This window comes from Ostrea edulis, chromosome 9 (genome assembly GCF_947568905.1).
Source record: "Ostrea edulis chromosome 9, xbOstEdul1.1, whole genome shotgun sequence".
Classification (NCBI taxonomy): domain Eukaryota; kingdom Metazoa; phylum Mollusca; class Bivalvia; order Ostreida; family Ostreidae; genus Ostrea; species Ostrea edulis.
Window position 1 is genome coordinate 49341860 of NC_079172.1, and position 72089 is coordinate 49413948.

General features: G+C 35.7%; 4 protein-coding genes across 4 annotated transcripts in view; 3 read left to right on the forward strand and 1 right to left on the reverse strand.

Moving 5' to 3' along the window:
• The window catches only part of LOC125660101 (uncharacterized), a 38624-nt gene extending 16527 nt beyond the window's left edge, over window positions 1–22097 (forward strand). The window contains exons 7-28 of the mRNA XM_056150775.1: window positions 361–467; window positions 1678–1875; window positions 2233–2298; window positions 2519–2630; window positions 2882–2969; window positions 3377–3479; window positions 3666–3721; window positions 4076–4208; window positions 4385–4494; window positions 4870–4972; window positions 5106–5262; window positions 10198–10279; window positions 10390–10456; window positions 11030–11115; window positions 13438–13561; window positions 13738–13779; window positions 17146–17196; window positions 17303–17327; window positions 17426–17904; window positions 20582–20773; window positions 20880–20904; window positions 21003–22097. Of these exons, the coding sequence (XP_056006750.1) occupies window positions 361–467; window positions 1678–1875; window positions 2233–2298; window positions 2519–2630; window positions 2882–2969; window positions 3377–3479; window positions 3666–3721; window positions 4076–4208; window positions 4385–4494; window positions 4870–4972; window positions 5106–5262; window positions 10198–10279; window positions 10390–10456; window positions 11030–11115; window positions 13438–13561; window positions 13738–13779; window positions 17146–17196; window positions 17303–17327; window positions 17426–17904; window positions 20582–20773; window positions 20880–20904; window positions 21003–21490 (2894 nt within the window). The 3' untranslated portion in view covers window positions 21491–22097. The remainder of the gene's footprint in view (window positions 1–360; window positions 468–1677; window positions 1876–2232; window positions 2299–2518; window positions 2631–2881; window positions 2970–3376; window positions 3480–3665; window positions 3722–4075; window positions 4209–4384; window positions 4495–4869; window positions 4973–5105; window positions 5263–10197; window positions 10280–10389; window positions 10457–11029; window positions 11116–13437; window positions 13562–13737; window positions 13780–17145; window positions 17197–17302; window positions 17328–17425; window positions 17905–20581; window positions 20774–20879; window positions 20905–21002) is intronic.
• An 871-nt stretch (window positions 22098–22968) lies between these two features.
• Window positions 22969–50752, reverse strand: LOC125659229 (cadherin EGF LAG seven-pass G-type receptor 1-like). Its single transcript, XM_048890835.2, has 12 exons — window positions 50611–50752; window positions 43096–43260; window positions 42700–42864; window positions 35697–35834; window positions 35238–35360; window positions 29060–29242; window positions 26658–26854; window positions 26163–26526; window positions 25555–25909; window positions 23706–23743; window positions 23149–23217; window positions 22969–23054 (listed from the first exon to the last, which is right to left on the reverse strand). Exons 1-11 carry the CDS (start codon window positions 50684–50686, stop codon window positions 23171–23173), a joined length of 1851 nt encoding a protein of 616 aa, XP_048746792.2. The 5' UTR covers window positions 50687–50752; the 3' UTR covers window positions 22969–23054; window positions 23149–23170.
• LOC125659241 (uncharacterized) lies at window positions 31978–34827 on the forward strand. The gene is made up of 2 exons (XM_048890848.2): window positions 31978–32085; window positions 33807–34827. Exon 2 carries the CDS (start codon window positions 33821–33823, stop codon window positions 34553–34555), a length of 735 nt encoding a protein of 244 aa, XP_048746805.1. The 5' UTR covers window positions 31978–32085; window positions 33807–33820; the 3' UTR covers window positions 34556–34827.
• Window positions 50753–58760: 8008 nt separating the features above from the next.
• Window positions 58761–59910, forward strand: LOC125659237 (FMRFamide receptor-like). Its single transcript, XM_056149482.1, has one exon. The coding sequence runs from the start codon at window positions 58764–58766 to the stop codon at window positions 59697–59699; it is 936 nt and encodes a 311-aa protein (XP_056005457.1). The 5' UTR covers window positions 58761–58763; the 3' UTR covers window positions 59700–59910.
• Window positions 59911–72089: the final 12179 nt, after the last annotated feature.

A 72089-nucleotide genomic window follows, 5' to 3' on the forward strand; every position in this document is an offset into this window, starting at 1 on the left:
GCAGTAAAGGTGACGGGCCAGATTTGATACTGAAACTAGTCAAACGATAAGTCGCAAGATGACGGAATTCCGAATTTTCTGGGTTGTTTGTATAATCATAGTTATCAAGCCTAAATTTATTGTGTCATATTTAAGATATATACTAAAAATAATCCACGCAAAGCAGATCCTCTTTGTACACTTCGAGTATTCCGATTTTGATGAGGAGATAGCGTTCGATGTTTCTAGGTAATTTAGTTTTTTTTTCCCCATTATTTACACAATATAGTTCAACACTTGAAAGAAACGGCCCGTTTGTGAGTTTAGAATGAATAGAAAATGGATGTTATAATGTACTTGATCTTATTTTATGATTTGCAGGCTATGCTGAACGATCTTGTGAATGTGATATCAATAATCACTGCATGTGGAAAAAACCAAGTTTTCTTCATTGTCAATCCAATCAGTTGATAGCACTTTATGACAAGGTACGTCAATAGATAAAGATATACAGTAAATAACACTATGACTTTGAGATGTTTACCTGGGATGCTTACACTTTCTACAAGTAGATATATTCTGAGCGTCGACATGTATTTGGGGGAAAATGATTCTCTTAATACATGTATCTCTTTAGTATACACGATTGATTGTTTCCTGTTTTCCGCCACACTCAACAATTTTTCAGTGATCTGGTGACGCTCAGTTTTTATTGGTGGAAGAGAGAACCCAGATACAATGTACCTAGAAAGAGACCACCTACCTTCCGAAAGTAAACTGGGAAACTTTCTCACTTACCGGCTGGATTCGAACCCGCACTGACAGAGGTGAGAGGCCGTGTGATATTGAGCGCGATGCCCTAACCACTCGGCCACGGAGGCCCCTAGTATATACGAAAAAATAAAATATGTTGAATAAATCTCCCCTACATGCTGAAAGAAAAATGTTCTTTTATTATAAACCCCCCCCCCCCCCCCGCAATAAAGTTGTGGGGTATACTGGAATCGGGTTGTCCGTCCGTAGACGGAATGGTTTCCGGGCTTTAAAACGTTATCCTTTCCACCTACAATCACCATATTATACATATGGACTATCCATGGGACGAAAATATCGAATTTGCGGTCAAAAGGTCAAGCGCACTGGACATCGAAGTAGCAATATGGTTCCCGGACTCTAAAGCGTTATCCTTTCCATCTACAGTCACCATATCATACATATGGACTACCCATAGGACGAAGATGTTTCCTATCGATTTTGGGGGTCAAAAGTCAAGCTCACAGGACATCGAAGCAGCAAGATGGTTTCCATTTAAATTTTAGAACGGCTTTTTCATCGCATGGAGATGCTGTGTTCATAGAAACCTTTTGGATCATAATATTGAAGTTTATACTGAAGTTTGCGATATTAACTTATTCGCCTGCCATCCAATGGGGTGCATTTCATATCCTTCAACAAAGGTCCCCCTTCAAAGCAAGATCATAATAAAACGCACATTTAATTTTATCTCTTATCCATTTCTCCCTAGAGAAGAGACTACCCAAGGTTTTGCCATGTCTTTTCTTTTTTACAGTCAGGAAAGAGGTAATTTATGCCTATTAACAACACCCTTAGGGAGATTGCGGTAAGCGGGGGGGGGGGGGGGGGGGGGGGTGGGGGTGTATTCGTAGTGAGCAGTGTTCACAGTATCTCTTGTTTTAGGTGGAAGTACTTCGCCAAGGATATCGATCAACGACACTTACACAGATTCTAAAAGACGTATACACCTTTGTTATAATGCACAAGTTGGCTATTCATGTTGGGGATTCTGAGCTTCTTGCAAGTGTTTTACGACGTATTCTGGAATATTTGTGGGAATTCCCTGCGGTGGCCACAAATGATGAAAGAATTTCTTTCAATGTAAGTAAGTAATTGGTATTTTAGGAATATGCATATCTGCTCCACCCTCTTATGATTATCATCTCCATGACTATGCAAGCAAAATACAGGTTGCAAATTTAGAGGTTCGTGAAAGTAGCCTTTTCCCCCGTTGAACTCCGATATAAGATCAAATTTTAACTCATCGTTTATTTTTTTTAAAAGGTCTGATTGTAATGATAAATGGTCCATGGGCTACATAACGGCTAAGATACGCTTTTTTTAGTAGAAAAGATTTTACTTAATTGAACACAACCCTTTTTATAGCCAGGGGCCTTCGGTCGAACTAAAACAATACCTTGCACTAATTAACTTTAAAAATTGATTTTTTACCCTTAGAATATCATAAAGATATTGGACCGTCTGTTAACTGTGACGAAAGACTTGTCTTTGAAGATAAAACAGGTATTACCCACTTTTCATTAAAATTTTGGAGTGCATTATGCATTATATCAGATGAATTTGAAATTACTGAAGTAGTCTATCACTGTTTCCCAATATGTAAACATGATCAGACATTAAGATTGTAAAACAAAGATCATCATTTTATACTCCAATAATTCTCAGTTTCTTACATTTGGACAGCTGCTGAAAGACATAACAAAAGTCAAATGTTTTCTTTCAGAAGTTAACCGTAGGAATCAATATTTTGCGAACATCAGCCTATTTGACTCAAATGCCATTTCAACAATTGTTTTATAAGGAAGATGGAGCTGGTATTAAGACACAAAATATAGGTAGGATCTTGAAATCATATTGAACGATTTTACCTCACAATCATAATGAAATTACATAATTTGTATTATAACCAATGGAAAACGTACTTATTTTCAGACATGCAAGAATATGGAAGCAAAACAAGCACGACCATCATATCAAATATCTCTCATGGTGAAGTACCTCTTGAAATATTTTATTTTTTGTATTTATAAGTCGTTCCGATTTTTTCTCATTATTACATTTGAATTGAACATTTATTCATGTTCAGAGAGAGAGCTTACATATATTGGAGTGGGCAGCAGGCGCAATGCCCATATACGCCCTCTCCATTGGTCACAAGTCAATTATAAGAGGCTGTAATTAATATAGCACATGAAGATATCAATAAAATGGGTGGGAAGAAATGGAAGTAGATTGAAAATAAGAGAAAAGAAATACACATTATATCTAAGCAGACACATGAATACTAAAACTAACAGCAATATTTTTTCTCTCTCTATTTAAGATGTAAATTTGACGTCATTTACATTTCGAAATTTGGAAAGCCACCTATCAGCGAAATCCCCAGTAAGGTTAGTTATAATTGCTTTGTTACTTTCTAATATTTCATGAATTACCCATGGTATCCAACCCTTCTAATGTTATGATAGAAAATAATATCATTTCTTGTGATGCAATGCAGTTGTCTGATAAAATTCTCATTACGATGACCTGATCCAAATACTGTTCTGCTAAAATTCATGCATAAGTGTTTTTATTTCAGTCGATCTCAGCTCTTGTTTATATCGGATGTTATCGCTGTGTATGCCGAACGAACTTCCCAATTGTCATCGGATATTCTATCCACAGATATTTCTGTGAAAGTAGTAAGAACTTGCGGAAATCTTTCTTTTTTAAAAGTCCATTGAGTTTCAGTGATGAATGAATATCACAGGAACACATGGAAATAACAGATTACAAAGGAACTTATCTTATTCATATATCTATATTTCGTAACGTTTCATGTCATGATATTAGTATTTTACTTAAACTATAATTCGATTTAATTAAAGGGAAAACAAACTAAATGTGAAGAATTTGAATGTCTGTCTTGGGAAAGGAACCACAGGTAGATATAGATATTATTGACCGACCATTTAGTAATAATGAAAATAGAAAAGTTGACATGTGTTTAGAAAAATGGAGGGAAACGTCATACAAAGAAAAGAAAAGCATTTTGTAAGGAAGATTTCAAGTAGGATAATATGATTTTATAAATAGGAAAACATATCACAAAATGCATTCAATAAATGATATAGTTAACCATACTATGTGATAATAATATAGATATCGAACAGTTTTCTGTCATGTTGACTTACTAAGGGTAACTGTAGACTGTGTGCTGATACCTTAGTAATTCAAGCTTCGGTGCTTAGTGGAACGAGTGCTGTAGGGATCCATGATATTTTCATGTATTGTTTAGGCCACCTTACAGCTACTCATGGACGAATACTAGCTGCTCCCTTGCCTCCGTGGTAACAGAAGTCGTCACGTGTCATTGTACCCTTCCGGTGGAGGTGATTGTGGTAGGACGTGCAATCAATACGGCAGTAGGTGTACAACCATAATGTGCTACATGTTACATTGTTTTGAATATTGCACAGCCATCATATCTGTATACTTGCAATGTGGTGGGGAGCGAAAATTTACTTAACGACTATGAATCGGGCTTGCTAATTCAGAATGTCTAATGAGATTCTACGTCAATTGAACATGTCAGTTGTATTTTCAGCAAACTCTGAAGAAAACAGAAAGTTATATTTCCGCGGTTGTCATTCTGATCCATGTTACTTCATTGTGTGGGTTGTTTGTCTGTCTAATCGTCTATGCAATAAATTGGAGGTAATTATGCCCTCTTTCGAATCATTTTCTGTGTTCTAAATTGAAAGCATTGAAAACGTGAAGTCACGAATGATCGTAATATACATGATTGTAACAGGAAGAGATAAAATGCAACGGACAAAACCGGGATTCGAACCCGGGCCCCTTGAATATCTAGTCAGGTGCTCTACGAAATCATTTATCTGGCCACCGGCGATTGAACCCGTCTGACCACCACATAATGTATATTCACGTATATAGCCATTATCAAAAATAATAGGAGCAGCACAACAATTATACGTTTAACATTTAGCACATTTTTCCATATTGGCAATGTATATTGATTTACTCCAATTACTAATACATTGTATATGTTATTTTCACACATTTCAATAGATATCTGGTTGGTGAACACTACGTCTTTTACGTCAACTTCAACCTGGTTTTGTTTGTCAACAACATTGTTTTCCTCGTTTGTCACATGGGCCAAGATAACAAGGTATCATGGTTTAGCAATAGACTGATTGAACTTTCAACATTTGTCACAATATACTTGGGTAGAATGATGGTAATGGTAGTTTTCTCAATTGTTTGTTTTTATCTCATTACATTTCCAAAGTTTACCTTTGTAGAATCTCTGGCTCGTTGGTGAAATGGCAGTATATTTCCTATACATATCAGCGTTTTCATTTATCCTGTTGGAAATATTCCATTTTTTCATCTTGACATCAACCTCAAAAAACCATAAAGTTACTAAGAGATGTTCTAGATTCATAATCATTGGCTGGGGTAAGTTTCTATTTGCTTGTTTATGTATTATGATAGTGCTTTTAGCAGGTAATTTATGTCACGAACCTCATGATTAAACTTTATATACAAAAAAGCAATTAGCTATTCAAGCACATTAAAAATACTATTTGTGTTGCCTATATTTGTATCAGATGGTATCCATTAAGATCTTGGTACATTACACTGTAGGAATGGGTTGTAAATTCTAAGAACATTTTGGCCGAAGTCTCTAGCAGTGTTCATGTAATGCTGCTAAAGCACTGTATGAAGGAAACGCCCCTTAAAATTTTGATACAATGTCTTCAAACATACGTGTCGTTTACTCGATTTATATGTAGAAAAGCCTTTGCTTCAATTGCCTTTATGTGACACATGTAGTTGTATGCATTATTGAGGTCCTTCTATATTGAAAGTCCCGTTGGGATCCAAATTAGAATAGGTCTTAGGTACTCCTTGCTTGTCGCAAGAGGCGACTAAATGGCAAAACCCCGTGTCACAGCAGATGTGGCGCGATTAAGACCCCCCATACTGCTTAAAGGCCGTAAGTGCCGAGCATAAGCCTAAATTTTACAGCCCTTCACCGGTAATATGAGTGAAACATTCTCAAGCGGGACGTTAAACAATATACAATCAATAAATCAATCTATATTAAACTGACATGGTTCTTACAGATCGGTTTCCATATTTCTCAGTCTGCTATATTTTACAATGAAACATCCGTCTTTAAAAAAAATACAAAGATTCCAACCAAATGATTCAAATTTCATTTTGGTGCATTTAATCAAGGAGAACAATGCCAATATGAAAGTTGTCGAGAAATAGAACTATTTTTCTAAAGTTTTGTAACGTACCTACGCTACACTTTGAACTGCTTTAAACAGTCTGTCAGGATGGTGCAGTTCAAATATTGATAAATTGTTTTTATGACACCAGGTACCATTAAAGTACCAAAATAAAAATAAAGAGTCTGCTTCAAGTTCCACAATTTATTGAATTACAATAGCCCTGTTATCACAATTAAGATGAATTAAATAACATCCTTAAGATAGTATGAATTAATTCATTCTCTCTCAATTTCTCCCAAAATAAATTCAGAACTCGAGTAAATTCACAAAAACTACTTTTTTAAAGTCTGATTCAGAGATAACTCAGAATGTGTGACTTTTAATAAAATTACTTGCGCTGATTAACAAAATTAATATTGAACAGATTCCCAAATTATGGAAATATGTGATCTCTTAATCCCTTAAAATTCCTTATCAATTTCAGTCAGTTTTAACCCAGTTAAATTCCAAATGAATAGATAAACTAACATCTAATTTTTTTTTTTAGCAAAATCCCAAACGTTTCTCCAAAACTCAAAATTGCAGACTTAACGAAAATTAACGGATTCGTTCTATATATACTCCGTTTAACCAATTCACTCAAAAAATTCGTCTACTAAAGACAAATTTCGTTTACAGTAAACGGAAAACGTCTCGTGCAACATAGTTCCATTGTTGAATCTCACAAATAATTACAATTATACAATTTAAATACTACTTTTCATTCAACATCTCATGTATCAACATAAAAATATAGTTTTGTTTACTTACAATGTCAACGTGCTGAAATTCACAGGTTATGAATATTAATATAGGTAAATCTAAAAACAGCAATTTGACCCGGAAGTAGGGGTCAACCCATGAACTATGGAAATACAGTCAACTCTCGATAAACCGCCACCTTTTGTTCTTATGAAATTATGGCATTATAACGAATTTGGCGATGAATTGAATTACTGCCATCTTGAAGAAATAGAGTTACTGTTCTTTTATATATAAGAGTTATCTTTCCTCTTTTTACAATACTTACGTAAGTGAGCGATCGGGTAACATTCGGTAAAACAATACTGTCTCGTCTATGTTATAAATCTTTCAAATCATAATTTTTCATTACTTCTATTGCCTCTTTCCGGCCATCAATGATCAAACTCACATAAATTCCGGCATTTTCACCGCTTATAATTCTGGAAGAAATTACATGACGTTGTTTGAAACGAGTTAGCCACCCTTCAGAATAATTGAAATTGGACATTCCTAGCTCTGCACAATACTGTTTTCCCTTTTCAATTATCATATCCCCGGTAACAGGAATGTTTTTTGTCCTGACTTGCGTAAACCACATAAACAACGCCTTTTCTAAGTCAGTATTAAGTCCACTGCGGTGCCGTTTCCTGGCAGGCGGGCAAGAATTCCATCCTTTGCTGCTACGATGTCGCCCACAGAAAAATGATTTGCAATATCCTAACGGGTACATTTTGGATGATGTCATTGGTACATAATGATTTGCTTTTTCTCATCAAAATTTAACAGGACCCTCTTTCGTGGCGAAGCCATAGCTAAATTGAAATGTGTTTCTATGATATATAAACAACTTGACTACAGTTCATCTCGAGTAATTTTCTTGTTTATTCAATACAGCAATTATTGGGATCCTTCTGTCCAGGTGATCCAGAGATCGATAATGACCAATTTACTGCTTCACTGACCACGTGCACCCATGGCGGTTTATCGAGATAATTAACACATTGAAATAGACTTTTGTAATGAAAACACTGTGGCAAATGGCGATAGCGAATTTGGAGGTTTAACGAGAGTTTTAAGTAACAGGAAAAATGTTCCTAGAAAAATACGGCGTTATAACGAAAATGGCGGTGAATTGAGTGGCGATAATTCGAGAGTTACCTGTAGTAACAGACAAGTTTATTATAAAAGTTTACAAAAGAATGGAATTAAATAATGCATCTACCTCAACAATACTAAAAATGCACCAAACAGTCCTGGAATGAATCAGTAAGTGTATCAATAACAATATTTACTTGTAACAATGAAAGGTAAAGCACTTATGACATTTCAGTCTGAATTTCCTCAATACACTTAATACGTAAGACATGTCATTTCAATAATCTAGTAATAAATAAAATAACACTCATCAAACTCTAAAATGAAGTACCTGAGAGTAACTTAGTATTGCATAATGTAAGATTCCTGTAATTTACAATCAAAGAACAAGAACAATGAACGTTTCAATATTCAATATTTAGCACTTATTTAGCACTCAAAATATCAAGAACAATAACAATTCAACAGGACTCAACATTTTATTACCAGTACATGTAATTATAGTGAAAATGCAAATTGAAAAGTTACATGTATCTTCTACGTATTTTTTATTCAATAAATATTCATGTCCCTTCATGTTATTAAAACTAATTGTAGTGTGTCCTCAATTGATGATTAAGAAAACAATTTTAGCATTACCTATGATTTTTTATTTTTGGAAAAATCTTCATCAGCGGTGGAACTTGATCACAAGGTGTTGAAAATTGAAAGTTACACGCAGAATCACAAAACTAAATATTCTTTTTATCTAAAAACTCATGGCTTAAATTGAGAAGGGGAGGAGGATTGGTTACAGTGCGTAGCACACAGGGAGTATACTCATGATCGTAACCAGCGGTCAATGGACCCATAAACATTGGTTACATTCATGACCTATGTCACAAGCAGAATTGGTCCCACTGGTTATACATGCATATAGAAAACTCCGAAACTGTGTTTACATTCGAATTTAAGATTTTTTTAATACTCCCATTGAAAGAAGAGGGGATATTGTTTTGCACCTGTCGATCGGTCGGTAGAACACACATTGTCCGCTCAATATCTTGAGAATCGTTCACTTCATCGTAATGATATTTATGCCCTTCTTCAAAGAAGCGGGGCATATTGCTTTGCACACGTGTTGTCCGCTCAATATCATGAGAACCATTCACTTGATCATAATGATATTAATTTTCATATCTGGGTTGCTTATGAGTAGAAGAGGGCCCCTAATGTCTTTCAGGTCAAAAGATCAAGGGTCAATCTACTCTGGACATAGGAATATACTGTCCGCTCAATATCTTGAGAACCCTTGGCTTGATAAACATCAGACTTGGTACACGGGTACATCCTAAGAATTATTTTACCCCTAATCATTTTGAGGTCATATGGTCAAAGGTCAAGGGTCAAACTTGACATAGGAATATACTGTCCGCTCAATATCTTAAGAACCCTTTGCTTGACAGACATCAAACTTGGTACATCTTCAGAAGAAGATTACCCCAAGTGATTCAAAGGTCAAGGGTTAAACTGGACATAGGAATATACTCTCCATTCAATATCATGAGAACCTTTTGCTTGACAGACACCAAACTTGGTACACCAATATCAATTAAATGATGCATGTGTATAACCCTTTTCAATTTTGCACCATAGGGGCATATATGTTTTACAAACATTTAGAATCTATACAACTATTCGTTGTAGGTATAGTACACTGATTAAAGCGCTTTATGATGTTGGGAGCGGACGCGTCAAGTGTCTATGGTTTGGTTGTCAACTCTGGGGGATTTCATATTTTAAAAAAGTTAACATTCGATATCTAGGGACGAATTTAGAAACAAACCTTAAAAAGTAGCCTTTCCTTGTGATACGCCAGCTCAACCATTGTTCAGATGCAGATTCTAATTATATTTTCGGCAAAACGAACCAAAACATTGTTACTTTTCTGCCCCCACCCCCACCCCAGCAAATGGAGAGTAAAAAGCCTAGATCCGATATGACATAAAATAGCCTCATTTTAGATAGCATTTTTCAACAAAAGTATGTGTTGTTACAACTCCTTAGCCCATATAAATCGTCTGCAGAGATATATCGATAGAGATAGAAAGTTTTAATAGGGAGGAATTACGGACTGTCCTTATTAAGAAATGAAATTTTAAATATTAGTATGTCTTGCTGATGTCGCTACTGCTTGATAATGGATGCTCAAATGTATTTTAAGCTCCTGTCCATACCCGGGTATTACCCGGAAAATTTAATTATAGTTTAAAACATTTCCTTGGTGTTCCAGGAATCCCGCTTGTGTTGACGATATTCTATTCTACATCTTCGGTTATATTTCCAAAGATTTCAACTGAGAACACAATGTTGATGTAAGCTTATAAAAAACATCTTGCTCATCCATGATATATTTTAGCTGATGGATTTTATTGTACGTTGAATTATACATGTATAATACCATTTTTTTCTCTATTTTGTCTAGTTGCTGGATCTCAAAATCCTCATGGCAGTTTCATATTTTTATGATACCTGTAGCATTTGTAATTCTCGTAAGTTGTTTTTAATGAACTGACTGGCGATACAAAAATACTGCGATATAATATTCTAGTATCTTTGAATTTTTTTTTTTTTTTTTTATCAAGGACCACTAATTAGATATATCAAAATTTAAGCATTCTAATGTAGTGGATAGGGTTTGACATAAGAATAAATAGGTTATTGGGGGAGGGGTATTTCCACTAGTAGCAGAGCCACACAAATAAATCAGATCAGTATTCAAATGTTCTGAATTTAGGTTTTTCCATGGAACCTTTGGGTTAGGATGGGGCTATAATCGGAGATGAAATGTCTACATAATATATGGATAAATCTTTAAAATATCTTCTCGAGAACAGCGAGACCGTGTTAGTCATATTGATTTTTATATCCTTTGTGTTGTTTGGACTGAAGTTCAGTTAGTTGCAACCCCATAAGTTGGTTTGGGGTCACAATTTATCACGGAAATATGAAAGAAGGAAAATATCTTATAAAAATCTTCCTCAGAAGTGCGTTGATTTACTTTGAAATTATATTGGGGCCATAAAATTCTCTATCATAGATTTTCCTTTGTATTTTTTTGATAGACATTCTTCATATTTACGGGTGTGGTGTGGCGAATGCGAGTGAAAATGACTGAGGAGAGTGAAGGCCTGTTCAAGAGACGTTTAAGGTACATTTTATTAATTTTGTATGGTATAATTAAAACGAACTAAAGGATGGCTTTATGAGTATTTCACACTTTTAATATATGGAAAAAAGAAGATAACAAACGATCAATCCTCTAAAGTGATCAATCTTATTCAAAATTTAGAGTAGGGCAAACATGTACCCCTAGAAACACTAAAGGTGGAATCGGGTGTCTAAAATGTTGACAGGTCACTCCACCGTGAAACCTATATCTTGATTAGGTAAACGAAGTAACCCGAAGTCAAAATCAATGTCTAAAGAATGGCCTCACAATTGGTATGGAACACGCCAGACAGCATTCGATAACATGACAGATTGTATTGTAAACTACATGTAGATCATTATAACGACAATGGAATTTGCGAAATGTCGACTTAAAAAACCCAAGACTGTTGAAACCTCAGAAGGCTCTGTAACATCAACTTGTTTGTCAGTAGCCTGCCTCAATTTTAAAATTGATCATACACAGAACTGGCTTACACATATTGATTCAGTAGAGAGACATAAACACCGTATGCAGGTGATAATGGAATATTGCTACATAAATATGGGAAGTTGATGATGGAGAAGCTGAAGTTATCCCGTTTTACACAAAGTTGAGTTGTTAAATTACCGTTACCGTCTATGTTCAATAAAATAATCCAAATATGAAGCAGATATGGAAGACTGTATGGTGGTTTTTTTACTTCGAATTCACTGGGCTATATCAAATCGACTTATGAATGAAAGTGAGTATTGCTAATACAGGTAACTCTCGAATTATCGCCACTCAATTCACCGCCATTTTCGTTATAACGCCGTATTTTTCTAGGAACATTTTTCCTGTTACTTAAAACTCTCGTTAAACCTCCAAATTCGCTATCGCCATTTGCCACAGTGTTTTCATTACAAAAGTCTATTTCAATGTGTTAATTATCTCGATAAACCGCCATGGGTGCACGTGGTCAGTGAAGCAGTAAATTGGTCATTATCGATCTCTGGATCACCTGGACAGAAGGATCCCAATAATTGCTGTATTGAATAAACAAGAAAATTACTCGAGATGAACTGTAGTCAAGTTGTTTATATATCATAGAAACACATTTCAATTTAGCTATGGCTTCGCCACGAAAGAGAGTCCTGTTAAATTTTGATGAGAAAAAGCAAATCATTATGTACCAATGACATCATCCAAAATGTACCCGTTAGGATATTGCAAATCATTTTTCTGTGGGCGACATCGTAGCAGCAAAGGATGGAATTCTTGCCCGCCTGCCAGGAAACGGCACCGCAGTGGACTTAATACTGACTTAGAAAAGGCGTTGTTTATGTGGTTTACGCAAGTCAGGACAAAAAACATTCCTGTTACCGGGGATATGATAATTGAAAAGGGAAAACAGTATTGTGCAGAGCTAGGAATGTCCAATTTCAATTATTCTGAAGGGTGGCTAACTCGTTTCAAACAACGTCATGTAATTTCTTCCAGAATTATAAGCGGTGAAAATGCCGGAATTTATGTGAGTTTGATCATTGATGGCCGGAAAGAGGCAATAGAAGTAATGAAAAATTATGATTTGAAAGATTTATAACATAGACGAGACAGTATTGTTTTACCGAATGTTACCCGATCGCTCACTTACGTAAGTATTGTAAAAAGAGGAAAGATAACTCTTATATATAAAAGAACAGTAACTCTATTTCTTCAAGATGGCAGTAATTCAATTCATCGCCAAATTCGTTATAATGCCATAATTTCATAAGAACAAAAGGTGGCGGTTTATCGAGAGTTGACTGTAGATAAAACGTCGTAGATGTATCAAAATGTCAAGTTGAAGGTCACTACAAAAGATTTTTTCTTCTCATGTAGAACAGCTGTAGAAGGTTTTGAATAATGATACAAAACAGGTCAGTTAATTAAGGCGCCCATGAGAATTCCAACAGACTGTTGGAAGACCTGATTACCAGACTACGTAGATATTGTCAATGAGGAATTTAATCATCTTTTTAATATCAACTTCAGAATAATTGTACGTAGAATCAGAGTGAGATTAACAAAGTAGTTTTTTTTTTTTTTGGATGACTGATCACAAGATGTGAATATTTTCGAGTTCCATTTTTATTGAAGTAGCTGTCTTTAATTCATCGTGGTGTTTTAGTGTTAAATATTGTATGTTTAGTTCTGCTGACTTTGGAAATTTGTGATTTTGTATTTATTAAAAAGAATTGGAATTTTTGAGAATTCATATTTGATTTACACAACATCGCCATTTGATTCGCTGCAACTTGAATAAAACACGCGCTTTCATTTACACTTTATTATTTTCAGAGTGATTTTCTTCAAATCTCTTGCATTACTTTTACTAACAATGGCGGAGGCTCTGCTGGGAATGGACTTATTCTCCAACAACATTTCTCAGATTGTTATCCATTTCATATGCAAAATTAGTTTGGTGAGTCAATCCACGAAATGCCCAAGGAAATTATAAGTTATATATACATGAGAAACAGGTCGTTTGTAACGCTCAATGACCTGCGATTTAAACATCAATTCAACCATCTGAAATGGCACAAACTTGCGAGGCCCTCATAGTAAAAAATGTTTGATAGATATTATTTTATATTTCAGGTTGTATGTGTATTTCTTACAAGATGTGTTTGTGAAGGCAAGGTATGGAAATGGAATATCACAGAAACATTAAAATTTCATGTACAATAATAGACATGTCTTAGTTTCAAACAATAGGGAAATTGTACCATTGTTACATGTACATGTACCTGTTTGATCGAAAATATATTTATCTGAAAGAGGCCCATGGGCCACTTCGCTTACATAAATCACTTTGACCCTGATGTTGTTCAGGTACTATGATTTTTAAAACATTTTTTGCAATCTTTATTCCCATGAGAAAATTTTACCCCATATTGTGCTTTTAATCTAGCCCCATAGGAGATACAAGATCCCAAAATTTAAAATAATCATGGTATGAAATGTAAGGTCTTTTCTTATGGAATCCATATACAACACATGAAATCCCTACCGTAAACAGTTCAGGGGATATTGATTGTGATAACTTTGCTTAAAAGTCATTCAAATCCAAAATCAAGAGAAAGTCTTGCCTGCAAGAATGCACATATGAAAGATGTATCACTCGCTGTTTTAAGATTATGAGCGGGTAAAGCTTTAGATTAAAGTTTTTTTTTAAATTTGGATCAAATTCCAAGGTCAAACACCGTGGTATCAAATGAAGTTTTTTGACATAAGGGATATTTATACAAAATACGAAAGTCCTTCCTTAAATAGTTAAGGAGATATTGGCATGCCTACGTTAGATTTTCTTAAAAGTAGGTCAAACTCAAAGGTTAAGGTCACAAGGGCAAACTGTCGGTACCAACATAAATTTATGTATTTTGACAAGTTATACACATATGAAATACTGTAAGAGAACTTTATCACTCACTATTCAAAAGTACGAGCAAGGTTAAAGTTTCAGACAGACAGGACAGAAACAATATCTTTATTAATGGGGGCCATAATAAAAACTTGAATGCACAGAGCTTAGGAACATTTGCATTTTAATCTGATTTAGTGTGGTCCTGCTAATCTGGAAACTAATTTGTTTTCATAATTTCCTGCATGTTTCCATATCAAACTTTGATGTCCTATTATGGCTCCACCCTACCTCTGGGACCCCTGTATTGAACAAACTTAAATGTCCTATTATGGCTCCACCCTACCTCTGGGACCCCTGCATTGAACAAACTTGAATCTGCACTCCTTTGAAATATTTGAATATTGATATGAGTAACCAGCCCAGGACCTTGTTCTTCTCGAGAAGGAAGATCTTTTTTAAAGATTCATCCTAGTATATAGTTTAACATAAAATTTTTATCCCCTATTGTGGTCCTAACCTAATCCTAATTTGAACAGACTTTAATCTGCACTACCTGGGGATGCTTGCATACCAATGTGAGCATTCATGGCCCTGCTGTATTGAGAAGATTTTTCCTATATAGTTCCATGTGAAACTTCGATACCCTATTATGCTTTATGGCCCCCACCCTACCCTCGGGGACCACAATTTAAACAAATTTGAATCTGCACTCCCTAGGAAGGCTTGCATATTGATATGATTAATCATGACCCCCTTGTTCTTGAGAACTAGATTTTTAAAGATGTATCATATGAAAGGAGAAGATAACGAACAGTGATCATCAATTTCATAATTCTCCTTTTTAGCTCACCTGAGCTGAAAGCTCAAGTGAGCTTTTCTGATCGCTTTTTGTCCGTCGTCTGTCTGTCCGTCTGTCTGTCTGTCTGTTAAACTTTTCACATTTTCGACTTCTTCTCCAGAACCACTGGGCCAATTTCCACCAAACATGGCCAAATGCATCCTTGGGTAAAGGGCTTTCAAGTTTGTTCAAATGAAGGGCCATGCCCCTTTCAAATGGGAGATAATCACAAAAATGCAAAAATAGGGTGGGATCATTTAAAAATCTTCTTTTCAAGAACCACTGGGCCAGAAAAGCTGACATTTACCTGAAAGCTTCCTGACATATTGCAGATTCAAGTTTAATCAAATCATGGCCCCCGGTGGTAGGATGGGGCCACAAGGGGGGATCAAAGTTTTACATACAAATATATAGGGAAAAACTTTTAAAATCTTCTTCTCAAGAACCACTAAGCCAGAAAAGCTGAGATTTACATGAAAGCTTCCTGACATAATGCAGATTCAAGTTTGTTCAAATCATGGGCCCCGGGGGTTGGATGGGGCCACAATAGGGGATCAAAGTTTTACATACAAATATATACGAAAAATCTTTTAAAATCTTCTTCTCAAGAATCACTAAGCCAGAAAAGCTGAGATTTACATGAAAGCTTCCTGACATAATGCAGGTTCAAGTTTCTTCAAATCATGGGCCCCGGGGGTTGGATGGGGCCACAATAGGGGATCAAAGTTTTACATACAAATATATACGAAAAATCATTTAAAATCTTCTTCTCAAGAACCACTGAGCCAGAAAAGTTGATTTTTACATGAAAACTTTCTGACATAGTGCAGATTCAAGTTTGATCAAATCATGGCCCCCGGGGGTAGGATGGGGCCACAAGGGGGATCAAAGTTTTACATACAAATATATAGTTAAAATCTTTTTCTCAATAACCACTGAGTCAGAAAAGCTGATATTTTCAAGAAAACTTTCTGACATAGTGCAGATTCAAGTTTGTTCAAATCATGGCCCCCGGGGGGTAAAATGGGGCCATAAGTGGGGGGGGGTGTCAAAGTTTTACATACAAATATAGGAAAAAACTTTTAAAATCTTCTTCTCAAGAACCATTGGGCCAAAGAAGTTGACATTTACATGAAAGCTTTCTGACATAGTGTATATTCAAGTTTGTAAAGGGTAGTTTGGGCCATAATAGGGACTAAGGTTTTACATGCAAATATATATGGAAAGTCTTCAGATATGGACCAAGGTGACTCAGGTGAGTGATGTGGCCCATGGACCTCTTGTTAAAGATTGATCCTATGTATCCCCTTTTAAATATTGTATCCCAATTGTGGCCCCATCCTACCCTCAAAGACCATGATTTGAAAAAAACAAACTGCACTACCTGGGGATGATTGCATATCAATACGAGTATTCATGGCCTTGTTATAAGAATGTTCCTATGTATTCCTATGCAAACCTTTGATCCACTATTGTGGCCCCACCCTAGCCCCTGGGGCCATATGACTTAAACAAACTTGAATCTACACTATGTCAGGAAGCATTCATCTAAACTTTCCTGGACTAGTGGTTCTTAAGAAAAAATTATCTCCACTTCAAAAAACGGCTTGGCACTTCATTTCTTTATCCAAGCATGCCTTGTGGCAATTTTAACAAAAACTAGACCTGTGGTTCTGGAGAAGATGTTAAAAGTTTACGAGCGAACAGACAAAGGCCCCCGGAATTAATCAGATTAGCTGAATGTGAGCAAAACATAGAATGTTGTGGAAGGAGCATCCTTGACAACTCTAATTTCTTATTGCAGATGAAGCATTGTATCATACGTTGTCCTTCAATAGAGAAGAGTTTGAAACGCGTAAGTTATCTCCTTACCAGGATCATTGATGCTGTAATACTAGGTTTTTCAAACACTGATAAATGTATGCATTCAGTTCATCATTATATATTTCTTTTTATAACAGAGTATGCTATGGGGACACATTAAAGGTAAAAATAAATACTTATAAGTGATATATCATTTTTCTCATTTTCCTACGTACAAACCTTCTATTTATCATCATTTATAATTATTATTGCTTTGGTAGGTCTTCTCTTTCTCACAGAGGACAAAATATCGCGATCGGAAATGGAAGCCAGGGATTACTACGAGGAAATTAATAAAACAAAATATACTAGGGAAAAAAAGAGAGAGTTGTCGTTCCTTCTCGGAAGTTCCAGAAGGCCGACTAGGTCAGATAGTAACGGAAGTGGCAGCAGCAGGATGACGAGTACATCCATGGAGACAAGCATGACAAATGTCAGTTCCGAAAAAGGAGAAAACTCGACAAATGATTCATTAAATACGTCCAGCATAATGGAAAACTGTACGAGGTGCGATGGCACAGAAAGTTCAAGCGGGGATCGAAAGTTAAACATGAAAAAGGAGGAGGACTTTTCCCTGCATAACCTTCCGAGAAAAAAATCATATGAAAAGTGTGAAAAAAAGCCTTTGAACAAAGTCCGAAAATTATCAGAAATGGTTGAGCTGACAGTTTTAATACACAACATTGATCAGAATGACATTGTGATATAGATACAGTGTAGTTTGACGTCGTTTTTCAATGTCACATTATTATTTTTATATGTATTATATCACAATTACATATTGTTTGTTATTAAAACAAAGCATTAAAAAAAGTTTGTTTTTACATTAGCTGAAATTTACAAGTTTTAAGAAGCGTCAGAGTTATTTCCCTTTAGAGAACTCTCGTACAAAGTAAGGCGCGAAACAATTTGTTAACATGCGGAAGTGGGACACAACACCCAAAACAGCATGTGCTCAGGAAGATTTCATACGCAGTCTATCACCGGAAATCGACTGATACACAAATTAAGTAAGTGATAGAGAGTAGTTAGATACATGAAATTCTTATCATACCACGTAATTTCGTTGCTCATGCATGCATGTACTATATTTAGGATATTACTTGCAAATATCACAATGTTTTGTTTTCCTTTTAGAACATTTCTTTTGATAGTTATTTGCATTTTACATTTACATATTTGAACAGAAGTCGCGTTTAGTACATTTTATCGTCTTCCTCACTGACTGTAGGCATTCAAAGTACCCACTAAATGCACCTCGTACAAAGAAGAGCTATATTGTATACAGTATGTCGATATCTTTACATACTGGTTGTACAGATGTAACGTGTAGGGGGTCATACTATCTGTCTGCCTTATGTCGTGGGACCAGGTCTGCGTACATTGTAACATCAGATCTCAGATAGTTATGCGCAATATATTTACAATAGGTCTAACAGGCCCTTAAAGGTGCGCCTCAAAATATATGCAACATATATACAGTGGTCTGTCTGATCTCCAGTATGGATGTTGACTGTGAGCTTACCTATTTTCCATACCTTATTGGAACCTAAGGTTCACCAAGTCTGCAGATCCTTACTGAGACAGTATATCTATACAAGGGATACCAACACCTCTAGTGGACGACTAGGTACAAGGGAATACCAGCACCCCCTTCCCAAAAAGCCGTCAAATCCCATGTACTCTATTGATCAATTGCATGATTCAAACACGCATTGTTCACAACTGCAGCGCATTCATGAAGAAATTGATACAAATACTCATGCACAGAAGACTCCATTTGTTGCAGACGGTTATGCAAATTTCAGGTTACTTTATCAAAAGACCCATCGTACAACATATACACAAACCATATAACTAGCTTTTAAGTATATAAATGAGAAGTTTTGTAGTTAGTCAAAGAGTTTTCCCACATTCATCCATATCTAATTTTTAAAAAATAGTACCCTTTACTCTACTTTCGCAATAGATATGTGTACAATAATAATTCTTCCAAGACGCAATCACATAGATATTACTTAGGAAATAAATTATATACAAATTTTGATATTCAACCAGTGTTTCAAGGGGAGATAATAACAAGAAAACACCAGAATGGGGTTCCTCGCCAGGCCGGTGTAGAGTAATTCAAAAGGACACAAAATAAACCAACCCGATATCCATAAGATGGATAGTATTGATACGTAGAACTTCTCAATGTTTAATGAAATTTAAGTTTATAAAATATCATCAGTCCTCATACAAACAAAATTTTTCTCTGTGTCTTTCATAACCTAGAAAAGTAATGAAAAATTAAAAGCCACACAATTTAATGGATGTTACTTTATAACATAAATTTTAATATTTGAATATCAGTAAGGTACTTACCAAACTAAGGTTAATGATGTCATCATTTATCCCAAACTTTCCAAGGACGCCATTTCCCTTCAATATATTCTGCGAAAAATACACAATACGCATTAGCGGTTTGACTTTTTCAGAGGGCGACTTCAATTTTGTTTTGAAATTCAAAATATATACCACTTTTCAGATGCTTAGTCAAAAAGTACAAAATATGTATCTCAAATTTTTGCAATATATGCATTCTTATATCTAAAGATTATTCATTTCCAAATTATTTAGTAAAAGTACATGTATATAAAGAGTGTAAAACACACATCACTGATTTTATAAACACAAGTAATCGCTGATCGATGAAAAAGTGAAGATATCGAACAGAGATCAATCTTATAAATAATACAAAATAAGGCGAACCCGGACACGATTTGTTAAATAGCCTTGTAAATTCATTTGGTATAACACGCTCTAATGAGCAAATTACTTTTTTATAAAGTGATGAACCCGAGGGAAAAAACGAGGCCATACATGCACATGTGTCACATCACCTTTTTTTCAGATAACGATTGTGGAGAACAATACTATACCTTGCAATTTCTCTTTCTTGTGGTTCACACGACGAGATCTGTAATAAAGAGATCAATGGGTCACATCGCTTACCCGAGCATTGCATACCCCCTCGTGGTTTACATAACTCTACACAACCCACTTAAACAAATACTATGTAGAAGTTAACAAGCAAGCATTTAAATTTAACATGTTGTTGAAAAGATTTTATAAGATATCACCTACAGTTTATATATTTCATTGTAAATGTCTGGCTATGGGCAAGCCGAATGTATACTAATGAAAATATTGATATTACAAAATATACCTTTGATGTTTTGGAATATCTGTAATCTTTTAATGTTAAAAAATAACTCGCATTGTGGTCCTGCCCCCACCCAGCATTGAACTAGTCCTATCTCCACTTCAAAAAACGGCTTGGCACTTCATTTCTTTATCCAAGCATGCCTTGTGGCAATTTTAACAAAAACTAGACCTGTGGTTCTGGAGAAGATGTTAAAAGTTTACGAGCGAACAGACAAAGGCCCCCGGAATTAATCAGATTAGCTGAATGTGAGCAAAACATAGAATGTTGTGGAAGGAGCATCCTTGACAACTCTAATTTCTTATTGCAGATGAAGCATTGTATCATACGTTGTCCTTCAATAGAGAAGAGTTTGAAACGCGTAAGTTATCTCCTTACCAGGATCATTGATGCTGTAATACTAGGTTTTTCAAACACTGATAAATGTATGCATTCAGTTCATCATTATATATTTCTTTTTATAACAGAGTATGCTATGGGGACACATTAAAGGTAAAAATAAATACTTATAAGTGATATATCATTTTTCTCATTTTCCTACGTACAAACCTTCTATTTATCATCATTTATAATTATTATTGCTTTGGTAGGTCTTCTCTTTCTCACAGAGGACAAAATATCGCGATCGGAAATGGAAGCCAGGGATTACTACGAGGAAATTAATAAAACAAAATATACTAAGGAAAAAAAGAGAGAGTTGTCGTTCCTTCTCGGAAGTTCCAGAAGGCCGACTAGGTCAGATAGTAACGGAAGTGGCAGCAGCAGGATGACGAGTACATCCATGGAGACAAGCATGACAAATGTCAGTTCCGAAAAAGGAGAAAACTCGACAAATGATTCATTAAATACGTCCAGCATAATGGAAAACTGTACGAGGTGCGATGGCACAGAAAGTTCAAGCGGGGATCGAAAGTTAAACATGAAAAAGGAGGAGGACTTTTCCCTGCATAACCTTCCGAGAAAAAAATCATATGAAAAGTGTGAAAAAAAGCCTTTGAACAAAGTCCGAAAATTATCAGAAATGGTTGAGCTGACAGTTTTAATACACAACATTGATCAGAATGACATTGTGATATAGATACAGTGTAGTTTGACGTCGTTTTTCAATGTCACATTATTATTTTTATATGTATTATATCACAATTACCTATTGTTTGTTATTAAAACAAAGCATTAAAAAAAGTTTGTTTTTACATTAGCTGAAATTTACAAGTTTTAAGAAGCGTCAGAGTTATTTCCCTTTAGAGAACTCTCGTACAAAGTAAGGCGCGAAACAATTTGTTTACATGCGGAAGTGGGACACAACACCCAAAACAGCATGTGCTCAGGAAGATTTCATACGCAGTCTATCACCGGAAATCGACTGATACACAAATTAAGTAAGTGATAGAGAGTAATTAGATACATGAAATTCTTATCATACCACGTAATTTCGTTACTCATGCATGCATGTACTATATTTAGGATATTACTTGCAAATATCACAATGTTTTGTTTTCCTTTTAGAACATTTCTTTTGATAGTTATTTGCATTTTACATTTACATATTTGAACAGAAGTCGCGTTTAGTACATTTTATCGTCTTCCTCACTGACTGTAGGCATTCAAAGTACCCACTAAATGCACCTCGTACAAAGAAGAGCTATATTGTATACAGTATGTCGATATCTTTACATACTGGTTGTACAGATGTAACGTGTAGGGGGTCATACTATCTGTCTGCCTTATGTCGTGGGACCAGGTCTGCGTACATTGTAACATCAGATCTCAGATAGTTATGCGCAATATATTTACAATAGGTCTAACAGGCCCTTAAAGGTGCGCCTCAAAATATATGCAACATATATACAGTGGTCTGTCTGATCTCCAGTATGGATGTTGACTGTGAGCTTACCTATTTTCCATACCTTATTGGAACCTAAGGTTCACCAAGTCTGCAGATCCTTACTGAGACAGTATATCTATACAAGGGATACCATCACTTCTAGTGGACGACTAGGTACAAGGGAATACCAGCACCCCCTTCCCAAAAAGCCGTCAAATCCCATGTACTCTATTGATCAATTGCATGATTCAAACACGCATTGTTCACAACTGCAGCGCATTCATGAAGAAATTGATACAAATACTCATGCACAGAAGACTCCATTTGTTGCAGACGGTTATGCAAATTTCAGGTTACTTTATCAAAAGACCCATCGTACAACATATACACAAACCATATAACTAGCTTTTAAGTATATAAATGAGAAGTTTTGTAGTTAGTCAAAGAGTTTTCCCACATTCATCCATATCTAATTTTTAAAAAATAGTACCCTTTACTCTACTTTCGCAATAGATATGTGTACAATAATAATTCCTCCAAGACGCAATCACATAGATATTACTTAGGAAATAAATTATATACAAATTTTGATATTCAACCAGTGTTTCAAGGGGAGATAATAACAAGAAAACACCAGAATGGGGTTCCTCGCCAGGCCGGTGTAGAGTAATTCAAAAGGAGACAAAATAAACCAACCCGATATCCATAAGATGGATAGTATTGATACGTAGAACTTCTCAATGTTTAATGAAATTTAAGTTTATAAAATATCATCAGTCCTCATACAAACAAAATTTTTCTCTGTGTCTTTCATAACCTAGAAAAGTAATGAAAAATTAAAAGCCACACAATTTAATGGATGTTACTTTATAACATAAATTTTAATATTTGAATATCAGTAAGGTACTTACCAAACTAAGGTTAATGATGTCATCATTTATCCCAAACTTTCCAAGGACGCCATTTCCCTTCAATATATTCTGCGAAAAATACACAATACGCATTAGCGGTTTGACTTTTTCAGAGGGCGACTTCAATTTTGTTTTGAAATTCAAAATATATACCACTTTTCAGATGCTTAGTCAAAAAGTACAAAATATGTATCTCAAATTTTTGCAATATATGCATTCTTATATCTAAAGATTATTCATTTCCAAATTATTTAGTAAAAGTACATGTATATAAAGAGTGTAAAACACACATCACTGATTTTATAAACACAAGTAATCGCTGATCGATGAAAAAGTGAAGATATCGAACAGAGATCAATCTTATAAATAATACAAAATAAGGCGAACCCGGACACGATTTGTTAAATAGCCTTGTAAATTCATTTGGTATAACACGCTCTAATGAGCAAATTACTTTTTTATAAAGTGATGAACCCGAGGGAAAAAACGAGGCCATACATGCACATGTGTCACATCACCTTTTTTTCAGATAACGATTGTGGAGAACAATACTATACCTTGCAATTTCTCTTTCTTGTGGTTCACACGACGAGATCTGTAATAAAGAGATCAATGGGTCACATCGCTTACCCGAGCATTGCATACCCCCTCGTGGTTTACATAACTCTACACAACCCACTTAAACAAATACTATGTAGAAGTTAACAAGCAAGCATTTAAATTTAACATGTTGAAAAGATTTTATAAGATATCACCTACAGTTTATATATTTCATTGTAAATGTCTGGCTATGGGCAAGCCGAATGTATACTAATGAAAATATTGATATTACAAAATATACCTTTGATGTTTTGGAATATCTGTAATCTTTTAATGTTAAAAAATAACTCGCATTGTGGTCCTGCCCCCACCCAGCATTGAACTAGTCCTATTTTCACGAAATAGCGGCATATGCAATTTGATAAACTACAAATATAGCTACTTAGTTATTGAGAAGGTGAAAATGGAAAACCCTGAACCCATATTAAGGTTCCATCCAACGACAGAGTTACAATGTATCACTTGAGCAAACTTGAATCCTCCTTACTTAAACTTTTATTCACGTTTTGGCTTTTCTGGCTCCTTGTTTAGAAAGATCGTAAAATTTACGATCTTCTAAATGTATATACATGGAATCCTATTTTCACTCTCCTCTTTGAAGGGAGCATGAACTTTCGATTTAAAAATTGTTCAAAGTTGCTTTATATTACGTTTGGTTGAAATTCCATGTAGCATACCGTGCTTCTTGAGAGAGTTTCAACAGCAATGTGAAAAGCTTATTTACATATTGTAAAACTTATACGGTACCAATTTTGATGCACCAGATGCGCATTTCGACAAATAATGTCTCTTCAGTGAACAGACAGGCGACGTACAAATTCGATTAGAAAAGCTTACCTGAGTTTTCAGTTCAGGTGAGCCAAGATTGGTTGAACGTATGCTAGAGAAAGAATCTTCAATTCAAATCAAAATTTTCTCTTGATCATCCGAATCATTGTGTTTCTGTTTATAGAAGATTGTTGGTTGGTTGGTTGTATCTTGTTTAAAGTACGAAAACGTTTTTTGCGAATCACATGACTAGAATAATAACATGTCCACACGACAAACGATTAGCTTCACAGCAGACGTTTTGTGATACTTATTGGCAACCATAGATTCTGATGTTTGGAAATCACCATTGTGATGATGTCTAAGTTTCGTGTCGTTCTTGTGTAAGGTTTGCTGTACTTGTTAGAGATCTGTTTCTTTGGTAAATCTTTGATCTCATATAAACAAAGTTGCTATACTTTCGATTGATTTCAATTGACATTAACCATGCCTTTATCAGATTACTTTGTCTATAGAAAAGTCATTTTAGTGTATAAAGTTTTACGTGGTTTAATGCCAGATTATTTGAATGTTTTTAGATATGTATCAGAAGTTAATCAGGAGCAAACTAGAAATTCTAATTCAAATGTACAGTATGTACACGGGGCAAAAACTGAATATTAGGCTATAGAAGATCTTTCTGCGATTCAGGGAGCACTATGTGGAATTCCTTAAGTGAAGATATAAGACACTCAAAACGTGTAGTGTGTTTTAGGAAATTATCTCAGAGATCATCACCATAGTTTTTAAGATTCATTTCGTACCTATTTATCTTACAGTCATAATTATTTTTTAAAGTTTATATATCCTCTACTTCTTTTAATCTGTGTTTATTTTACTAATATATGTCTGTATGTAGGAACATATTGAAAACTTTTATTATCGCTGAATATGTAATTCTGGATAAATAAAAGCATTATCATTATTATATATCATCATACACATATATCTTAATATTTTGCATAATATCGACCATTATATGAAAATGCATTATCTTACTTATACTGTTTGAAATGAACTCCGTAACGTATGACCATATAGATAATCAGTGCAATCATCAGAGCAAGAACAACCATGGCTGCAATGAACCACGCGACATTCCGCGGGTCCTCAAAGAAAGTTTTCGCCCTATCGGTAGTGGTGGTGGCTGTGGTAGTGGTGGTGGAGGGTATGATGATGGTGATAGATGCGGTGTCCGACAGATGACCACCGTCACGTGCTGTCGCTGTTATGCTGTAACTGGCACCAACAGAAAGAGACGTAACAGCCGATTTGACGTATAAATCCCCGGTGGTAGTAACCCCGAAATAGTCACCTCCTAGAGTCAGTTGATTCAGCTCATAGGTAATAGTACCTAAAAATTTAAGGTAATATTAAAATTCATAGAAAGAAGATCAGTCCATTTATGAAGGTAGATTTGTATTTATCGAGATTTCTTCTGGATAATATAGACTAAAATTTACATTAACCTCGCTTAAGTAATTTAACAATACATGTACAGTACTTGTAAAAACCTTGTTTTGTATACAGTTACTACTTAAGGTGATGTTTTAGATAAACGTTAAATTACTATATTAATCAAAAGTTTAGCTCATAATATTGAGAACCGAATGAAATTGTGCTGAGATCCCCATCTGTTGCTGCTATGGATCCCACGGTGAATCCCACGGCCGCTGTGTTACTGACTGTAAACGTGTATGCAGACTGACCAAACGCTGGGGTGTTATCGTTGATGTTATTGACAGTAACATTCAGAGAAGCGGTATCCGTAAGAGAACCGTCGCTAACTGTGACTGTGCATGTGATTATCCCTGATGTTCCAGCTACGTCCATATCGTAAGCAGACGTAAAACTGGCTGCCCCGGTCGTGGAGTCGATTGTTACCTCGGTACATGTTGTGCTATATGATAACGATGCTCCAGTGTCGGGATCGGTAGCTTGAAAATTCGGATTGCCGATAGAAGTTCCCGCCTAAATCATGAAAAGAAATACTTTAGGCATTTTACTTATTCTATTTTGAAATACAATCTTAGCCAAACAAAATTTCTTTTAATTCTATTTCAATTGTCATGTTTCATGAAAACAATGCATTCCATATTTACCGCAGCCTCATCCGTTACAAGGATATATGAGTCTTTAGGAAAACTGGGAGCCTCGTTTTGGTCAAGTATGTTGACGGTGAGGGTAGTGGTGTCGGATGCTGCGGCTGAATCTCTTACAATAACTGTGATTAGTACTGTTCGCTCTGCCGTGGCTAGAGTTTCGTAATTTAGAGAGTTTGCTGTTTTAACGAGACCGCCTGTTATAAGAAGGGTGGAAATTGCAAGTTATACACAGGCTGAGTTGGTTAAAAAATATATGTTTCAACAGTTCATGTCTCTCATAGTAACAGAAAATGATCACATTTCGTATGGATTATATCGACTCGATGTTATATTAGAAACAGCAATTGTACCTAGATGGCGTAGCAAGGTAAAATTTGAAAAGTTTGGGCGCTATCAGTTTTTGAACGTGCTAACATTTTGAATGTTAGAAAGATACAATTCTGCAAACCCCTTTGCAGAAAATGTTTGACTTTGGGCGAACAAAAGTGTTATTCATACAATTTGTATATCTCTCCTTCGTTAAACAACTTAAATGTACCAGTATCCTGTTGTTGACAACACCTGCAGCCACGATACATGAAAGCTATCATCTGATGAAAAAATAGAATGAGTTATTGTGGAAAATGTATAAGGTCCTGTCCGCGTCTTATGTAGGAAAATAAAATAAACAGATCACAACAACAGATGTGCAGTCACACACAGCCGGATTTACGATAAAGAGTTGCATCCTTATAAACCCCCATTTTAAATCCTGGAAGGATGGAGTACGTCAGCAAATACATGTTACATGAGATAATAGCCGCCATCACATTTGACGGAAAACAACCTTGCAGATAGAGGTCAAGAAATCTTCTTTGAGACGAGGAAACACAGTGACTTACTTGTACACTGTATATGAACAGTGGAGAATTTTACAACGACTTTTCTTGTGAAATTTCATTATGAGATTTGCAAGCTGTTTACCTTTACCTAAAATTGTTTGGGTCAATGACTTCCAATGTGTTCCGCCATTATTTGATTATAACACAATTCGGATATTTGATCATGAACCGGTTAATTTCATCTTTTGATCCCTAAAACACTAGTAATACATTGCTAAAGTTCGAATCGAATATTGTGATATCACCCAGAAACCATTTATTACTGTTATTAAAGAGGTTCGCATCTTAGTTTTCTAGTATTGTCAATTTATTTAGAAGTACATTTTCAATTTGATTGAAAACTAAAAAGAAAAACTGGGGTCGCGGGGTCATAGTGCTTGTTATTGAGCTCGAGCAACAGTTCTTTGCACTTGAAATTTACTTGCTATTTATTCGCACAAACCAGTCTGTCGGTGGCATAGTCAATACAAATCAATTACTACATCAAATTAATACATACATGTACTCATGTCTTCTCACTTCTATGACCCCTATATACATATAGAGTTATAGTGTTCGAGGTTAGGCTATAACTGATTAGGTAATTATTCGTGTGAACGAGGCGTAAATATGGTTAGACCAATGAAACAGGTATTGAACGACTATATAACTACCTAAGCAGTTATAGCATGACCTCGAAAACTATACCTATAGGGGTCAAGTCAAGGTAATTCATGTCCAATTCCATTGCTGAAGCTGACGAACTATAACCATAGGAATCTTGATTGCTGATTCAGAAGCTGATGTAGCATATTGAGATATCACTTGACATATATGACATTGTGACTTTCGCTTTGACCACAAAGAGAATTATGGGTCAAATGTTTCAGGTGAAGTTTTCATAGATAAAGCTTATATCATTCACCATGAAAGCGAGATACTACAGATCAACGTTCACTAACGCGGTGACAAAATGAGAGAGAGGCGAAACCGAAAATTTTACATTTTCAAACAAAACCTCTTGATCTTAATGGTCATTTCACGTAAAATGTAACAAGGCAATTATTTCAATTATTTACCTTAACTGAGAAACTAATTAGGTTAGCTGTGTTAATTAGGTTAGTTGAATTGTGTTACAGTTTGATACGCTGTTTGTAGTTTATTTTGAACGTGGTACCCTTCTATCTTTACAATAACTTTCATATTGTAATTGTAATTAAATTGCATTTTTTTTTTTAAATTTTACTGAGTTAATACAAAAATGACAATAGGACAATCGTCATATTGTAATTATTCTATTTAGTACACCTACCCAGTAAATTATTGAAATACCTGACAATCATTCTAACATTTTATTTTTACCTTAATTGAAATCCAAGGGCACATTTTATAGAATTCTTATAATGTTTAGTATGAAATTACATGCAACTTAAATTGATTTGGGAAATAATGAGTTATTTAAAAATATATATTCAAGCAATGCAAAAATGTTGTAACTGTTACTGGCTGTACACTTCAAATCCATGGAAACGAACATACTTGCTGACTCGATGGTGAAGTACGTTCCGCCGGATGCCGGACTGTAGGTAGCAGAATATGTGAGTGCGCCCCCGTTGACGTCCGTCGTAACATATTGTCTCACACTCGTTCCCACAACCACGTTCTCCTGCACTGATACAGGGGTCGTCAGTTTGTTGGTGATGGTGGGAGGAGAATTGACGTCTGTAATACAAAGATCATTTCAGATTATCTTCATGTTTATAGAGATTATCTAGGGTTGGTGATGGTTATCCCCCCTGCATTATTCATGTAAACATGCATGAAATACACTGTACCTTAAATACTAGGACTAACGGAAGAGTAGGTGTTTTGAGTGCGATGTCGCCTCCACTTCACGCACGACAAATAATTCATTTTTTTTTTAAATTCATAAAAGAAACAAAAAAGTGAAATAAAATATGTCTGTCTTAACAGGACTAACACCCTCGCGTGGTACGTTAAAAAATTGGATATATATTTGAACACAATATTTCCCCTAAATACTTGTAGATCCACAATGAACACCATGCAAAATTATTGTTCATTCTAAATTCTATGATCCTAGTTCTTATATCTTTGAATTATTCTAAATTTCTGGTACTTTACCCACTTTCTACTCAAATGACAATCGTGTGTTCTTCTTGCAATAAGATAGAATTTTACAAAATCAAAATTATGCCTACTTGACACACCTCTAATTGGAGTTAATCTTGCGATAAGACAAAATGCATTAAACAGAACACCTGTCAAGTTATCTTTTGTTAATTATTTGTTATTCTAAAATGAGAAAAAATATCAGTAGGGAAAGATGTTCCTATAATTGAGAAGTAACGGCTAATATCAATTACTATTAATCAATACTGAATATGGAAGGTTGAATTCAGCGATCGTTATCTAAACTTTCTATCTTTCTATATCATTTTAAAAATATTTTCAATTCTTGATATTCAATGAAAAATGTATTTGCCCCCTTCCGCATTTAATATTGATTAATAGTAATTCATATTAGTCGTCACTTCTCAATTATAGAAACATCTTTCTCTCTCTCTCTCTCCCCCCCCCCCCCCGATATTTTTTCCTCTCATTTTAAAATCAAATTTCACATTTCACACCATACTAGAGTCGTTGATGTTTTGCCATTCTCCTTGCTATAGGTTTGAACTAACCATAGTACATGTATGTAGATTTTAAAATACGAGATATATTTGACAACACCTTTCTCGTTGGATATTTTCGCAATGTATACAGTGGCGGTTTTAAAGGACCCCCACCCTCTTTGTCACATATTTACAAGGCATTACTGGCATATATAGATGAAAACTCCAGATTTGGCACCCAAAATGGCTTCAAGTATTTTGGCTAATACTTGACCTTCACATGTGCTTTCCCCCTTTCGGAAATACTGGATCCGCCACTGATATTGTTATGATTATCTATAACCTGGGTGTTCATATATATCTATATAAATATTCCTAAAACATACACTAAAATAATGAGAGAAAGTAAGAGAGATTGACTACAGTTTTATGACAATGTACGCACAAGTTGAGCTGTTCAGCTGCGAATTTTGAATGCATATATCTCTCTTGAAGACTAAAGGAGTAATTGGCCTCAATAATCCATGCAAACTTCTTGAAATGGTTATTCCCATTTTACTATTTGGGGACTTTTAAAATCTAATTATAGATATTCTGAATCTTATGAAAAAGTTCATTTGAAATTTATAAAAGAAATTCTAGAAGTTCATTGTAAAGTTTCTAATGATACATGCCGAGCAGAGCTCAATCGTTTACCTCTAAGAAATGTAATCTTACAGTCTTGTGTGAAATTCTTAGATCATATTCAAACTCAGGAGGGATCTTTAGTTAAGAAAATATATCAAACAATTCACTTATCAGATCCATGGTTAAAAAACACTTAATGCAACCTTACATAGTTTAGGATCTTCTTAATGCAACCTTACATAGTTTAGGATCTTCTTTCATCATAAATAAAGATAGTGATGTAAAGCCTTATATCAACTCTATTAAACAAAGTTTGCATAGACGCTTTTCAGTAAATTACGTAACATAAATAAACGAATAGATTATGTTGATAAATTAACACATAGGTCAATAATTTGTAAAATTAGAATAAGAGCTCATGAGCTTGCTACAGAAATGGGAAAATATTCAAACATCCCAAGATGCAATTGTTTTTGTAATGCCTGTAAAACCAAAATCATTGAAGATGAAGAACATTATTTTATTACATTGTACAGCATATATACAGATACGAGCTAAAGTGGTGAAAGAACTGAAATCTCATATTAAAAATATAAAATCAATTGATATAAATGTCAAACTTCAAATATTGCTTAATGATAACTCATCGAAAATCCTGAAACTGTCTTCATCATTCATCTTTAATTATCTTCACTTTAGAAATTCCTCCATATGCTAAACTGCCAAAACCTACTATTATACTATTAGTATTATCATAAACTTGTTTACCATTGATGATATAACAAGGTTTGAGTACACATGTAAGTGTGTCTATGTTTGTACACGCATGTGCAGTCTAATGATGTTTTAATTATGAATAAGAACTGTAACTTGGATAATATGTAACTATGTATTATCCAACATAATTGCCATTCACAGGCACAAGTATTATATGTACTATTGTCATAAGTATGTAACACTATTGCTATGTCATGTCATTGTTATCTGTTTTACATATGGACAATAACCATTATTTGTTAATGTGTTGCGCCAAGAAAGAATAAAGAATTTGAATGTATATACATTGTGCTACAACCGAATGCATGAAATATCGTGGATAAAGCAAAAAAGGCGAAGACATTTAAAAAAGTTTTACAAAGTGTGATTATCATATGAACGTGCATTTTTATCTTATTTATCATGAAATATGTCATGTCCATGCAGACTCGTAACACACACCAGCTGTGTTAAATCGACATTTGATCACACTTTCGTTTTACTCTGTAGAATCGTTTTACGCGGAGGTGCACCGGCGCGCACAAGGTAAGAGTTTATTATGATATAAATGAGATACATGTAGGTAAATTTTGACGGAACATCAGACAGGAGCTTGCTCCCATTGATTAATTAAGACCGCACACGCTACGTTTAAAAATAGTCGTTACCTAAGCCCAGGTACAGAGGTGAACCAAAGTTGCGATTGATTTTTCTTGTAAAAGGGTTGTTTATTGTGTATAAGCGGGACAAGGATGGTCAACAGTGGATTAGGCTACAGTGTGGGTCTAAAGTATACAGGTAAACATATAGAAAATCCCTCAAATATCCTTACTTGGGGGTATTGACTTCAGAGTATGAAGGTCTTGTAACAGTTTAGCAGATCACATAATTATTACATGTATCCAGTACATCTATGAAGAAAATTAAACGGAGAAAAAAGAGGGAATTTATGTTCCGATTAATGGGCCGGAGGAAATATAAATTTTTACAGATTTGCTGTTGAAATGCAACATGTACAGGGATTCTCAGCGGCGGATTTAAGGGGGCGCAGCCCCCCCCCCCCCCCCCCCCTCAATTTTCAAATTGTTTCTCTTGTTTAGAAAAATGTAAACGATGAAAGAAGCAATAATTTCTTCCACTCTTGGAGAAATAAATGACAAAATCTTTTAATTCATTGAATTACTTTTATTGGGAGAACTTAATTTTTTCCAAATACCCTTAAAATTTGCGTCATTTTATTGATTTCACCTATCAAAAATGACAGAAAATAGTAAAAATTACTACATAGGAGACATAAAATCTATAAAAATACAGGATCTTCCGGGGGCTTCGCCCCCTGGGCCCCCACCAGGGCTTTGCCCTGAACCCACTGGGGGCAGCCTCGAGGCTCCCCTGCCTCATACAGTTGCGCTCCCCTAACCGCGATTTCTGGATCCGCTCCTGATTCTTAAAAAGTGTAGCCCCCACCCGCCAAAAAGCAAATGATATAATCTTAATTATATGATAATGGTGAAATTTTTGCACTTAAAATGTTATCGAACATCATAAGTCTTGAGTGATTTTTCAAAATTCATATCATCAAAATCCTGGAATTTCAACTTAAGGCATTCAATGTACATGTATACATGTAACATAAGATTGAATAATTTTGAAGGATTTAAATCAAAATAAATGTTTATTGTTAAATAATGATGAAAGTTAAATAAATCAAATTCGCATGACTGGTAAGTTATTAGAGGCCGGTTATTTTGCACTATTATGCACCCTTGGTAAAAAATTTAAAAATTCTAATAATATAATGATTTTATTCCAAATTTTAATGAAAAGAAACTTTATGTACATATTTACCCATAGATATTGAAAATGTAATTTCTTATAATTATCTTTCCCACCTCTAAATTAGCATCCACAAGAGGTAAATAAAGTGCGAATTTTATTACCTTTAATAATTTCTGCGTATTTCATGCGAAAAAGCATGCATTTCATTTCAAATAGGAGTATATAAAGATCAGTTTTGTAAGACAATATTATACATTTTTGATCAATAAGGAAATTCTTTCTTACACTCTGTTACGGGTTTAGTTATTGACAGAGTAAAAATAATCTATTTCCGTGTTTTAAAAAAACATCGTTTTGTATATATAGTCACATACATATGTAGCATTACGTAGTGACGTGATTTGACTTGTGGATGCTATTCTAATATCGATTTTGATGTGTCACTTAACAAAACGCAGAGACTTTTCATATTCACACGTATTTTGCAGAGCAGTACACCGACATGTCACATCCTTCTGCCGCCCGCTCCGTACACTTATGGTTTGATTTACCAAAGAACGTAGAATGTGTCTGCAATGAGGTCCGTGTTACTGACTCTCAAAAAGGAACGTATTTCTGCGTCATCGGATTCAGTCGAGGATACAGCGGAATCCAAGAACTGTATGACGGACGGAAGATGGCGATCTTTTCTGTTTGGGACAGCCAAACGAATGACGACCCCTCAAAGGACAAGAGAGTGCAGGTTACATATAGTGGCGAAGGAGTCGAAGTTTCTCGATTTGGAAATGAGGGAACGGGGGGTAAATCCATGATGCCTTGGGAATGGGAAGTCGACGAACCTGTGCAATTCAAACTGGAAGCCAAGAAAGTTGATGATCTGTGGACGGCGTATGCTTGCTATATTAAAAACAGTGCTTCAGAGTGGTTTCACATGGCAACAATGAAAACTATTACCGACGGTGAGTTGCTGAATGGTGTATATTCCTTTGTTGAAGATTTCCGGCGAGATGGTGCCAGTCATTGCGAAATCCGTTCTGCAAAGTTTGGGGACTGTTGCTATATGCAGCAAGACTGTCACGCAAAATGCAATCAAGCAAGATTCACTGCAGACAACACGCCGACACTGAACATCAACGCTGGCTTATGTGGCAATAAATTTTATCTAACTACTGGTGGCAGTACACAAAACACCAGCACACCGCTTAACGGTTTAATCAAGTATCCTGAAAATGAATGAGACAATAGGACACAACACGACTATGACAGAGGTGTTGGTGTTTTAGGAATGGTATGGGGATTCTATGAAATAATTATATACATTGTGCATACTCATTGTGAAGGAACTAGAAACTTTAGTTACATGTATTAGAAGACAACACCACTTTGGTTTCTTCAAAAGAGTGTTAGTATTTCTTGTTCAGGTTCTATGAAATAATCTTCCTCAAATACAATACTTTAATGTAACTTTTGAAAGTTTTATTCCATGTATTAAAACATTGTTTTTGGTGATCACTTATGAATTAAATCCTAAATGGATACATCAAATTTTCATCCTAAAATAAAGATTCAGTTTAATTGCAGTAATATAATTTGCACGTATGGTGGTACTAATATCCCGTGAACAGTCAGATTGTATAATATTAGATTTACCATGATGTGCTTTTTCTGATAAAAAAAAAATGGCGACAAATCCTTTTGGGTACCTCCCAGCGATCGTGCGGAGTAAAGCAGATATGCCCAATGGGCAAATCAAGGAATTTCATTTTAATAGATTTGGTGTCCTTACATGTACATAATATATTTTATATACACTTTAGAATTATTACAGAATTAGAAAATAAGCCGAATATTACCAGAGAAAAGGACTAGTATGCGCTAGACGTGGGTTCTTTCCTCAAGCACCTACACTCCAAACTTACTTGTAATGGTAACCGACAATACGTTTGGTCCAACCTTTGATCTGCTGTCGTTAACATAAACATTGATGTCATATCCGCTAATTGCCGTTCCCTCCAAAGAAGCTGTTGTCAAAATGGCACCCGCTGTTGATTAAAATAACCATTAATATATGATATATGTTGGTACATGTAAGTGTGAACATATATTAGATTTTATTTATTTACATGTATTTACATACACAGCGAAATGCTACAAAACATACGAGAAAAAACGTTGATAAAATGTGTTTTATTGAATTAAATTGGAAGCTATGATAAATGAATAAATTACATTGTATGATTATAACATGACCTCAAAGTCATAAGCTTTCAAATATGCTTCCTGTTGATATTCAATCATATGTATAAAAACAAAATCATTGGTTGACGATGGTTGGACAATACGATTTCAATTTGCAGTATCAATGAATTAAGACTTACATGCGAACACTTCGAAAGGACAACCAGTTGGAATGCATACGATTTCAAAATATAATTGGTCACCCTCTGCGTCTGAAGCCTGTATTGTGAAAATTGTAACGCCACTTCCGGTGGTGGTGCTATCAACACTGACACTTCCTAAAAGGAAAATATAATACATAAAAATTAAAAATATGCTAGAGTTCCTCATTGACAATATTTTCATAGTCTTTGGAGATCAGGTTAACTAACAACTCAACTTTATGGTAAACGAATGATTTCAGTTTTCCATCGTCAACTTCCCATATTTATGTAGCAATTACCTGCATATGGTATTTATATCTCTCAACTGATTCGATACACAAGAGCTTGCTTTGCGTATGATCAGTTTATAAATCGAGGCTGGTTACTGACAAACAAGTTGATGGTGCAGAGTTTCAACGGTTTCGTTTAGAGTCAGCATTTCGTAAATTCTATGATCGTTATAATGATCTAGTTGACCACTACATCCTATGATTGGGTCAAATGTTGACTGACGTGCTTCATACCGATCGTTAAGCTGTTCATGGCACACTGATTTTGACTTTGGATTACTCCCGTTTACCTGATCAAGATATAGGACTCATGGCGGGTGTGACCGCGGTCGACAGGGGATGTTTACTCCTCCTAAGTACCTGATCACACCCATGGTATATCCAGGAGTCCGTGTTTGCCAAACTCTCTATTTTGTATTCCTTATATGAGTTATGAGATTGATCACTGTTCGTTGTCTTCACCTTTCATATAAGTAAAGCTTCTTATGATTATCATTTGATGAAAACACGCCCTATGAAAGACCTTTGGACATGCGTCCGAATTTGCAGTGCGTCCTTTACTTACATGTGCAAATTGTTCAGATTGTATATAGTGTATTGTATGAAAACATCAATCAATCAATCATAATTTTCTTTAAAGGGCAGAGACCTGTCATGACAAGTTCAGTTATTTTGAATACTAGCATTTGAACAAGAAATGGCAAAATTTCTAGATAGGCATTCTACATAATAAGGAAATATCCACCTCCTTCATAATAACTAAATTAATAGTTAATACCGATTTATATACAGTCTGCTAATTATGCGAACGCATCGTAAAAATTACATTTACACACTAGAAGTAAATTTTGCATATATGCAAAATTTGTACCCCGTGAGTAAATCAGCGCATATGAACGGGGCTTTAGTAAATGGTCGCATGTGAACAGGCCTTATGATGCACTATTTTTTGCGATGGTTCTTTTTTTTAAGTCTTGGACTCGGTAGGTTGGTTATTGATCTTTCCACTCATATTGAAACGTCACCAATTTCAAGTACCACAAATTTAGACCTATGCTTAGCGCTTACGGTAGCAGTGAGGGTTCTTTAACGTGCCAACGCCTGCCTCGACATGGGACTTCCGTTTTACCTACGTCTAGGCTAGGTTTAACGCAGGCATGGCACGAGCAGTACCTCCCGGTTACGAAGCGAACGCTCTACCACTGAGCTATCGCGATCGGTCATTATCACACATCAAATACATATGTATGTCCTTGAATTTGTTGTGTTTGATCATGCGTCCAATGGATAAGCATTGTATTAGAACTTTGACTTGGTGACACATGCAAAAAATTGATCGAACTACTCATACAATGTCAGAACATACAACATGTAGTCAATACAATATGATTGCATTGATTGACACGTTTAGAATCTAGAAATAATATCTAGCTATGACCCAATAATTAGAACACTTTTTTTTGGTGCCAACAATCCTTTGAAACTACCAAAAAAGTGGATTTCCTTTGACTGTGATCCTAGTATCATTTATATGTTAGTAAACTGTGGAGAGATTTGGTGCCGAAAGAAGCGAAGGACCAAATCAAGAGGCGAGCGAAAAGCTTATATTAATAACAATCAGTGACGGATTTAAGAGGGGAGGGGGAAGCCGACGCCTCCCCCTAAAATTCTCAAATTTAAGGTAAATCGTGGTATCTTGTTTAGAAAAATGTTCTAAACGATAAAAGAAGCAATAATTTCTTCCACTTCCGGAAAATAAATGACAAAATCTTTTGATTTCTAGAAATACTTTATTGGGAGAACTTCTTTTTTTTCAAAAACCCTTAAAATTTGCGTCATTTTATTAATTTCACCTTATTAAAAATGATAGAAAATAGTACAAATGACTAAATAGGAGACATAATTTAAGCCCTATAAAATCTGTAAAATCCAGGAGCTTCCGGGGGCTTCGCCCCTGGACCCCCACCAGGGCTTCACCCTGGACCCACTGGGGGCCTCAAGGCGGCCCCAGCCTCATAAAGTGGCTCCCCCGTAACCGCAATTCCTTGATCCGCCCCTGAAAATATACTGGTATTCAGAACATGTTCCACACGGGTGTTGCTAAAACGCGGAACGGAAAACGGAACAGAATTTAAAAATTAGACTGATTAATGTAGCTAAGATAACACCAAAATAGTAGGACAATACTTTGTTATGATTAAAATCAAAATTTTGGGAATTGAGTTTTACAAGAATTTTGAAATGTCGGCATTGACAGTTGTGTTATCGAGCAGCGACACCTATGGGAAAAGAATGTAAAGAATACACGTACTTTGAATGCCCCCCCCCCTTCCCCCATAGCAAAACGTCATTAACGCACTTTACACAAAATACCGTGTATGTGTGTACATCTACTTACAACAGGGAGTGTGGTATGTATATAACAACGACAATTCATAATCTTATCAAGTCAGCAAATTAAACGTCTTGTGTTTGATATATTATTTTTTAACTAATAGAGACGTTGTGACCGCAGCACTCAAATCCAAAATAGGGAGGACTTCTAGCAGTTTAATTCTAATTTAACTACTTGTATCTTAATATCTAGATGAATGATGAGATGACCTATTAATTCCATTCAAGCATAAATTGTCTGTTCATCTTTTAGCTATTTCGTGTCTGTTAATTCCTCATACTATGGATCGTAAACTTCACCTTTGTTTTCATTTGTTCTGCTTCAAACGGGTTCCTTGAGAACGGAAAGGCGCAGCTTTGAAAGGATGAGTTAGAGATGAATCCTGTGGATAGAAAATTGCTGGAACTTTGTTGAGTGGAACTGGCATTCACCTCAATGTTCGATATCGGTACGAACGGTAAGCGTGGGATATGTGCATGATGTGTCATGCGATCAGAGAAGTAGGGTTCTCTTGAGGGTTTCCAGGAGGACGAGTGAGTGTTGCAGAGGGTCTTGCAAGTTTTACTAGTGAATTACTAAGGTATTGCTTTTGATGGTCACTGCAATCTCTGTTATAACTGCGTACAGACGCCTCGTTCCGGTGCCCACTCATGAACATATACATGTAATATGTCGGAGTTCAAAACCATCGTCGTTAAGGGTTAGAATTGCAGTCGCTCTGAGACAGTGTGCAGTGTAATTTTGAGAGCGTCCAGAATTTCTAGATATGTCAGACATGAATTTCGAAAACTAGTACGCTTTGACAGGCTAATTTGCTGTGAACCACACTTTCTCCGATTGTGGAGACGCCATTGCAGCTTCGGAACAGTGATTGAATAATGATAAGGCATTCGGGCGTGTGACATGAAGAAGTTGTTGTAGGGTGCGAACTGGACAATACATGTAATTGTCATTCCCCGTTCAGTACATTCGCTTATCCTGTGAAGCATCAGATGTGTTGAGAGCACCCTGCGAATTCTTTTGCTTGGTTTCATGGGAGTCATTTATTTTATTTTGTATAATTAATTGTTTATTTATCATTTATTTTTAATATATTAATGTTTTTGTTGAATGAATTTATTTGGATCGATAGAGTTGTTAAGTTGTTCTTTTCAGGATTCCCAATCTATAAATAGATCTATAAATAGACCATTCAGGGGAATCACCAACAATCCAATAAAGTAGTTCCCGTCATTTATTATTTCATTTTTCGGGGTATACGATATTCATATGATAATTCAACCAATGAAAAGGCGTGTAAACATGTAAAATTAAATGATTTTTTTTTTCTTTATTAATATTTTTCATGGTAAGTTAATGATTTCAAAATACATAATTATGCATTAGTATGAAGTATATGAAATGGTGGATTCTGTGGATGACTTTCCCCTCTCTCTGTAATTTCTGTTTCCCATGTTCATGATAAACCTTTTATTTTTCAAAATATTGACCTCATATTATTGCATACACTTGTTTCCGTCTTCCGTTTCGTTTTCCGTTCCGCATTTTAGCAACACCTGTTTCAACATAAGTATTAAACTCTTTGTAGTATCTGTCCAATGTATTATAGCCCTTCTATCTTTAAATCAAGATCATCAGTATTTATCTTGATTGGCAAAATTTTGTATGGATTAGCACCCTCGAGGAGAGTTTACAATGTTTATTCTCATAAACAAACATGTGCTAGGCCTTTCTTGGCACACTGATTTTGACTACGGATAACTCCGTTTACCTGATCAAGATACAGGGCTCACGGCGGGTGTGACCGGTCGACAGGGAATGTTTACTCCTTCTAGGCACCTGATCACACCTCTGGTATATCCAGGGGTCCGTGTTTGCCCAATTCTCTATTTTGTATTGCTTATAGGAGTTACGAGATTGATCACTGTTCGTTATATTCGCCTTTCATATCTTAATCAAATCCAGTTTTAAGGAGGAGGGGGTGTTGATGAAAACGTTGTGAATTTAGGTTGGTTTTTTGTCAGATATTGAACTTTTTATTCACAACCCCTGGCAGTAAACGTTGTAAATGCAGTTGTCATTAAAATTCAATTCATTTTCAAACAGTGTTTTATTTGGTAGCTAACCTATAAAACCCCATGCAGATGATAAAAAGTACAAAATACATGATATCAACAAATTAATCCTCTGGTTCTACTCCCCTTGATCATTTTCTAGATCCACACCTGATTGTTGTTGTTTTTTTTTTTTTTTTTTTTTTTTTTTTTTACAGATTACTTCTAAAATTCTCAGGATGCAATGTATTAGAACTTGGACAGATATAAACATCAAATACATCTGTAACCCCCCCCCCTCCTTTCCCCCAACCTTACAATTTGACGAAATGTGCATTTCAAAAATATTTCTCCACAAATTCAAAGAAAGTAAATCATGTTTTCATCATAGATATTTTACAACCTGGTAAAACTCAGCATGAAAAAGAGTTTGGCAGCACGCCCCAACTCGCGATGTAAGTAAGGGGTGTAACTGTAAAATGTAATCTAAGCTTGAAGCATATATGTAAATGAAGTGTTCACTTAAGAGTCTGTTTTTCCCATCTAGGATATCTACAGTATACTTGTATTTACGTATTTCCAGCTTCTACTTGCGATATGAGAAGTAGACGAAAGTCCCCGAACTATAAACGAACAAATTAGGAAGATGACGGATCACTCGTATACATATGTAGCTCTCCATCCGACCAAACGAATTCACAAGGGGGGGGGGGGGGTACAAGTTTACTTTGCCAAGCCCAATTTTCTTAAATTGTGAATTCGTTCTCTTTAATACTTTACCAATTCTAGTAGTTTAGTAGCATTAAGTTCCAATCAGTAATAGTGGGAAATCTTCTTAAGAACTACTGAACCAGAAAAGTTTATAAGTACATGAGAACTTCCTGACATAGTGCAAATTCAAGTTTGTTAACATCACGACCATCACGACTCCCGGGGGTAGGGTGGGGCCACAAATGGGGATCAAATATTTACATGGGAATATAAAGGAAAAATCTTCACAAGGATCACTGAGCCAGGAAAGGTTATATTTACATGAAAGCTTCCTGGCATAGTGCAGATTCAAGTTTGTTAAAAACATAGCATCCGGCGTAGAGTGGGGCTATAATAAGCGATGAAAGTTTTACACACAAATATATAGGGAAAATCTTTAAAAATCTTCTCAAGAACCATTGGGCCAGAGAAGTTCAAATTTACATGAAAGCTTTCTGACATAGTGCAGATTCAAGTTTGTTAACATCACGACTCCCGGGGGTAGGATGGGGCCACAATAGGGGATCAAAGTTTTACTTACAAATATATAAAAGGAAACTCTTTAAAAATCTTCTCAAGAACCATTGGGCCAGAAAAGTGTATATTTACATGAAAGCTTCCAAACATAGTGCAGATTCAAGTTTGTAACAACCCCTCCCTCCCTCCCGGGATTAAAGTTTTACATACGACCGTGTAGGGAAAATCTTTAAATATGGGCCAAAGTGACTCAGGTGAGCGATGTGGCCCATGGACTTCTTGTTTGTCTTTTGACATACATGTAGACCTTTGATATTTGGCATGTTGGCAAGTTTTAACAACTATCATGCATGTATGCTCACAACACTGTTCCTTGTTTGAAGCACATATACATATACGCAAATGCAAGGTGAAGATAACGAACAGTGATCAATTTCATAAATCCTATAAGTATTGCAAAATAGATAGTTGGGCAAACACGGACCCCTGGACACACCAGAGGTGGGATCAGGTGCCTAGGAGGAGTAAGCATGCCCTGTTGACCGGTCACACCTGCCGTGAGCCCAATATCCTGATCAGGTAAACGGAGTTATCCGCAGTCGAAATCAGTGTGCCAAGAACGGCTTAACAATCGGTATGAAACACGTCAGACAGCATTTGACCCAATGTGAGGTTGTACGGACGAAGTAGATCGTTATAACGACCATAGAATTTGCGAAATGCTGACTTCAATCGAGACTGTTGAAATCCCTGTACCATCAAATGTTATGTACCGCGAGTCTTAATTTTCGATGATCCCTAAAAAAAAATTTTAATTATGGAAAAGTAGACATTAATTTTAGTGTACTAAAACAATTCTTCCTATTTTATGTTTTATAATCCAAAAAAAAAAAATTTGATTAAAGTTCATAAGATTCACCTCTTTTGAAAATCGATAAATTTTTGCTGAAAAGTGAGTTCTAAACCTCTCTGGAAGGAAACCAATTTCAAAATGCCAGGAGAATAAACATTTAGTACATATACAGCTGACTTACCGGGAACATTAGTAAAGGTGGGAGGGGAGTTTTGAGTGACAACAACCTGGAGATTCTCCGTGTCGGTAGCGGCAGAGGGGGATCCCGTGCACGTTACCGGAATAGTGTAGGTAGCTGGATAAGACAGTCCTGTGGGGTTCGCAACGACATACACACCGTAGTTTGCTGAAAGTAAAACCGGACATGCCAGTGAAAATAGCTGCAGTAAACACGCCCGTCTAATACTTCTTTAAATTGTTTATGTACGAAAGTCTCTTTCTTGAAGTACAAAAATGTCATTAAGTATATTCAATGGAAGAGAAATGAATTATTACTTTCACAAAAACTATCGAATATGTTCGTACTCTAAACCAATGTATCGCAACTGATTTAATTGAAGTTCAAAACATATCTTACTCGTGCCGGTTATAGTTTTTACGAGGAAGTTTGTCACCGTGGTCATAGTACAGGAAACGCTGTCGCCCGCCGCTACCCCCGTGTAAACCACCGTGTGAATGAGAGTCTCTGCTGTGGAGTCCTCCCGGAGGTCAAAGGATGTGGGTAAGCTCGTGATTGACAGCGCTGAAAAAATATAGAACAGAACTGGTGCAAACGAAACACTGTTGAGGGAAGAAGAATATGCACATGTATGTATATGTATCTTCTTGGACATTTTTTTCTTCATAAATACAAATAAAATATACAATAAATAATCACTAAGGAAAAGTGTTCACTTTCCTTTACCCATACGGACATAGTGTACATGGAATTTTAAAAGACAAAAAGTAGTTTTGTAGTAAATATCTTTTGAAAGTTCAGTGTCTTTAATAACCAGCACGTCCAGAAAAGGTAATTTTGTATCATTGATTCCCATTGTAAATTTGATATTAGGGGCCAATTCGTTCAGTGATTTAAAAAAATCAATATATCTATGTCGTCGGACCATAAAATAAAGAAATCTTCAAGGAATGTTTTCCATTTCGATTTTAGTAGTTTGATATCCTCCTCGCCGCCCCTAAAGAGTTATTATTTGTTGATGAAGTTTTTCTTCCAGGTATGCCAAGGTTAACGTGGCATATTTCGTTGAAGAAAATGTTTGGGTCTACTTGCAAAACTGTTGTTTTAAAGTATAAATCGAGTGTTTAGGATATTTCTCAATCCAATATTTTACAGTCTCAATGCCTAGGTATAGGCGGTATATTTGAATATAAATCAAATGACACAACTGTCGTATTATTTTGTATATGGTCCGGTATTTGATTAAGATATCCTGGTCAAAATATAGGGCTCACGGTGGGTGTGACCTGTCGACAGGAGATGTTTACTCCTCCTAGGCACCTGATCCCACCTCTGGTGTGTCCAGGGGTCCATGTTTGCCCAACTATATATTTTGTATTGCTTATAGGAGTTATGAGATTGATCATTGTTCGTTATCTTTACCTTTCATTAAATCTAAGCCACTCCTGATCAAACCAGTTGTTATACTCACATCTAATATTTGAACGCGATATCAAAACACCACATAGTCTTCCAAATCTGTTTCATGATTAGGTATTTTAATGAAAATAAGTGTTAACGGAACACTAACAACTCAGCTTTATTACAAGCAAGATGACTTCACCATCGCCATCCTCTTATATTTGTAATAGCAATATTCTTTTATCACCTGCATATGATATTTATGTCTATCAATGCGGTAAAAGTAGGACGTCTGAATAGAGGCAGTCAACGAGCCTCGATCGCTTATTTTGTTTTTAAAAAACCTTCATTAATTTGATATTTCAAGCTCAAGAACCACAAAGGGAATATATCAATGAAAATACACATCATTTTTTTTTTAATTACGCGATTATATTTTGTGTAGTCCGTGAGCAAAGTCTGATGCGTCGGCAGTTCTCAATTTTCCGCATTCGCGGATATTTGAAATCGGCCTTCAAACAGTCGATAGTAAGTGATATTTGAAAGTCCTTTATAAGTTCTTAACATAGAGATATTAATGTTATATCGTTGTATATTTTGTCCCTTTTACACCATTATTTAAATATTTCATCTCTGATAAAACATACATGCGTCAACTGTATGAACAACAAAACATTGAATTGATTCGACCCTGGTAAACATGGTGACTTGATACTAATGTATCGGGTCACAGTTGAAGGTCAAACAATATCAAATGTACATTTCCTCGAGTATTATGCACAATCGTCAATAAATGGTGGCGCCGGTAGTGGACATGAATTGCTTAATAAAAGCAATACTTTAAGAATGCTTGTTAACCAATCAGAAGGCTTGATTATTGAATATGTGTATTAGATTTGAATTATCTAGCGTTAGCTGCATGATACAGCGAGAGGATATTTTTAATTTACCGTACTTTACAGAATTACGATCATCACACTTATTTAGGCCGTTCTTGGCACCCTGATTTTGACTACGGATAACTCCGTTTGCCTGATCAAGATATAGGGCTCACGGCGGGTATGACCGATCGACAGGGGATGCTTACTCCTCCTAGGCACCTGACCCCACCTCTGGTATATCCAGGGGTCCGTGTTTGCCCAACACTCTATTTTGTATTGCTTATAGGAGTTATGGGATTGATCACTGTTCGTTATCTTCACCTTTCACGTAGACCATTTCATGCTTAGATCGGTCCAACGGATACACTGCTGATCACATTATTTTATAGACTTTGGTAAAATACTTTTTAAAGTTTTATTATTACTAATTAAATAAATTAATCACAAGTGAATATTCATGAATGCATCAATATCCAGATGATATATCTGGGTATTCTGGATGGAATTATCTTTTTTATGTTTTGCAAGGAATTTCAAAACAGGGGTTTCAATAAAGGAAAATGTTTAGAAGTAATAACACCTAAACAAAATTTTGTACCGATTGCTATATAATTTAATCTGAAGTACATGTAGTATCCTATAGCCTTGGTAAATACTAAATAACTAATCAATGGTATGTTATTCCTCATTCATTCGTAGAGCACATGTACATGTATAGATGCAGTATAATATACTAGTATGTAATAACACAAGAAATCTACTTGAAATCTAGCTTCTGTTAAATTTCTCCTGCATTCAAGACACCCACTCTATATATATATATATATTGATAACGGTACTTTGGTATCAATGAACTGCAGTTGTCACTGTGATAATGCAGGTTCTTTCATGTGGAAACTGCAGTGTAACAACTGATGAGTGGATACATGCCAGACTACAAAACATCTCTCAATGGCGTTTCTCTTTTAATGTTAGCTACATTGTATATGGTAGACATTGTCTTGTGGAGGGTGTGTGATGACTAGTTTACATGTCAGTAAAATGATCTAGGAGATTTCCACTGTCACCTAAACGTCATCCTCTTGGACTATCTTTGTTTTCGAAGAGTGGATCAAGTGTTGAATCGTTCCATACAATGAATCACGTGATGATACGGGTCACTATGAAAATATGTAGTTAAAGTAGCCATAACTTTGAGGGAGGGCGGTAGTGCGTGTATATATTTCGTATATATCTTTTAATGTCATTTCCAATCTAATCAAAGATGTCCAGCATCAAATGTCGAGGAATTCCTAACTTGGAGATAATCTCACGACCATCCATTTTGTCCATTGTGTTATAGGCCCGTGGGGATAGGCGTTAAAATAGGTCTTCAGTACCCATTGCTTGTCATAAAAGATTACTAAATGGAGCGGTCCTTCGGATGAGACCGCAAACATCGAGGTCCCGTGTCACAGCAGGTGTGGCACTACATGTATAAAGATCCCTCCCTGCTCAAAGGCTGTAATCAGCCGAGCATATGCCTAAATTTTGCAGCCTTTCATTGGCAATGGTGACGTCTTTATGAGTGAAAAAGTCACGTTAAACAGTAGGCTATACAATCAATAATTATCTTATGAAATTCTTAAGTTATGTCAAAGCAAGGTTAGTGAAACGGAGAGTATTGCACGTGTCACAGGATGAAATAATTCATATTTAACATACTATTTCTAAATTAGCTTTATGTAACGACGTTAGAAATATTACCAAGGAGACTTCGCTGTGTATTTAATTGAGACAGACAGAACCTAACACCCACTGAGTTGGAACTTGTCATTTATTATGTAAATAACGCAGTAAAAATATACAGTTGTATATACAAAATCTATACTTATAAATTATCATATTTTCCAAATAAACTCCGAAAATCTTACTTCAGGGTTACTGCTTGCACCTTTGATATTGTTTTATGTGTGAGGTATAATAGAATCTTAATTGATAGTCAGCCTTATCACTGTGGTCCACCATGACCATGGTGAAAAGATTCAGTAACGCACGAGTAACTCGGTTCCAGATGAATTGGTCAAGTTGAAGCGATCGGTCCATTTATTCTTCTCAAAAAACAACATAAATGAGAATTTTCTTTGTCCAAGAAGGCACAGACGTATCAAGAAACAGAATATGCCCAATACTTTGAATGAAAGTAATTACTTTTCTCAAACACTCGTGTTTAATATCGAGTACCTAAGAAAATTCTCACGGATGTTTGCTTCATGAGCTGAATTCAAGGTTTGAAATAATTTGAGAAAGAACCATGATGATATGTCATAAACAAAATATAAAAGACATTCAATTTCTTACTAAACTGGGGTTCATGATAGTCCTTATTTTGATGAAATGCTTGAAAATGAAAATAACTAAGAGTGAAAAGATGGAAGATGTAGCGTTATCAAGGTGACAAGATATCAGATTCCCATGTTGTTTGGTATCATCTTGGAAATGCACAATTGTAAGTTTTCCCTTCACATATATTCTGATTTAAGGAATGAATCTACTTTATTTTCGTAGTGCATGAAACATAAATTTCCCTTCCCTTTTTTCGCGATATAAACAAGCTCTAAAATGACTGACATCTATTCGTTAACGTTGCATTCCTTCTCAACTTTGTAGGAGCTTCTTAGTTCAGTCAAACTAGCAGGGAAATTATGAAACACTAAACTAATTGCCACAGAAAGTTTTGTGGTGCTTTTTGAACGTTCGTTCGTGCATCTACACATGGGATCATTTCATAACTTAAAGATTACTTTCTTCCCATCCGCCACTACTATCAAAAAATGGGAAGGGGTGTGCATTCTCTCACCAGAGGGCGTGTTACGCAAGCCTCACTTACAGTGATCGTAGCGCACGGAACTCTGGGAAGAGAAGGGGCAGTCAAACAATATATATCTTAATGTGGATAAAAAATCAACTGAAAATGATCGTTGGAAAAACAAATGGGGCACCCCCTCCCCTCTTGGAGTATGTGTGCCTTATATTTGAAGGGAAAGTTCTCAATGACATACAACTAACTTTTCAATACGGCGACAACAAAGGGAAAGACTAACGAACGTAAATACTCAGTTGATTAACAACGATTTTATTAAAGACATGGAATTAAACTATCGAAAGAACCTCGAAAAATACTCAGCCCAGACTGGATCGAATAGGAAATTCGGTGTGAATAGAATAGGTCCTCAGAACCCCTTGCTTTTCGTAAAAGGCGACTAAATGGGGCGGTACTTCGGATGAGACCGCAAAAACCGAGGTCCCGTGTCACAGCAGGTGTGGCACGATATAGGTCCCCCCTGCTCAAAGGCCATAAGCGCCGAGCATAGGTCTAAATTTTCCAGTCCTTCACCGGCAATGTTGACGTCTTCATATGAGTGAAATATTTTCGAGAGAGTATGATTGAAAATCTTCAATTGGGGATAAGGGAAACACTCAACAGACAACATCATTCAAAGGTAAGTTGAATATTATTTAAAACAATACATCAAGCAATTGAGACCAATGAGCACACGAGGCTGACTTTGGACGGCAACCTACAGTGTAGATAAGGTAGCTATACGGATAACCAGTGTGCTCGAACCTCCTATATATTGTGACCTTGGAGGTTTCAAATAACAAAAGGTGTAGAGAAGAAACTTCCTCACTGTCAAACGACGACACAAAGAGCATTGAACGAATGGGTCCTAACTAAGAAAACTTAACGATATACAGGCAGATTTACCTGTAACTACAAGTAACTATATGTTTCCAGTATTATTTCATTTTCGTTGTGCCAACGATTTTGATTGACTGCATTGTTGTTGTTTCATTGACGAGAAGCTCCTATACAGTTGAAGAGGAGTGCAGAGTCATTCTAGAGTTTGTTTGTAAGGATGTTTTTGGTTTGGGTTGGATAGAGGTAAAAAAAAAATTGAAGGAAAACTTATGTGTCATGGGCGATGAAAATAAAAATAGATTCAATCCTTAAATCAGAACACACACACACACACACACACACACACACACACACACAGATATATATATATATATGTGTGTGTGTGTGTGACGGAAAAACTTAAAATTGTGCATTTACTAGATGATATTAAACAATATGGGAATCTTTGATATCTTTTCACCTTGATAACGCTATATCTTCCATCTTTTCACCCTGCGTTATTTTAAGTTTTAATCCTTTCGTCAAAATAAAGACTTGTGACACATTATCATGGTTCTTTCTCAAATTATTTCAAACCTTGAATTCAGCTCATCAAGCAAACGTCCGTGCGAATTTTGTTGAAGTTATGAACGACCGTTCATTTTGTCTTTGGTCAAATATTCGGCATGGCGGATTACAACTGCATTAGTAAAATCATCGTTTCATTTTCGGAGAGGATCATTTATGTTACATAAGGAACATTTAATTAGGAGCTCCAAGTGACTTCCTAATAATCAAGTTTTATTTACTGAATATGATATTAATAAATGCAACATAACTAATGCACGCAATTATTCAAAAGTTGTTCTTAAATGCATTTGAATTAAAAATATCGTTCATTCGTTTCATGTGCGCAAGAATTCAAACACGCATTAAAAGTCTTCCTCTGAGCAATATTATTTGTACTGATATCGCACGCTTGCAAGGGGTCTCATCTAGTACTGGAAAAATATATAGGGGGTCAGGAGACTAGTAAACATTGGACATACCAATATGACATCTTATTATACAACCTGACTTCCTATTCCCGGAAGATAAAAATATTGATGATAGGAATCAAAACATGTAAAATGCCACAAATAATAGTCGTCTGCTCTCCCTCCATTAAGGTGAGTAACAACCCACCAAAGGCCCTAGTGATTATTCTACACAAAAATAGCTGGTGGCAGAAGGGGTGGTTGGTGGATCAATAAAATCCAGACAGCAGATCCTTTGTGTCAACTAATCGCTATTGGTCACATGACCAACATAAGCACAACTGATTGGTAACAGACCAAATCAAAGAATGGACAGTGTAAAACTAGTAATTAGAGAAAAACATGTATTGTTTGCTGTAAAATAACATGTAGCCAAATAGGAATAATAAAGGGAAAACTTAATTGTTGCTATGAAATTAGTAACACATAATTGTACAGATAATAATCACCAGGAAAAAAGGGGATATCATCATACACTTTGTCAAATAAAGGTTATCATTTGTCATTAATAACTAATTTGTGAAACAGGCCTCTGGACTATTCTCCATAGGACTAAGCCTACATGTAACATAAGACTTCACATGATTCGAATACTCACTACACTCCTTTTTTTGTTCACAGGAAATTACAAATTACACACAAACACACACACACATATATATATATATATATATATAAGCACAAAAACCCATTAATACCCTACTTTCTTAAAGTGTCGAATCTGAGAAGATACAAGGCCAGTAAAGAAATTTATCTTTTCATATATATATATATATATATAGTCATTTGTGCCTGTGAATATGTCGGCGCTTGTTCAGCAACACTCGATCTACGTAATTTACACAAATATTCAGTACGAGACCGCCGTTTAAGCCTGAACAAAAAGCCCAACGGTTTATATGTTTATTTTTTTTAAGGAAATGCATGTACTTACCATTGTTGGGAAATATCACAGAAAATAGTACTATCAAAACGATCTGCGTTTTTTGTTTCCACTGGATAAATTTCATTTTGTCTGGAGTTTTGATTTAGAATTTTTTAATAGAGAATCCTCAGAAGATTTTACATCAATGAATAAAAAGACGATCACGATCGATCGATCGATTTAAATTATATAGTCCCTAACTTCATTTCTATAAGTTTTTGTTAAAGGTAAATAAAGAAATTTAAAAGGAATATAAATGATGTATTTCATGTGTTCTCCAAATACTGAAATCACACAATTTCGAAGCAGGTTACCGGTGACATATTTAAATTTAGCATTGACTGCCATCAACATAAAACAGTCACGGCTGTTTAAAACGCGTGTTTACATATCATCAAAATTGCTGTATTTATCCATCTAATAAATGAGGTATCACTATGTTCTACACAGTATATCTTACTGTGATGTTTCACCTCAATGACTCACAACTACCCAGGTGACAGAGTTCAGAATGTCATCGTATACGGAAGGTGAGAACCTCGTAAGTTGTTAGAACTTGTATTCTAACCTAAACTACGGTTGTCCAATTATTTCATCGACACATGTTATTTTTCTCTTTATAATAGCGACTGTGGCTATTGTGTGAAATAACATTTTGACATCGACCATGATAAGGTATATATACAACAACAAAATCAGAGTAATACACAATACTGTAAGCGTAACTGTTTATATACGTTACAATTAATTTCACGTATTTCCTGAAATCCTAGGAATTACATGTATTTAGTGAAATCAGCAAGGAAATGCATATACTTGTATTTAATACTAAATTATGTCCATGTCTTTAATACAGGTACAGTACACGACACGAGTTTTATACACCCCACCGTGGAATGACCACGGTGGAAAATCCACGGAGATACACCGTGTCCTCCGTGTTCCACGGTGTGTGTTATTTGCGAATACACACAGCTGCTAAGAGCTTTGTTCTGGCCACGGGCGCCTTGCGGGAGATGGGAAAATGTGCCGCAGGCCAAATAATCAAGATAAGGATGGAATTTTAATAAAAGAAAAAAATGTCAATATTTTCCCTCCTGATACTTATATTGTTTTTCAGCATTTTGAGCCAATTCCAACGATACCAAACACTATATATTATGTTTTTAAGAAAACCTGGTTTTGAAATTTTTTTCTTTAATAGTCTTATTTCTTCATTAAAATATTCTTAAATTCTATGTTTAAATAATGCGTACTTGCAAGCAATTCCTGTTTTGAATGCGAATTAGTATATTCAGTAAATGAAAAACATACATGTACAACATGTGATAGGGATGTTTAATAATTACCGATGTGCTCTCTCTCTCTCTCTCTCTGACAAATGCGCTGTTTAACATAATTACTTCCATCATATTGTGCTAATATGCATCTTGACAAATATAACTTGATCCAATATAGAAATTAGCATTGTCGATTATTAACAATTTGGAATTAATTTATTACGTAATTAATAGAAGCAAAAATACAAACCATCGAATGATTTATTTTTAAAATCCCGAGTTAATTACATTTGACCGAGACTTATATTCGATGTACTTTGGTAGAGATTTTCATAACAAAAAATGTTCATCGGGAGTGTCTGGATAATGCAATGATTTTTGTATAATAAGTATATACCATGCAAATTCCTAGGATCTTTGTCACAGTATAACTAAATTACGGTTAGCTAGTTTGGATTTTGACTTCGTAAGAAAAGTGTGAAATATATTCGGTCGGCGCGATATCAGATCTAGTCTAAGATCACGGGTATTTTGCGCCGACCCAATATATTTCACTCTTTCCGCAAGAAGCCAAACACTTCTGTTGATTTCAAATACACGGATTAGCTGACCCCCATTGTTCTACTGAGGCGAAAACCCCTTCGAATTTGCATGGAATGTACAAGTTATACACAGGTCATTGTTATAGTCATACATCATAGTACCGCTAACCCGACAAACATTTTTTTTTTTTTAATTTTGAATAAGTTATTGAATGGCGAAGTATGACCAAACTGCAGATTGAACTTTATAGAGCCCCGCGCTAACATTACTTATATTTTTCAATGTATCAGAAGGGGTATGTTGCCGGTTAAGTTGTGTAAATTTCTTGACAAGCAATAAAATAACAACAAAAATGGTGCGTAAATAACCTTAAATTGGGAGCGTGTGTGTGTGTAGGGGGGGGGGGGGGTAGTAATCTGAAACTGTCTCAATTCCCCCTTCCGACTTCAATTTCTTAAATCGTGCAGTGGGTAGGTCGCTACAAGCTACAAGGCTACATCCTTAACTTTCAAGTTTTCAAATTACACCCTCTCCGATTCTACGTGCCTGTAATCAATATTTAAGGATGTAAATCCTCGGTGTCAAATGCAACTAGTTCATGAAAAAAAGACTAATATCAATATAAACAGAAATGACGTAACGATTATTTGCTTTTATTCATATACGCTATCAATTATTAAAATCTTTAATTTAATCTTTAGATGCATTAGATAATGAAATTTTAATAATCGATAGCGTATATGAATAAAAGCAAATAATCGTTAAGTCATTTCTGTTTATATTGATATTAGTCTTTTTTTCATGAACTAGTTTAATTTAATCTTTAGATGCATTAGATAATGAAAGCAAGATTATCAATCATTGATTATAATATTCATGAATGTATGCAGATACGGGAAGTTTGATACGCTCAATATAAATCTTGAAAGTACAATTTCTTTCTGATTAATTATCCATCCCCTTTCATTCTGATATTGTTTTTTATTTCCCATTTTGTTTTCTTTACATGTTAAATTTTTGGGCTGGTACGGGTTAGGACTAATGGATGAGTCCCCCCCCCCCCCCCCCCCCCCCCTTCTAAAACGATGTTACGTGCTTAGCTGTCTATCTCCTTCTCAGTCAAAAATAAAATAAAATAAATACATGCTATATGTACTGCAACATCATTGGATTTACTGGATAATTCTTCGATTTCACCTTCATAATACATGTTAATGCAAGCGGACTATCTAGGCTTCTTTTTTTCCATCTTCGCTAGCCGAGATTATTTGTCCACGAAGGCAAAGTTGACTGAAAACCCATTGCTAGCGGAGATGAGATGAATTTTACCCCCGTATTATGTTATAATTGACCAAAACCTAGTACGTTTGTTTTACAACTTTCATTTAGAAGACGCGCAAGTTTGTGAGTCACTGAATAGACGAGAAAACGTCTGCATTTTTATTTCAATCGTTGTCAACTCTATACTTTGTGATATTTCAAGACTACATGTACTCAATTCAATTTGTTGGATCTCATCACCATTATGCAATGGTATATAAAAATATAAACACAAAAAGATGTTATATATACATTTAGTAAATAATACATGCGTGTAATAAAGTATTTATCAAGTTAGAAAAAAAAACTAACTTAAAAAAACGTGTTATTATTAATGTGAAGTATGGGCATTCTAGGTAGGGGAGCACATTTTATTTCATTATTTTCTTAATGAAAGTACGGAGTTTTCTAAAGGTTTGTTTAAAAGTAAAGATATTCTTAATATTTATTTGTTTAGGTGATAAAAATTTGATTCTTTGCTCACATTGCATCACAGTGGAGTACATAATGAAATTCATCTCCAATGTAAACATGTACATGTATATATCTGACCTTAATCACATATTCCTAATTACAATGAAAACTTTACGTAAAAATAAACCATTGCTTATGGTACACATTTCTTTGAACTGCTATTTATCAAATTGAAATTACTGGCATGTGATTGTCGTTGTTCATGACCCTTCTTTTATTTGGTGAAATTGTGCTGCACGTGCCGTGAAACAATGTACCGACGAGTGGTAGGAATAACACAGGTGTTATTATATACAGGATGTCGAGAATTTGGGCGTTTCATAAAAAGGTGTGAACGTCTGCAGGGAAGTCTACATACGGATATGTACCGAAAACACCAACGTATCATTAAACGACAATTACAAGAATTGAATGATTGATAGCTAATTTCTAAATAAGTAATGGGGTGGGGGCATGCATGCTGGCTAAGTGAAAAGGTTTTTGGGGTGAATCATTTCGGAAATTATTTCTTTGTTTTATCACACGAAGGTACACGGTGGCATCGACGGAGGTACAGGTGACATCCACGGAGATGCGCGGTGGCATCCACGGAGATCCTCCGTGGACTTCAATGTCTAGCTCGCGCGGAAAAATAGGACTTCAAAGGTGCCGACAATTTTAAAGGTCCACCGTGTTTGGGGCAAATTTGTTCCACCGCGTTGCGTGGAACACGCATAAAACTCGTGTCGTGTACTGTACGTATGTACTAAGGGTATTTGAGCGTAACAATTAAACAATGAACCCTGTGCTACGATTCAAACGTTTACCTTTCTGTCTAACAGTCTAATACTCAGTGATTAGGGTTCAGTAAATTCCTATACACACATTGAAAAACTAACTTTAACTGATCGACCTTTCCATTTAAAATGGCTGATGAAGAGCAGCTTTTTACCGAGGAACTTTTTTCACTTTATATCGAAGTGATACACATGTACATGTATGTCAACACAAAGTTAACTTCCGAAAGGAAGTTAAATGAGATTTTAGAAATGTTTAAAGAGTTTTGAACAGAACCAGAAAAAGACAAGAGAAGACTTACAGTTGTATCTGTTTTCAAGGTATGTATTTTTCTAAATGGCAATTAATTTCCGATTTATTAGTTACTGGTTAAATATGCTTTATTCGTATAAACTTGACAAATTACTTCTCCATCTCGACCCCCTATTCCATGGAAATATTCTAGATCCGCCAATGAACTTTAATAAATCTATGTAATACTAAAACTGTTACGTTTAATGGGTCTTTCTATCGAAACACGATCCCGATGAATATAAAAACGTAACAATATAAAAGCTAATTTCTTTCACACCTGTTGATCAAATGTTAGGAAATTCTAACTTGATCTATCGTTGGCTCCGCTGGAACTACACTGCAAGTTTCAGATGAATCCTCAAATGATTACCGGTAAAAAGTCTTGAAAAACCATGGGGGACAGACTGACTGAAAAAGACAAATCCCCGTTCGCGCCGGTAAGTGAGATTTCAAGTTTCCCAGTTTACTTTCGGAAGGTCGGTGGTCTCTTCCCAGGTACATTGTATCTGGGTTCTCTCTTCCACCAATTAAAAATGGGCGCCACCAGATAACTGAAAAAATGCTGAGTGTGGCGGAAAGCATCAATCAATCAACCTAACGTTGTGAATTTCTACAACTCTTGAATTAGCACGTTGAAAAAGTTGTTTTACACAGTACATGAACGATGTAATACGAGTTTCAATTCGCCGTATGCCGGACCTGACGTAATATTGCTAATTTCTTTCATAAATAACCGAAATTAATGGACGAACACGGATTTCAATGTAAACATTATTTAATATTATGACGATTTATACTGGGAAACAGTGAAACAAATTCATTATAATTGTACTTGAGTCAAAAACAGGTTTTACAGATATTAGGCGCTTAATTGTGAGGTTTAAAACGAAATTCACCTCATTTTGTATAATTTTAAGTCTGTAGTGTCATTACGCCATGTCAATCCGGAATTTTCATACCTGGTTATGTACGGTTTTGTTTTCTATGTATCTGTTTTCATTTCCGGTATCATTTGCACGAGATTGTTAACAGAATTCTTTCATAGACAGCGGCAACCATGTAAGTTTTATTCTTGAAAATTGTCAGAATGATATAACTCTTGAATGAGGTAATTTTGAATTTAGCAAATTATTTGTGCATTATGAACAAGACAAAACTGATTATCTACTGTTCAGTAATTGATACTATGTATAATATACAATGTTAGGACTTTAAATTATAATTTTGAATGTGTTGACTAATTTGACACAATGTTTACATGTAAATCTGTATTCGTTTATTGAAAAGTTGCATGAATTACATATTTTTCTGTATTTTTTGGTAGCTTTCACAGAATGTCTCACAATGATGTTTGTCCCAGACCCTTGGCTGATTAAACACAATAACTGGATTACATTTTGAACTTTGGTTTTGAGGCATTTTGTTAGCTGGACAAAACAAAGTCAAAGAAGATGGGTATGTACATCGTTAATACATTCCAACCAGCGGGTAGCATTATCTCCCAGTTAGGTTAAATAATAATTCAAATAGGTTTTAAAATTGAAATAAATTCACGTCGTTCAACTCTTTGTTTACACTTCACTATTGAAATGAAGTGTAAGGGACCAGACTAGGCTTTTGTAGCATTTTCAATACCAAAGAGCTTATTTTACCTTTAAAAAAAATGTATTTTTTAATTTCTATTAATTATTCGTGTATACAATAATTGAAGACCGAATTCATCACTCGTATCGAATATTAGGTATAGATACAAATAGTAACAGGGTTCAAATTGACTTGTTACCTAACACGGCTACGTCAACAAACGAAATCATTTAAAGCTGTGGGTTTCGGAACGCATGGGGCTTTAATAATGAATATTTGAAGGTATGTTTGGACACAAGTATAGTAGGAGAATATGGTATGAATTTTTAATATTAAATTCTTGAGGCAGCAATGCAAAAATACAGCGATATAAGGCCTCAGCTTTGTTTTCTGCGCCGAAAATTGAAAGTTTTTTAAAGGGCTGATCTGTAGCTCTTGGATCTGTCTCAATATTTTTTTCGGAGAGCTACAGTTCTACAGCTAATATGATTAGATTTTGCCTTTCAGTTGTCTTTAGCACAAACACCAACACATCGTTCACATGTACACGTATACATGTATTATTTACATGTCCAAACATGTACACGTATACAGTATTTGTAAAATCCACCTTATTTGATTGCAGGCAGCTCTATTTCGATATTTCATTATATGTGTTATAGGGGATCAGATTGCATAATCATACCTATGTGATACATATGTTCTTGTATTTTTGTTTTCGACTCATTCTGACCCCCACTAGCTATTCTGTTATATGACTTCGTCATTTTAAAAATAAATGACATTTTTTCAATTCACATCACTGTAACAAGCAAAAGCTACTTGGCAAGTCATATTAACTAAGGAATATAAATACAGATATTTACGTGAACGTGTTGAAAAAGACAAACTTTAAAACAATTGAAATGGTGAAAATCTTTTTATGTCTATAACGTACATTTTTTAAAAGACGGAAAAAAAAGAAGAAAGAGAATAAGTAACCCCAGCAGGATTCGCACCGAAAATACTCGAAGCTTCAGTTTATTTGTCCAGATGCACATACATTGAGCTATTCAATACTTAAGTATTTTAAAAAATTTAAAGTAACATCCATAAAGACAATTTCGTATCTTTGGACTTTACCCATTCACCCCAGCCCCTGAAAAAATATCAAAAAGTACATATTTTGTTATGTCTGGGTCATCTCTCCATGAAGCAGTATAGGTGTAAATTATGTGGTGTTTACGTCAAATTTGTCGTGTTACATGTACTATATCCCAACACATCCTGATAAAACCAAAAGTATTGCAAGATCGATTTACCCATTTTAAGTAACGTGTAACAAAGATCCTATAAATAATACAAAATTAAGAGAAGGGTAAACATGGACCCCAGGATCAGAGTTCTAAATGCAAGTCATTTGCCTTCAAGTACGTAAATGGGAGTAGGAGAACGTGTTAATAACTTGTCAGACAGAGATACTGTATAAAAGAAATGTTGTCTAACTGCTGCCTCACAAAACTACAGGATGAACGAGACAAGGTATGTGTCAATTTACTGTTAAAGTTTCTTTTATAATTATTATAATTTCAAAATTAACAACCAAGTTTTATTGTTCAGATATCATATACGACTTTTGATAAGAACTCCATGCTTCTTTTCAGCACAATTTCAGTGGAAAACTACATTCTTTATGACAAGAAGAACATCTCTGTCATTTTACAACGTTTACAAAGCTATTTGATGGAAGCTAACGCATCGTTGTCAGAGCAGAAAACTTTCAAGTTTCAAACAATGCTAACTTTGTTGAAAGAACCGATTTCCAACGACATCATTTCCCATTTCTGGGGTCAGAAATTGACACACGACTTTAAAGTCTACATCCCTCCATTTCTTATATTTATTGGGTTGATGGGAAACATCATCTCATTTGTTATTTGGAGGAACAAACGCATGAAAAGAAGTTCTGTCAACACCTATCTCTCTGTGCTGTCTCTCGCAGATATAAGTGTGCTGATCTTTGGGCTGTTTTCCACTTGGATACACTCGGTCAGTGGAGCGGACATCTTTCGAAGTGTCGACGTACTCTGTAAACTTTGGAATTTTTTTGTCTACACTTCTTACATGTTTTCCGTGTGGTTGGTCGTTATTATAACCACTGAAAGATTTATTGTCGTTTGTCTTCCATTTTTAGCACATCGCATCTGCAATCAGACAAAAGCGCACTTCATTATTAAGTGCCTCCTTCTATTTAGTATTTGTTTTAACCTGCATTTTGTGATAACAACTGGCATGGTGGACCGTCAAGGTACAACTCAATGTGACGCCTTGGAAAACCATCGAAACTTCGTAACGAGAGTTTGGCCTTGGATGGATGCCATTTTTTGTTTTTTTCTTCCTCTCTTCATCTTAGCATTGCTGAATACACTCATCATAATCAATCTTGTAGCCGCCACGAAAAGAAGACGATCACTGCAGCATTACCTGAACAACAGGACGAAGGGTCGCCACAGAGGTACATGTATTAAACTGAATATTATGTTGCTGACTACTTCCATTGCCTTTTGCATTTCTACATGTCCAATGGCTATTCTGATGATATCGGGAGTTTTATTGGACAGCAGCCTCACGCCGTCAAACATGGCGAATCTTCTTGTCGGGAGAACTATCTGCGAGTTGTTAATGTACGTCAATCATTGCATCAATTTCATTCTGTATTGTATCAGCGGTCAGAAATTCACATCCATACTTAAAGGTGTGATATTGCGGAGAACTAAATGTCACTCAAAACCATCTTTAAGGAGAAAATCACATACGTTTGCCACAAGCAGAGAAACGCCTTGTTAAATCTCAAGGTACACCGCCCGCAAGTTTGTTACTTACTTTAAACGTACTACAGACTTCACCAAGTTTTACGAACATATGTTTGACAATATTAGTTAATCTACATGGAGTTTTAAAATTATCTGATCACTAATTCCCCAGGAATTATTTAGTTAACAGGACAATTGTATGTCATAACGAATAAGTGTGTGATAGAAATAAACGATACATGTAACTAAAACAATATGTTTGTCTTTTATCTATAAGTCTCAAAAGCCGTACACATTTCCTCTCCCAGGGCTTCAAGGTATCACACCGGTAATAGTCCTGTGGGGATCCGGGTTACAATTGATCCTAAATACCCCTTGTTTGTCGTAAAAGACGATTAAATGGGGATGTCCTTCGGATGAGACCGCAAAATCCTAGGCCCCGTGTCACAGCAGGTGTGGCACAATAAAGATCTCTCCCTGCTCAAAGGCCATAAGTACCGAGCATAAACCTAAAGAGCTAAATTCAAATTTTGCACCCCTTCACCGGCAATGGTGACGTCTCCATATGAGTGAAAAATTCTCGAAAGGGACGTTAAACAATATTCATCAATTAATCACGTGAAAAACACGTGGATTTGAGGGTAGTTTTGTTTGGGGGTAATTTTATTTTTTCGAAAATGCCGCGTAGGGTGTTGTTTTACCGATGTCTGGAGACGAAGTGGGTAAAATCAAACATTTCCGACTGCGTTATTTGGTATGAATAAAATCTATGAGTCCCGTAGGTTTTAACAGTCACCTTAGTATCACACAACGTAAAACAGAACTTTAATGTGAAGATTACGAAAGTCATCTTTGCATTCAAACCCTTGACAAACGTCGTTTTTTTAAACGAAAGTCATGGCCTCAACATTACAAAATGTTGTAAAATTAATCATCCAACGAAATCGTCATATTACGGTCTGGAATTGATAAAGTATAAGTGAAGCAATATTCATCAGGTATATGCGTAACTTGAAGTTAATCTTGTTTGCTAAATCACTCACCAAGGAACTGATGTTCACACAAAATCAATGTTGGGTATGGAAAAAATAGATCTACCTAATTAACGAATTTACAACATTGAAATAATCAGTTTCAAGCTTATACAATTTGCATTATAAATTACAGACCTACATTTGTAGTAACTTGTCACGCTAGGTCAGTGGTAAAGCATTCATTTCGTAACCGCGAGGTCGTGAGTTCGAGTCAGGTACACGGAGTAATCCGTAGTCAAAATCAGTGTACAGAACGGCTTTAATGGTATGAAACATGCCAGACAGTATATTACACAATTTTTTGCATTTGAGAAGCAGTAGATTATGTTTGGCGGTTGATGATAGCCGATAAACGGACTTTATTTCCATTTCACCATGACTATGAGAGAAGTAAGACCTTGAGAGAGTTGCTTCTATACGGTAGGGGTCTAATTATCATGATATCATATCCAACTTTTCGCCGAAAATTGCAAGCGATGCAGCTCATAAAAAAAACCAAGATTGCGGCGTGATATACCTTGTGAAGAATTTATTTATAGGAAGGCATTTTTTATATTATAGACATTTAAAACGTCGAGTGCCTGTGCTTCCTAACTCCTAATATATCTCCCCTTCTCTTATTATCATTTCGATAACAGCAGGACACTTCGCTTGATATGGGGTGCAAAACTTTTGGGCGAGGCTTCTCATAGACTTCAATAAAACTGGTTTTACTTTTGTTCTCAGTGACCAAACACACGGAAAGAATGACGTAGCGTGGTCATCCGAACTCACTTGTTTCTAACCACATGGCCAATCAGTGAGTGAAATTTGCACGCTCGATCAAGTGAAGTGGCACACTTATTTTAGTCCCGTAAGGATTTTAAAAAAATTAAGTATTGTTTAACGTCCCTCTCGAGAATATTTCACTCATATGGAGACGTCAACATTGCCGGTGAAGGGCTGCATAGACCTATGCTCGGCTCTTACGGCCTTTGAGCAGGGAGGGATCTTTATCGTATCACACCTGCTGTGACACGAGACCTCGGGTTTTGCGGTCTCATCCGAAGGACCGCCCCATTTAGACGCCTTCTACGACAAGCAAGGAGTACTAAGGATATATTCTAACCCGGATCCCAACGGGGTTACAATATTCGATCAACTGTTATTTTAACGATATTATCTAAATTATATATCTTTTATAGGACTTGTGAGGTTAACCACTGTTAGTTATCTTCACTTGGGTAGGGTTTAGATTCAACATTGATTCACAGAATTTGAAGTAGACATGATGATGTTTATCAAAGGGCAGTGGTATTTATATATCAATTATCGTCAATATATACTTATTTATGTTTTCTTGTTTTTGTTATGACGTATAGTACATTTAAATGTCATGTTAGCGTAATACTGAGGGGTGTTTGTTCGTTACGTACATGTACAATAAACTGATTTCTATTGTTACCTGACAGTGACGCAATACATTGTATTTTTTCATAACATGTCTGTCATATTCCTTCTGTATAAAAGGTGAAGATAACGAACAGAAATCAATCTCATAACTCCTATAAGGAATTCAAAATAGAGAGTTGGGCAAACACGGACCTCTGGATATACCAGAGTTGGGAGCAGATGCCTAGATCCCCTGTCGACCGGTCACACCCGCCGAGAGCCCTATATATCTTGATCATGTAAACTGAGTAATCTGTAGTTAAAATCAGTGTGCCCAAGAACGTCATGAAACACGTCATGCAGTAATTGACCCAATGATAGGTTGTATTGGCAAACTAGATCGTTCTACAGACCATGGAATCTGCGAGATGCTGACTTTAAACGATATTTTAAACCCCTGTAACATTAACTTGTTTGTCACTATCCCGCCTCGATTTCGACTTTATATCTTTATATTATATCTGCATTAGAGTGAAATGACCGCTAAGTACAAACAATCCTCAAACTGTTCTATCTTCATTGTTAAAAAATAAGAGGTTGCGTTACCTAAGTCAACATGGTGTTGTATCTGTATTTCCACCAAAAATTTGGAACCCATATTATGACCCCACCTAAGCCAACCGAGACTTGACTTACCCAACCGAGACTTGACTTACCCAACTTGAATCCACTTCACATGCGGAAGCCTTATATTCCCTTAAATTCAAGCATCATGAAATAACTGTTTACCTGATAAGGATATAGGGCTCACGGCGGGTGTGAACGGTCAACAGGGGATGTTTACTCCTCCTTGGCACCTGATCCCACCTCTGGCGTGTCCAGGGGTCCGTGTTTGCCCAACTATCTATTTTGTATTGCTTACAGGAGTTATGAGATTGATCACTGTTCGTTATCTTCACCTTGCATGTAATATTTTATCCCAATTTTAGCATCGCAGTGAAGCTATTGTCATTGAGGAACTCTATTTCTACTCCAAAGTTATTGTATGTAAAATCGAAGTGGTGTTTAACAAAGTAATGTTTTGGATGGAATGAATATTTTCTTTTTCCATTTTCTTTTAACGAAGTAGCTGTCTATGACGTCAAAAAGCCTAGTCTTTAATTCATCGTGAGGGATGGTCGTTTAAAGTGTTGAAAAGTCATACATTTTTATGTACATGTAATTGATTTGATAAGTTTCATGATTTTAAATTTACTTAAAGCTCTTAGGTATTTGTATAATCCATATTTGATGTAAACCAATTCTGGCATATGCTGTGATACAATAATTTGAAGCTTCTCCTAAACAATACGTTCATTTAGTAGGATTCGTCCAATATAAGAGCAAGTTCACAAGCTCCACACTCAGATTATAGTAGTACAGAGTGTAATACTACAATACTATGCGCCAAATTCATAAGGATACTTTAAAAACTAAAACAATATAAATTGCACTCAAATCAAAAACATCACAACCGAATAAGCGCGATTAATAAAATTAATATCTTAAAGATAATACACATTAACATCAAGGGTAAAAGTATTACAACCAAATGTCAATTGTTCTTGAATTCTATATGAAACATGGAGGATTCAAACTACGAATGGTGCGGCAAAACGAGCAACTCCAATTAGTTCATGCTATTTGAAAATATTATTGTTAGGTAACATGAGTCAATCAGGTGATCTATCGCTATTGGTCCGTCGCCGTCCGCTTACAACTGAACATTTTGAACTTCATGATAACTGTCCTTTCAATTCTTTTTAAATGGTATGAAGCATCGGAAAAGGGAGTCAAATTGTAAATTTCGGGATTCCTCCAACCTCAGAGACTTTGGGGTGTGGTAAAAATTGACCAATTTTCAAAAATCTGCTTTACAAGCGTACATGTATATCAGCAAGAAAAACAAAATGCATATTCATGTAGAGCAGGAAGACCTTTACCAACATCGTAAATTTCGTGATCCCGGGATACATTTGTACACGTTCTAACTTCAGAGCGGGGACAAATTTGGTATATACTCTCTAGTAGTAGTGCTTGTGTGTAAAACATTTAAATGACTTAATAATTTCTTTAATGCTATTGATTATACATTGAAAGTAAATAGATATTTAAAAAGTGCAGATAGCCCTTACTTTCCTGGTCCCAGACGTAGGGATTTTGGTTGCAGGGCGATGACAAATTATCACTGTGATTATTGTCTATCATTTGAACGACTTCTATAATTTTACTGATACTGTAGATTTAGGAAAAACAGAATAAAGAGATGTACCAAAATTTTGAATTTCGCAACCCCAAGGTTCTGACTATAGAGCAGGTCCAAAATAGTAAGATAATGTAGATAATATACATTGTATTCTGTAGCCTTTTATCATTATGGGCAATTTTAGTTTGTGTCTTTATGGAGCAATATTTCATTATCACCTGCATATGGTGTTTATATCTATTATATATAGATATACACATGTATATATACTTATCTATACTTATACATGTAAATTAACAACTGTTGCCAATAAAGTTCGCAACGCTTATTCCAAAGTTACTGCTTGTACCTTTAATATTGTTTCATATGTGAGGTGAAGTCCGTAAGCTACATTTAAAAACAAGATTACTACACGTAGCCATGCCCCCCACCGCCGCAAAAAAAGTTGAAGCACAAAAGTCCCACAACTCTTGTAAAATTTGTCAAATCAAAATGACGGCGCAATATGATCAACTACATATGGTGACTAACAATCCTACAAAATTTGAACAAAATCCGTTGAGCGGTTTCGGAGGAGTTGCGTCCACAAAGTGTTTCTATAGTGTAGCATGTAAAAATTGTCGACTCAAAATGACGTTGCAGTATGATCAACTACATATGGTGACTAACAATCCTACAAAATTTGAATGAAATCTGTTGAGCGGTTTCGGAGGAGTTGCGTCCACAAAGTGTTCCTATAGTGTACTATGTACGAATTCAACAAAGGCCCATAAGTCCTATAAAAATTGTCGAATCAAAATTCCGGCATAATATGATCAACTATACATGGTTACTTACAATCCTACAAATCATGAACAAAATCCGTTGAGCGGTTTCGGAGTTGTGTCCACAAAGTGTTCCTATAGTGTAGCATGTACAAATTCAACAAAGTCCCATAACTCCTGTAAAAATTAATTGTTGAATGAATAAAACATACCTGTTCGTTTCTTCAATCCGTGAATTTAGTGTTGAATCAGCCTTAAGGAAATTTCCAGAAAGAAGCGCCCAGAACGTGGTAACACCGTACAACCAATCGCACATTCTCGGGCCTTTCTGGCAAGCCGAGAAGTTGCGATTGGTTTACAACTTGATAAGCATAAGATTATGTAGGTGTTCACTGTTATACTTGTAATAGTTTTGAATAGGCCCAAATCTATCATTTCATAAAGATTTATAATTATATTACTTATTTACATCTCATTCAACGAAGGACACCCCCTTCCCAAGACCAACGATCTGACAAACCGATAAATTTTTAATTACGATATTCATCTGATATTTTCGATGTTATTAAATTTTTCCGTGATTATAGAAGTCACTGTTTACGACTTTTTGTGATAATTTATTAACAGTTACTGACACATGTATTTACAAACACATGAATCAACACGAAAAAATTTGATTTTGGTTGAACATGTTTTGTGATGACACAGATCTTCCTTCCTACGGTCGAATCCCGTGGGGATCCGGGTTAAAATAGGTCCTCAGTACGCCTTGCTTGTCGTAAGAGGCGACTAGATGGGGCGGTCCTTCGGATGAGACCGCAAAAACCGAGGTCCCGTGTCACACCAGGTGTGGCACGATAAAGATCCCTCCCTGCTCAAAGGCCGTAATCGCCGAGCATAGGCCTAAATTTTGCAGCCCTTCACCGGCAATGTTGACGTCTCCATATGAGTGAAATATTCTCGAGAGGGACGTTAAACTATATACAATCAATCAATTCTACAGTTGGTCGCACTTTTTTTTTTTTACTACAAGTGTGACCGACTATGAGATGTTTAAAGTAAGTAATAAGTCGAAAACTGTCCGATACGTCAGATATGGGATGGACCAGGATTGTTCTTGGAAGTTCACGCCTTATAACTTTAAAGTTAATTAAACATTTTACCGAAATTAGAATGTACACTACTTGACAATGCCCAATAAATCAAGACTGTTAGTTACAATATAGCAGTTTTTCTGTTTGTCATTCATATAGTGAAAGGTAAAGATAACGAACAGTGATCAATATCATAACTCCCATGAGCAATATAAAATACAGTTGAGCAAAGATGGACCACTGGATACACCAGAGGTGGGATCAGGTGCCTACGAGGAGTAAGCATCCCCTGTTGACCGGTCACACCCGCCGTGAGCCCTATATTTTCATCAGGTAAACGGAGTTACCCGTAGTCAAAATCAGTTTGCCAAGAACGGTCTAGCAATCGGTATGAAACATGTCAAGACAGCATTTGACCCAATGATAGGTTGTATTGGCAAACTAGATTGTAATAACGACCATAGAATTTGCGAAATACAGACTTCAAACGAGAGTGTTAAATTCCTGTAACATCAACTTGTTTCTCCGTAGCCTACTCGCGATTTAAAAACTGATCATACACAGAACAAGCTCTTGGGTATCAGATTTGTTAGAAAATATAGTGGCGCAACTTTAGTGAACGTTTTGAGCATTGTCTTACCTTGATTTTAACATACACACTTCAGGACGTGTTTAAGTGGCATCTGAAAGTTGAGGTTTACTGACATCTTTCAATTTTGATGTTCCCCAAACAAAGTTTGGGAACATATTATTTTTACTCTTTTTCTTACTATTATTAGTTTTCTCCGGTACTTATTTGTCAGGGAGTGTTCTCAGAATTTAAACAAGGGATCAATATGAAACTTTCCAGGTCAGTAGACTCTTAGCTCCAGCATTACAGGACTTTGGTACATGATAACAAAGGTGACAGTAAGCAGCTTTTCAGAGTGGTCAACAAGTTTCTTGGTAGGAACTCCACCACTCCACTGCCTGCCGACAAATTACCATCATATCTGGCTGACACGTTCAGTGACTTTTTTGTGCAGAAAATGACACGAATTCGCAGCTCCATTACATGTGACAATCACAATCCACTTGTTGACCCACCAGCACTCGGCGATGGAACTAAACTTACCCATTTCCAACATGTTACTGTGGATGAGGTAAAAAAAAATTTGATTAGGTCATCTGTCAACAAGAGCTGTGAACTGGACCCCATGTCTATATCCTTTGTGACGCAAGAAGTCACAGCTCTTGCTCCAATTATCATTTCTATTATAAATAAGTCACTTGAGAGTGGTTCCTTCCCAACATCTTTCAAAGGAGCTATTGTGACACCACTTCTGAAAAAAGGCTTCACTCGACCCTGACATACCAAAGAACTACCGGCCAGTGTCTAACCTTGCCTATCTATCCAAGTTGATTGAGAAGGTTTAGCAGCACAGATATAAACCTACCTCAGTGAGAACAATCTACTGGAGCCATTCCAAAGTGCTTACTGTCAGGGGCATAGTACTGAGACGGCACTTCTGCGAGTTCACAACGATGTAGTTTGTGCCATAGGAGAGCAGAAGGCTCTCTTGGTAGTGCAACTGGACCTATCGGCTGCCTTTGACACTGTAGATCATTCACGTTTGCTGCAAATACTCAAGGACCTTGGAACTATGGACACTGTGCTCATGTGGTTCACGTCCTATCTTACCAATCGGACCCAGATTCAAAGTGAAGGTTTGGTGCCACTGAGTTGGGCTACGGTGTCCCCCAGGGATCGGTCCTCGGACCCGTTCTGTTCAACATCTACACAGCATCCCTGGGGGCCCTTCTCAGAAAGAACAATGTCCTGTACCACATGTATGCTGACGATGATGAACAGTTCAACAGGCCGCTCTTGTAGTCAGTCAGATGGAGACATACTTGAGATCAGTTCAAACCTGGATGACTCAGCATCGCCTCAAGATCAACACAGACAAGACTGAGGTGCTAGTGATATCCTTCAAACAAATGGCCTCTACCATTACTGCAAGTAGGAGACGACTCTATCACTCCTGTTATTAAGGTGTTGCTGTAATCAATCATATCTTACAAATCTTTAGCAATGTGGCAGTTGGAAAGGTGTGTTATCTAGAGAAAAAAGTATATCCTAAAGAGTTCCTCAGGGGTAAATTTTAGTACCATTATTTTTTATTTTGTACATTAACGATTGTCCAAAATGTCTTAAACACTCTTCAGTTACAATGTATGCAGACGACACTTCACAGGACGTGAGTGATAAATCTGTTGATGTAATTGAATCAGAATTGCAAGAGGACCTTAAGTTGGATGCAGAATGGATGCTAAAAATATTAAGCTCAATATAAATCTTCAAAATCACAATGTATGCTTATTGACACGTCTCAAATGTTAAGGAAATGTCGAATGTTAACTATAGATTTTGATGGTGTACAAATTCAATTAGTGAAGTTGGCTAAACTATTAGGTGTTTATATAGATAATACTTTATCATGAGACGCACACGTGGAGTTTATTTCAAAGAAAATTGTAAGAAAACGTTCTGTACTTATATATTAAGAGAGTGGGTTATTTTATGCCACCAAATACACTTATCAAGGTTTTTAATAGTATTTTTTCCACATTTTAGTTACTGCTGTACTGTTTGGTGTAACGTACAAAATCAACTATATTTAGAAAATACGTCTCAAATGTTAAGGAAATGTCGAATGTTAAATATAGATTTTGATGGTGTACAAATTCAATTAGTGAAGTTGGCTAAACTATTAGGTGTTTATATAGATAATACTTTATCATGAGACGCACACGTGGAGTTTATTTCAAAGAAAATTGTAAGAAAACGTTCTGTACTTATATATTAAGAGAGTGGGTTATTTTATGCCACCAAATACACTTATCAAGGTTTTTAATAGTATTTTTTCCACATTTTAGTTACTGCTGTACTGTTTGGTGTAACGTACAAAATCAACTATATTTAGAAAAACATTTCAAGCTGCAAAAGAGGGAAGCAAGAATTCTTTTAAATATTCGAGACACCAGGACCTCAACTGGCTTTTTATTTTCTTGTTTGAACTGGATGCCAATTAAGGATTATTTTATGTTTAGAAAGGTTGTCTTTCTGTTCAAAGTTTTAAATAATCAAATGCCAAATTACCCAAACGTGTTTGAATATACAAGATATGTGAGTTGCCGCCAAACCAGGTCGAATGATTATATGTCTAATTTATTATATTTACTAAGAGCTAAACCTGAAAATGTTAAACGTTCATACAGCTACTCTTCTGCATTCCTTTGAAACAAACTGTCTCAAAATGTTCGAAACTCTGGTTGGGTTGGCATTTTTAAAGCTTTGTATTTGATGGAATATTTTCATAGAAGTAGCACTTAAACATCGTGCTTTTCTCTTTTTGTTCAGGTGTGCCAAATGTAATTGTGATATGGCACTGTGTGTGCATGTGTCTTATGAAAGGTGAAGGTAACGAACAGTGATCAATCTCATAACTCCTATAAGCAATACAAAGTAGATAGTTGGACAAACACGGACCCCTGGATACACCAGAGGTGGGATCAGGTGCCTAGGAGGAGTAAGCATCCCCTGCCGACCGGTCACACCCGCCGTGAGCCCTATATCCTGATCAGGTAAACGGAGTTATCCGTAGTCAAGATCAGTGTGCCAAGAACGGCCTAACAATCGGTATGAAACACGTCAAACAGAATTTGTCCCAATGATATGTTGTATTTACGTACTAGATCTTATGCTATTTTGTTCTTATTTCCTTTTATGTCACATATTCATATTTAGGTGATAATTTTATCACTAATTAGGTGTGTTTTATGCTATAGTTTTTCTCCTTTTCCTTTTATAATGTATTCATGATTAGATGTTAATTTTGTGTAAATGTTTTAATGCAGGATCACAATTGAAACTAGCTATATGCTATTTGTGTTATCCTGGATAAATAAAGGCTATTATTATTATAATCAACCATTGACTGTCACATGCCCATGGAGGCACATACAGTGTATATCATCAGAAGTGCCTTCATCCACCTTAAGAACCTGAGCCAGCTGAGGAGATATCTGGACAGGGAATCGCTGGAATGTGTTGTCCGTGCCTTCATAACAACAAAGCTGGACTACTGTAACTCTCTCTACTACGGCTTACCATCAAAGCAGATCCAGCGACTCCAATCCATCCAAAACGCTGCAGCCAGAATCATCTCAGGCACCCGCAAATATGACAACATTACAACAGTATTACGCTCCCTCCATTGGCTCCCAGTTCAGCAAAGAGTCATCTTCAAGTCATTGGTGTTAAAACTAGTGTACAAAACAGTGAACATCATGGCTCCATCCTATCTTCAGGAACTCATAACTCCCTATGCTCCCTCCAGAACTCTGCGGTCCAGTGATCAGGGCCTACTACAAGTGCCATTTACCACCTCATCTGTGATTCAAACTCGAGCTTTTAGTGCGGCTGGCCCTAAACTGGAATGCTCTACCATATGATATCAGAACTGCTGCAAGTCTCTGTATCTTTAAATCTAAAGTAAAGACTCATCTGTTTACAATTCATTACAACTAGTCTGTGCAGATGAAATCCAAGTCAAGATTATTATTATTATGATAGTATAGCATCTGTAGATGTACAGAACGATAGTCATTTTGTCTGCACGTTCATTGCATTTTTTGGTACAAAATATTCGCAATCAGAATACACAACAGATCGATATGAAACCTTAAAAAGATGATAGTATATCATTTGTAGATGTACAAAATGATAGTCATTTTGTCTGCACGCGCGGGCATGCGCATGCATCACAATGTTTGTACATTAACTTTGTAATTAGTCTAACTTTTTTCTTTTTCATTGAAATTGTTTGATATTTATATCATAGGTAGATACTGAGACCCTTAACTGATTTGCATGGTCAAAATTACCAATCTGCATGCTCGTGCGCTTCTTTAACAAAACGTCTGTAAATCTCTTATGAATGAAGTGAATGAGTTGATATTCACAGCATAGTTAAATAATATTTATACTTATTTATTGGAGTCATAACAAAACTTACACGCGCATGCATCGTCTTTCGAAAGTTCATTTTTTGAAGGACGATAACGTTTTTCTTTCTCATCAAATTCTTTTGATGTTACAGTTTTACAGTGTCTTGGTACTCCTTACAAATTGCTGTGGTTAAAATTGCTGTTCAGTATTTGCTTGAACGTGTGCTGATTTCTGATTGGACGATTTTAAAATCACTATGAGTTTCTTATATTTATTGCAAACATTATGAAATTCATACTGTGGGTATATGATACATGTATAAATGCCTGTTGAATGACATTAACAAAAGTGCGGAATCATTTTTGCGTGCGTGTGCATGTACATGTACGTTGATTGTTTTCTTTCATTACTTGTGCTAAAATTACCAAATTAAACGAACTAATTAAAGGCTAAAAGAAAATGATTTTTTGCAATAGGTTTACAATGAAAGAACTTTTTAATTGGGGGAGGTTTGGGGAGCATGCGTAACGGTCCCCTTTATAATTAGAACTAGTTTGATTTGTATCAAATCTAGTTTTGGTATAGTTGCATATTTAATGTTGACTCGCCATTTTGAGACCAATGTCAGTTGTACAAAATATAATTTTAGATAATGAATTGATGTAAATTCAACAATTTTGAAGAATTACAAAAATGTTTAAATCCTGATATATCACTTGATTATTAAAAGCCATGATTAATAATTGCATCAATAACAATAGTAAGTTCTATTGTAAATGTACTACATTGTATTTGAAAATTTATTTCCTATGTCCATAAGTGTGTTTCCGTCTTTGGGTATTGGGAAAGAGTCCCATTACATTCACGTTATTTCCTTGTGGACTAGTCAAATTTCCCACATCATATACATTAGCATTGCATCC

Excerpts from the sequence above, each read along its gene's own strand:
- LOC125659237 (XM_056149482.1), top strand. The coding sequence starts at position 58,764 with ATGGGAAACATCATCTCATTTGTTATTTGGAGGAACAAACGCATGAAA.
- LOC125659241 (XM_048890848.2), top strand. The coding sequence starts at position 33,821 with ATGTCACATCCTTCTGCCGCCCGCTCCGTACACTTATGGTTTGATTTA.
- LOC125659229 (XM_048890835.2), bottom strand. The coding sequence starts at position 50,686 with ATGAAATTTATCCAGTGGAAACAAAAAACGCAGATCGTTTTGATAGTA. Across the intron at positions 35,361-35,696 it reads TCCTTTCGAAGTGTTCGCAT|CGGGTGCCATTTTGACAACA; the intron begins GTAAGTCTTAAT and ends TTTAATCAACAG. Across the intron at positions 23,218-23,705 it reads CAAGAAAGAGAAATTGCAAG|AATATATTGAAGGGAAATGG; the intron begins GTATAGTATTGT and ends TATTTTTCGCAG.